The 72,089-nt window shown below is 36.8% G+C and overlaps 3 protein-coding genes across 5 annotated transcripts in view; 2 read left to right on the forward strand and 1 right to left on the reverse strand.

Annotated features, from left to right (window-relative positions):
* Window positions 1-4,737: 4,737 nt before the first annotated feature.
* On the forward strand, window positions 4,738-45,788 carry LOC110709524 (protein SHOOT GRAVITROPISM 6-like). Of its 3 annotated transcripts, XM_021887742.1 has the most exons (51): window positions 4,738-4,935; window positions 5,050-5,140; window positions 5,228-5,282; window positions 5,389-5,520; window positions 6,726-6,797; window positions 8,873-8,963; window positions 9,076-9,171; window positions 10,706-10,784; window positions 10,871-10,934; window positions 11,692-11,795; window positions 12,118-12,223; window positions 14,590-14,679; window positions 15,198-15,275; window positions 15,433-15,500; window positions 15,579-15,678; window positions 15,756-15,911; window positions 17,605-17,694; window positions 17,856-17,921; window positions 19,541-19,639; window positions 19,721-19,795; window positions 20,224-20,283; window positions 21,799-21,888; window positions 22,487-22,608; window positions 23,520-23,649; window positions 23,745-23,824; window positions 24,551-24,686; window positions 26,020-26,101; window positions 27,824-27,969; window positions 28,089-28,169; window positions 28,244-28,344; window positions 29,918-30,156; window positions 30,705-30,814; window positions 30,917-31,045; window positions 31,143-31,217; window positions 32,123-32,256; window positions 32,349-32,421; window positions 32,528-32,659; window positions 34,124-34,305; window positions 34,386-34,508; window positions 34,619-34,679; window positions 34,785-34,880; window positions 35,986-36,086; window positions 37,754-37,859; window positions 39,432-39,545; window positions 39,646-39,720; window positions 42,708-42,806; window positions 42,928-42,999; window positions 43,151-43,236; window positions 43,317-43,410; window positions 43,819-43,926; window positions 45,107-45,788. In XM_021887742.1, the coding sequence occupies exons 1-51, from the start codon at window positions 4,896-4,898 to the stop codon at window positions 45,263-45,265; spliced, it is 5,148 nt and encodes a 1,715-aa protein (XP_021743434.1). In that variant the 5' UTR covers window positions 4,738-4,895; the 3' UTR covers window positions 45,266-45,788. The 3 variants fall into 3 exon arrangements, with proteins under 3 accessions (XP_021743434.1, XP_021743435.1, XP_021743436.1); XM_021887743.1 differs by lacking the exons at window positions 4,738-4,935; window positions 5,050-5,140; window positions 5,228-5,282; ... (2 more) ...; window positions 8,873-8,963; window positions 10,871-10,934 and adding an exon at window positions 10,866-10,870; XM_021887744.1 differs by lacking the exons at window positions 4,738-4,935; window positions 5,050-5,140; window positions 5,228-5,282; ... (2 more) ...; window positions 8,873-8,963; window positions 9,076-9,171 and having other exon boundaries at window positions 10,750-10,784; window positions 10,866-10,934.
* Window positions 45,789-46,938: 1,150 nt separating this feature from the next.
* Window positions 46,939-48,678, reverse strand: LOC110709525 (UDP-glycosyltransferase 73C3-like). The gene has a single exon (XM_021887745.1). It carries the CDS (start codon window positions 48,608-48,610, stop codon window positions 47,087-47,089), a length of 1,524 nt encoding a protein of 507 aa, XP_021743437.1. The 5' UTR covers window positions 48,611-48,678; the 3' UTR covers window positions 46,939-47,086.
* A 21,530-nt stretch (window positions 48,679-70,208) lies between these two features.
* The window catches only part of LOC110709502, a 1,933-nt gene continuing 52 nt past the window's right edge, over window positions 70,209-72,089 (forward strand). Inside the window, exons 1-4 of the mRNA XM_021887723.1 lie at window positions 70,209-70,809; window positions 70,957-71,343; window positions 71,429-71,603; window positions 71,679-72,089. The exon at window positions 71,679-72,089 is cut by the window's right edge and continues 52 nt beyond it. Coding sequence (XP_021743415.1) covers window positions 70,209-70,809; window positions 70,957-71,343; window positions 71,429-71,603; window positions 71,679-72,089 — 1,574 coding nt within the window. The remainder of the gene's footprint in view (window positions 70,810-70,956; window positions 71,344-71,428; window positions 71,604-71,678) is intronic.

Below are 72,089 nucleotides of genomic sequence, written 5' to 3' on the forward strand. Positions count from 1 at the left end.
GTCCGCCTGCTTAGAGGTGGACCAGAGCTCTCGTACCCCAACCTGCTAAGATGATTTCTCTTCAAAACAGACATGTTTGAAAAGTTGGTTCACAGGTCGACTGCTAACGTTGGGGTCCGACTGGATAGATGGTCGACTGATCGCCTAACCTGGAACTAAGACAACTAGTCGTCCAGGGGCATATGCAGCCCTCACATCGTACCTGTTCGCAACTATCGGCCATACAAAACAGTCGGTATGACACACAAGCGGATATCAAAGATCCTCGATACTTAGCAAAAATTCGAAAAAATAAAGCAAAATTAGAAACCTGGATAAGCAAAGACGACCAAAAAGATGGTCGCCGAATTCATATAAACAGTCGGCCATAAAGATCGGCAAAATATTCAAGACCCCGGCCCCCCGGCCGGGTAAAGGGATACAAAAACAAACGGCACGCAGGCTAAAGAAAAGTTGAACACAAAAAGCTTTAAGGTTGTGGTAGGGTTTCGGTATTTCCCGCCGCCTGATCAACAAGGGGTGCCTGGTTTTGAGAGGCTTCCTTCTTGTTTGTTTCGGCATCAGGGGCCGCTTCTGTAGATGCACCTACCACAATCGGCTGTAGGGCCACTTCCTCCTCCTCCTCTTCTGAGCTGGACTCGGCCGCTTGGTCCTCCTCGGCCGCCTGCCTCATGATTTGATGGTTGTACTTTTTAGTACAAGCAGCGAACTTCTTCTCCCAGGCGGCATAATGAGCTTTTGGAAAGAGAGTCGTCCAGGTCATCCTCATGATTTGAGCAGAGTCCTCCATCATGGCCTTGGCCAGCTCCATTTTCTTTTTTTCGGCCCTGGCCGAGAGCTCATCAGTGAGGCTCTTCTCCTGCTGCACCAGGCGCTCTTTGACAGAAGCTAAGGATTTCTCCAAGGTCTCGAACTGAGTCATCTTCTGCTTAAGCGGCCTCAGCTCATCTTTGAGGCTCTTGATCGTCGCCTCCACTTCGTTGTTCTTCTTTTTGGCCGCCTCCAACTCAGTACGAATGTTGGCAGTGACCTGTACCTGATAATAAAGAATATCAGTTGTCAAAAATTCATTTTGGGCAATTTGAAACATTGCCTTATCAACGTCAGAGGCGGCCATAGCCTTAGCAGCCTTTACCTCTTTGTTTTTGGCGTTGATCGGCCTATGAAGGCCGTGCACTCTCAACATGGTCTGAAAAAAGGAAAAACAGGCGTCAGATTTAAGAAATGAAGGTGGCATGCAAAGTAATAAAGTTGAAAAATGTTCCAAGTCTACCTCATACAGGAGACCCATGATGCCGTCTAGGTCAAGGGTGCCGACTCCCTTGACCACGTCCCTCTCCTCTTGAGGGACGACCTTAATCATGGACTTGGCCATGTGGACCAAGTCAGGTTCTGAAGGGCCGCCTGCATAAAAAAAAAAACAAAAAATCAGAAACATGAAGAGAGTGATAAAGAAAAAAGCAAGTCTAGCAGAGCAGGATATACTTCTCAGCGGCCGTGTAAGAAAAGGTGGTGGGTTCCCCACACTTTGTGGGGTGGCTGGCTGCTTGTCAGCCGACTGTTTCTTGGTAGAACCAGGCGTACCCCCACCAGTCAGCTTCCAAACCTTCGAGTCCGGTTGATGGGAGGATGAGGGTTTGGAAGTGCCCGCCTGCAAAGGAGACGAGTGGTCAATATTTATTAAAGCAGCCTTTCAAAGACAAGTTCTAAAGATTGAAACTCACTGTGGGCGTCTCCTTGGCAGGAGAATTAGAGGCGGTCTGCTGCTGTTACATCATGGAGGCTCGCAGCATAGCAGCCGCCTTCTTGGAAGCAGAAATTTGGTCCATAGCTTCAGCTACAAAAGAAAACCTCAAAAGTTAGAAAAATTTTCGAACAAGTCAAAGTGAAGGGTACATATTTTCAAGTGGCCGGTTACCTCTGGAGGATTGACTGCTTAAGCCACAAGCGGCCAGGAAAAACTCTTCATAGAGCGATTGAAACTCTAGGATGCAGTTTAGGGGCACCTGCTCTCGTACCCCAGTAGTAGAGTTTTCCCTAATCTCTTCCCTGGCCTTGAGGGGGACAAGCGGCATGCTCCGACCGCCTGCTAGAAGAGGCGGATCCTTGTTCCACCTGTTGTAGCGTTTGTTTAGCAGACGGTCAGGGCTGGAAATGATGAGGAAGGTGTTTATCCAATCCTTCCATTTATTTTCCTTACCCCTTGCCATCAAATAGCCTTTGTGGCTTGTTATCTGGTACCAGCCGGTACCGCTTTCCTTAGGGGTCCGGCTGAGATAGTTCATGTGGGTGAACGCCTCAAAATTCGGCTCCACCCCGTGCATTTCACATCCGGTTTTGTAGCCAAGGATGTTGAACCAAGAATTAGGGGCTAACTGCCAAAGCCCCACCTCGTATCCATCGAGGATTTGCTGAACGGCCGGATGCAAGGGAAATCGCAATCCAGCTTTGATGGCCGCCTCGTAGCAGCCAAAACAGGCGTCCTCATAGCTGGACCCTGCGGGCCAGACCACGGTATCCTCGCCATCCGGCACAAAAACTTGAAAATCCGGACCCATCGTATGGTCCAAAAGAAAGGTGTCTATGCGCTCTTTCATGGCCTTGATTCGGCCCTTGGGTACATGGCAGTAATAAGGAGTGTTCAACTCCCTATGAGAGGCGGATGGTTCCGACCAGCCTTCTCCCTTTTCAGCCGCATGAGAATCTCTCGCCTCATGCAAGCAATTATGCCTCTCCTTTGAGCCTATGGACAGGCGGCTCGACGAGCTAGAGCCAGACTCGCTATCAGAAGAGTCCGACTCCTCCCCATTTCCTGAGGGGGCCGACCTCTCTTCCTCTTCGGGGGCTATCTGCTGACTAGCTAGGTCAACAGTAAAGTGAGAAGGAACTACCTTAACTCCCTCCTCAGAGCTCTCGGCTAGGGGACCGCCTTGGGTCCCCGCGGTATCAGGCGGCTGGTCCGATGTTTCACTAATCGGAACCCGGAAAGAGGAGTCGTCAGAGTTTTCTATTCTCTTGGTCTTCTTAGTTCTTGCCATACTGTCCTACATAGATACAAAGACAGTTGGATTCCGGGACTTGCGCAAAGTTTGAAGTACTGCAGGGCAGTCGGCACTCCTAGTCCTAGACTCAGCCGTCCCCGGTGACCGGCTGATTGCTAACCTAGGCCGTGCCGGATGCTTTTGAGGTCTCATTTTCAAAAAGAAAGAAAAAGTACAAAAGCAGAAAGAATAAAAGAACAGACGGTTACCTGAAACTTAAGTTCTGAAAAAGCTTGATCGAAGTAGGCGCCTGGTAAAACAGTCGTCCTGGCAAGTCAGAAGTTGCAAAGTGTCAGAGCTCAAGTTTAGGGGTCCGAGAGTTCTCTTGAAAAGTTCGCAAATGTGAACAAAAGACTTGGTCAACATCTCTTTATATAGGGCAAAAGAGAATGCAAAGAGTCGCCTTTGAATTCAAAAAATGAGCGGGAAAAATGCTCGGCCCGTCATAGGGCGACACCTGTAGCAGGCCGTCGCCTGTTACAGGCCGACACCTGTCACAGGTGACATGTGAACAGTCACTTGCCACCTGTGAGGGGCAAATGATTAGGGGATTTTTCCCTAACCAATCATCGTCTGACAAATGGACGATTCAGGCCCTGCCATGTGCCCGCCACATGGGCCATTAGGAGCCTGCCACGTGTCAGGCGTTGATCGGTCCACCATGGACCACTTGTGTCACGCCACGTGGCCTCCCCTATGCCAACCGGGCAAAATGGCCACCTAGGCCTAATCCTTGGAAGAAGCCCAGTCAGCCCTAGGTTAACCTAAACTTAGGACTGGCACGCATCCCAAGGCATATAAATATGATCATTAATCCTCATTAAAGGGGATTACGTCAATTAATTACTCTTACCTAGAAAAAACACTTTACCCTTTTTTCCGCATTAATTACTCCTTTAACAAGTTCTAATTTGACCATCGGAGGCGGAGCTCCTACCACCCGGAGTCTCCGTTGTTTTGCAGGTACAGACGTCTGGTTCCAGTCTCGGAATTGTAACTCTCCCGCAGGACATCAAAAAACCCCGAAACAGATAGTACCCGCGCATGCTGCGTTATTTGACTTTTAAGAGTAGAAATTAAGTGTATATATGTGTGTTAACAAAATGATTTTATTTTTAATTGAAATAAACATTATTGCAAAAGTAACAAAATTGGAAGAAAAAAAAAGTTAAAAAATTATCGAAAACTAAGATAATATAGCTTAGAGAAGTATTATTTAATAATATTTGCCTAATATACGTTCATTTTTTTTACAAAAAAAGTACCTAATATAAAATGCTACGTATATGTAAAAATATATTAGTTGTGTATTTGGAGAATTATTATTGTTAAGAATTTTAATTGGAAGAAAGATATTTTGGATTATTATAAAATAATTTCCTTTAATAATCTGCGTAAAATTGAAAAGTAAAATGGGTGGGAAATTTTTTAACCAGATTTCACTTTTAGTACATAGTATATAGTTATTGATTGATTTAGAACGGTAAGTGTTGTTTTTAAGGAATTTGATTTTAAGGGTAGAAGAACTGAATTTTTTTTTGAATTTCTTGTATACTTATCGACAATGTGATTTGAATGAGCACGAATCAACTCGAGTTAAGTTTTAATCGAGGATTGACCGAATCGAGTTTGAGCTCAATTAGCAAAGCTACTCTTTATGTAACTTCAATTTTTGGTTGGCAATGTTGTCCTTTGAGGATCATGCCAGGTAAGATACATACAATGACTAAAATTTAAGGAATTTCTCAAATAGCATATGCTCCAAAATCCCAGTAACTATAAACATTCACACAAACACACGCCAACTCGAAAAGCCTTGTTCGTCTTCCACCTCTTTCTCTCCCCTCCATTTCAATGGCTTCTTTAACCTCCGTCACCTCAATTCCTGCTCCTGGTAAACTTCCTCTATGTTTTCACAATTTCAATCACTTTGTTCTTCCAATTTCAATCCTCAATTTACTGATCAATTTCTCCAATTTTGTTTGAATTTCTGCATGTTTTTCTTCAGACGCTGTACAGGTTCTAGTAGCTTCGCTTGCTGATGAATCTTCCATTGTTCGAGAAGCTTCCATGGCTTCTCTCAAAGACATTGCCACACTGTACTACTTTCTCTCTCCCCTCAATTTTATTCAACTCTCTAGTTCAATGCTGCAATTTTGCTCAATAATTTCTCTCGTTGCTTGCAGGAATCCTCTTCTGGTGCTCGATTGTTGCGCCGCCGTATCGCGTGGCGGTCGTCGGGTAGAGTTTTGAGCAAATTGTTGAACAATTGCCGTGATTCCGGCCAATTTCGGTTGAATTTGAATGTATAATTGATTGTTTTGTTGAAAAAAAAATTATTGTGCAGAGATTTGGTAATATGGCTGGCTTATTCCAAGTGATGGCATTTGGTGTTAAAGCTCTTAATAAAGAAGATGCTGATCATACTTATATGTCGAAGCTTTTGAAGATTGCGACTTCGGAAATGATCTCGTCTAAGGTTAGCTGATCATTGAGTGGTATTCAATTATTTTGTAATTCTTTAGTTATTATGCAATAAATTAGTGTAATTGATTTCGTATTATTATCTATTTGTAGCTAAATGTACTACAACAGTAATTTGTGTGAGCATTTGATAGCTGATTATTTCATTTTGATCATTGGATATGCTGTAGATTTGTTGAAATTCTACGAATTGCCACCGAGAGTGTTTTTTCGGTTATGAGATTGCCTAGTACTGGATGATTTTTATTTTCGTTAATTTGGAGGTGTTTGTTTAGCTTTGATCTTATGGTAGAGGATTTCTTGCATTAAGGCGAAGAGAGAAAAAATCTACTTCATTAGCTGCTTGATCACTATGACTTTATTAAGTTTGGATTAGCTTGTGTGAAGAAGTTCTAAACTATAATTTTAAAGGCTTTATTAATATGGTCTACAAGATGTGTAAATTCGAAATTGGACAAGAATAGCTAAAGTCTCTTAGTGTCACTGAAGATAATGCAAACTTATGTGTTAGGTAAGGCCGGTGAGGGGTTTTTCACTGAGTTGGGAGGTTAGTCTATCTGATGCTGTTAGTTTCATGTGTGTACCTGTCAAATTCTTTTGATTTATAGTTTTTTCACCGGAGGGGATCCGGTTTCCTAGGCTTGTAGTAAGCTAAATCCTTTGACAGATCAAAATATATGGAGGGGAAATTCAGGCTTTCAAAACCATTTCCTTCCCGTTTCTTTCCAAACATACTATGAAGTTATGGCGTGTTTGCTGTTTAAATTTACCCGTCATTGAAGTAGAATTTTAAACTTTCAGGGTATGAAATTTTGTACTGTCAGGCTTGGAAGATTCTTCGAGTGATATTCTCAAGTCCTGTACCTTGGCTAATTTCATCCTTTGTGGGTGACCACGTAGAATTTTAAACTTTATGAAGTGATGTGGGTGCTAGTATTTTTTATCATTGAAATTTTTTGTTAGATGTCAGTTTGTTTTGAAACTTTTGGTTCAAAAAAAGTAGGCTGTGGAGACTCGTGCAATTCGTGATAATTTGAAAGAACATTCTATCAGCTTTTTATTTATTCATTTATTTATTTTTATCTGTACTATTTACCTCTTTATTCAGAAAATATGAAGGTTGAGTTTCTGTTTCAATGTGCATGTCATATGTGTGCGACTTCTAAGTGACAGATTCACTGGGAAATTAATTTGTTTCAGGAACTCAATACAGACTGGCAGAAAGCTGCTTCAGGGTTGCTTGTTTCAATAGGTTCACATTTTCCTGATCTGGTAAGTCTCTTGCTTTGGATGACTCTGTCACATGACGGATTGTTATCATGTTTATTTGGTAAATATTGAAGTTTTTGGCCTATTATGTAAACTTTCAAATTTCAATAAAGGGGGTTGGATAAGGAAGGTTGAGAATGAGTAACAGTCTCAAACATTTGCACAAGCCATTTTACACCTTTTTAACAGTCCTCTTCTCTTTATACATTAGTTATGTGAGGGGAATTCAAGTCTTTTGATATTATCATCTCTCTTTATGCTAGAGAAATTATTTGAATTGAAGCAGGCTGCTGTACCATTCTCTTTATGTATCAGTTAGAACGTCTCCTTTCAACTATACTCTTTTGTTTTATAACAGCATAACTGTGTTTTGTTGTTTATACCCGTTGTGCCAGTAGAGTTTTGAGCAGAGGGTTATTCTACTGCATAGGCATTCTGAGCAGGTTTTTTGACCTTATGCATAGGGTTGACGTGAAGCATGATGCTTGAAAAGTCTTATCTTGTTTGTTCTAAACTATTTTAATTAAGAACTGAAGAAGTTTTTGATTTGATATGGATTGGGTTAGGGTGACTAAACATTGTTTTTTTGTGATTTTTTTCTTTCTTTTTGCCATTTTTTCCCACCACTAATTCTCATATTGCCTTCCTATCAGGCTATTACATTAATTTTATATCTGTATTAATTTCAAAATACTATGAGGGTCTTTCTAAGTCTCTTCTAAAGGTCTATCTTGTAAGCCTATTCTACCAGCTGGAGAAGTCATTACAAGGAAGTTTGGAAGGTTATCAATGTTATGAGATATGAGGTATCACCAAGTCTGGTTTGATTTGACATTGTATACTACCATTATTCTTGTGATTTTGTGAGGAAGGAAGTTACAGTCTTTCTTTCTGTAATCATTTGGATACGAGAGTGGTCGGGAGATGCTTAAAGTCCTTTTTTGAAATTTTCTTGTTGATCCAATTCATTCCAATTTTTAACTCCATTCCAATTCATTCAAAATGATCCAACCAATGACCCCTTATTGGTGCAAATTGTTTCATGCTGGACACAAAATTCACATTTGATACCAAAAATCTTAATTGGTGTACCGGAATTCTTATACAAGGCATCCACTTCATATGTGGGACCAAGTTTCAATAGTTGACACTCCCAGGTAAACATGTCATTTGTGGCGCATTACTTACATAATTGATACTGAATTATTAATAACTAACCGTATTACAATTAAAAATTAATAATTGACACTAAATCTGTAAAGTTGACTCAAAACATCAAATGGAGGATAACAATTACTTAATTCATGATGTTAATTGTTAAATCTAATAATTAATGCAAATAATTGAATTAATGTGGCCACACGTTTGAATTGAATGGCATTCAACTTGAGCAGCAGTCATTGCAAATTAATCAGTATGCTTCAATTGTTTGTGTGTGTGTATGTGCGCGCGCGCGTGTCAGCGCGGATGTGTGTATGTTTAACACTTTTTATTAAAAAAGCAGAAGACTGCAAAACTATTTGTTTGACAAACTGGTAGTACAACATACTAGAAGGTTCTACTTCCTAGAATTGGAGCTACTTGCTTACCTCTTCTTGTTTTAGTAAATATTTCCATAAGAATTCTTTTTTCTGTTTTGATACAAAAGGTTTTTTGTATTCTCTTAGAAATCAAGTTTTAAAGATTGCAATTTTCTAATAGCTAGTTTCATCCAATTAATTAATTAAACGATGCTTATAAATCCCTTACTAGGAAGTTATCATCGTGTTATTGTATAGCTAATATTTTGAAAGGGTTTCCTTACTTTTGAATTTATTAGTTAAATTTTATTCACAAGTCTCCCTCTTTTATAACTTTTCTTATTTTGTGGAATATTAGTTTTATTTCTTAGCGAATATTTTATTCCTTGTTTCAGTATTTGCTTATTTTTATTTATATAGCTTATGTGCATAGAAAGTTGACGGTGTGAGAATTGTAGGCGAAGCGAGCAAGTGATGCTCCTTCGTTGTTGTTAGTATATAGACCTTACCTTTTCTTGGATGTTTCTTACTTGTATTTTGTTGAATTTTGATCGGTAGATGATGGAGGAAATATATGCTCATCTATCCGGAGCTAGCTCAGCTTTACCAGCTATGATTCAGATACTTGCTGATTTTGCAGCTGCTGATGGTTGGTCATTCTTATTTTCTTTTTGGTAATTTTGATTAGCAAATTATATAATGGTTCTGTGGATATGTTAGCCAACTCAAAGCTAATGCATTTCTTTTTAATGAAATTCAAGCTTTGCTGTTCACACCACGCTTGAAAGCTGTACTTTCACGAGTTCTTCCCATTCTTGGTAGTGTAAGAGACATTCATCGATCAGTATTTGCCAATGGTATTGTCCAAGCTCTGTTTTGATGATGAACGGTCCATCTTATTATTATTATTATTGTTATTGTTATTGTTTTACTTTCTTAATGAGGCCGCTAAATCATGGAGAACCCTAATTAGAATTTGTGTTGGATCTGTGATGCTAGGGCTTTACAGTTCCACCATCCATTGTTTCATATATGTGTCAACATTTTATGAATTTCTGATATCGCTACATCATGTAAGCTAGAAAGGTTGCAGCGTTTAAACATTGTCAGGAATTGTTTTTCTTGGTGAAAATAGTGTATGTGGGGTAGACTCAGGCTGAGAAAATGCTTGTGTTGAAAGTATTTGGGTTTTCCAGGTTACACATGAGAAGAATGGGTAGGGTGGCTTTAAAGCCAACTTGGACAAACTTAATATTTGAGCTTAAAGTTTTAATGAATTGAATTCTATATTAGGAGAGGGAATGACTATGTTTGAGCAAAGAACATAGGTCTTTTAGAGGAGATATAGAGAAACAAAATTGAATACCTATTAAATTCTAAGGTTGAATAATAGAATATTTGATAAAGAAATTTGTTCAATTTGTGAAGACCTATGTTCTTTTGATTAAGCAAATGGTCCACCATTAATATCCTTAATTGTGTATTAGAAAAAATTATATAAAAGTTGATATATTGAAAGTACTTGTTTAAATAATTCTAACAAGATCCTACATGACTATGTTTTTTCCTATATATCAATGGGAATTCAAGATCAAAGTTAATGAATTTTGACTCCAAAAACAGGAAATGCAACAAACAATTAGGGATAGGGGTTTAATTACTCGAACTGCGAGTGATCTTGTCATAATTTTCCACTTATTGACATTTAGGAGTATTGTTAAATGCTTATACATGACCCTTTTTATAATAGAACAGCCAAGCTTTTTTTTGGAAAAAAAAAAATGTAGCAATCAAGATATCAATTTTTTGTAAATATATAAATACTAACTCCGTTTTATATTATGTGCAACAAAGTCCTTGACATGGACTCCTAGGCGAAATTTGTTTGTTTGAGTGTTAAATGGAGAGAGAAAGATATAGATGCATGTGATGAAGTGAGAGATAGAGAGAAATGACAGCTTAAAAGGGAAAGAAAACATTTGTTACACATAGTGTGTAGCATCCGTTTTAAGTAAATGTTCCACATAATACGAAACGGTGATAGTAGAAATTTAACTTTGCTCATCATGCACTGGGGCTCAAGAATTGATCATTGAAATAGAATTGTGGTAAATAATAATAATAAAAAATTATGAATCTCTCGTTCTGACTAGGACAGGAGCAGTGATTTGATCTATCAGCTACTTTATTAGACTCTTGATCTTTAAACATTCTTATGGATCATCTATGATTTTTCTCTTTGCCTGAAAACCTAGCCTAACATAAAAGCTGAAAAGAAAGGAACATTGTGGTTATTTCCTTTACGTTCTATTTCCTGTATTTGTTTGCTGCGTTAGGACACTCAAACATTTGGCTCTGAGACACTGATTTAATTTTATACTGTGTATCCAGCCTTCAAGTGTTGGTGTCAGGCTATATCACAATACAGCATTGAGTTTCCCTCTTTTGAAGTGCTTGACGCAGATGTCATGTAAGATCAAATTGTTCATTTACCAGTTGTACTTTATATGATATTGGTTGATCATCTGATTGATGAGCTGTTCTTGTGTAGTGCAGGTCATTCTTGAACTCAGCCTTTGAACTTCTCTTAAGAGTTTGGGCATCTTCGAGGGACTTGAAGGTTCCTGGGCTAATTCTTTAACTTTTAATCATTCTTTTTCTCTTAACTAATATTTCCTTCATCCCACTTAAGTTGTCCGCCTTTGAATTTGTGACTAGCAACATTGTAAATTCTGAAATTTTAAGTGGACAGCTTCAGCGGCATAGAGGGAGTAATCAGTTTGATTTCTATGTTTAAATGATAAGTTAATGAATTTTGGTTTTAAGTTGATTTGACTGAGCTTCACGATTTTTTTTTTTCTTATGTTTGAGATTAGTTAGAAATGATAACCCTTTGCATGAATTATGTGTTGACGGAGTAAAAAATCCCTTTCAAGTTATTGGTTTCCAAGTTTAAAATCAAAGTAAGAATCTCTTTAAAATTTGTTGTCGGGGTTGCAAAAACTCCATCCCACAATTAAATTCTGAATTAGCTCTTCCATCAGCCTTTCTGTTGGCTTTTGACTGTTGTTGCAATCTTTTGAAACCTCCAAGCAAGAGGGAGATGGGGGTGGGGGCAGGGAGAGTACTTTCTCTTAACTGAAGAAACTGTCCACTTTCTTCTAGTACACATAGTTTCAACTTCTTGATGTCTGAAGTCTTTCAACACACACACACAGACACACACACACCAAGAAACAGACAAAATTGTCATCATGCCAACATATGATTGATTTTCTTTGATGCAGAATGAGTAAAACATCAGCTCCTTTTTTTTAAAAATATTTTTTAAACTTTTAATAATTTTTTTTTTTCTAAACTTATGACTCTTTCTTTAGGTACGAATGTCAACTGTGGAAGCTCTAGGTCAGATGGTTGGTTTGATCACTAGACCACAACTTAAAACAGCCTTACCTCGACTTATCCCAACAATATTGGACCTGTAAGTGCTATGTTTACTGTATGTATGTTGAATAATCCAACTGGTGTAAGTGATTCTGCTGGCCATGCAGTTGATCTTCATATTTGCTGGCTTCATATAGTGCTACGGTGAAGGTTTAGATATTTTTTAATTTTTTTTTAATTTTTGTTTATAATTTCTGAATTGGTTATATCATGATAATTTGCAATTTGTTTGACAAACCTGTAATACCTTTTATGTGTAGGCAAGTAGGTATACTGGAAAGCTTAGGCTATTTCACAAGGGGTTAAGAACCATTATTAATTATGATTTGGCTTTATTCTTGTGGTTTATGTGTTACCAGGTACAAGAAAGATCAGGATGTTGCTTATGTTGCTACATGTAGTCTCCATCATCTCCTCTATGCGTCTTTATTGTCGGAGACTGGCCCTCCGTTACTTGAATTCGAGGTGAGGCCTGCACATTCTGTGTTTAGTAAACTACTTCGTTTCCTATTTTATATTTTTATCGATAAATGTCTACATGATGCACACCACCGAAACAGTAATGGAAAATCTCCACAGTATACAAAGAGGAAATGCTCAAAAAAATTGGGTAAAAAAAGGTTTTGCCAACTAAGTACGTCTTGAATTATCATGTCATATAAGCAAAATTTGAAACTATAACGTCATCAATGAATCTGAGTTTTCTATTTTTTTTTTTTAATCAGTTTATTTCGGGTGTTTCATGGGTTGAAAGGTGTGCAAGAAGGGTAGCGCATGTTTCACATGTTTTGCCAGCCACTAAATTGTTTAACTACTGATGTACTTTTATAGCATGTGGAAGTTTACTGGGAATATCTTCCTTGTGCTTATTCATGTTTGCAGAAAACTAAAATGAAGCCTGACAGGTGTTTCCATGCTTTGTTGATTATAGTTTGGAAAGCTAGCTTCTAGTTATATTATCTCCACTTTGGGAATCGTTTAACACTTTAATAACACAATTTGGTTGACGGAAGGATACAAAATATGTCTTGATTGGGAATGAGGAATGTTATGAGGTTGAAATAACCTTCATAAAGTAGTTCTTAGGTGTATATTTGTGATTGCTTTGATATAATAATCATATCGTTATATTATCTTGTGAGTGAGTGACTAGCTATTTAGCTCCTTATTTAAAGATAATTCCAAAGCTATCTAGAATACTTCATATATCCAGGCTTAGCTTAAGCTCAAGATGCTTATGAACGCTTTCGGTTCGGCTTGATGCTTAAATTAAGCTCAATTGGATTTTTCCTAAAATAAATTTCATCAGTCATTAGCATTGACTGTTAAGAGTTTGAAATTTTGAACAATACCAATTAAATCAAGATAATGTTGATAAATTCAAGATCTCCATGACTTGAATTTCATTAATTAAGAATTTGATTGTACCTTATCCAACATAGTTTGATGGAAGTCATACATTTCTTTTATTTTGGAAAGAAAATAAATGCCATGAATGAAGGGTGAAACACTTTGTGGTCAAGTTAGATTGATGGCTGGAGATGTGTGGTGGTGGGCAGTGGGGTGATGAATGAGTCACTGATGTTATATGATAGGGCAGCTACATAAATAGTGTTGTTTTGGGTCACTGCTGTTGTCGATTTCCCATAGATGTTGGTTCGTCGTTGTGGAGTTATTACCCAACGTAAGCAAGAAAGAAAGAGAGAGGGGAAGGTGTTGGTCAATAGGTGGGGAATCCAAAGGTGAGGATAGGAGTCATGGCCTCATGGGAGCAGGAAGGATGATGGGTGGGCAAGTTAATGTTTTATGCTTTGGACAAAAACATTATTCCACAAGAAAGATTAGTAGTTTACTGTTTATATGTTTTAAAAAAAGTATTCTATTTTTGTGGGATCTTGTTTTGTCTATTTTTATAAATTCTAATAACAAGTAGTTTACGAAAACAACGCAAAAAGGCAAATGGGACAAACAAAATGGAACTGGGTGTAACACCCTAGGTTTACATGAGCCCACTTGTAGATATTGTCCTCTCTAGGAAAATAAGCGGGCTCATGTACACTTGGGTGTTACAAATGGTATGACCAATGTATAAAAAGGCTCAAGGCGCACCAAGGCGTTTTAGAGTTTGCTGCGCCTTGGGCAAATAAAAAAGGCATTTTTGTGGTTTTATTTTAAATTACTTTTCCCTTTTATTTTTTTTCCATAATTTTGCAACCTTTTTCAAGGAAATAGTTGGAGAAAAAATAAAGAGGTTTAGATATTATTTCCATTTAATTTTCCACTTAATATTCCAACCCCTTATCAGGGAAATAGAAAAAGGATTGGAAAAAAAAATTGGGAACTTTGGGATTTTGCAAAATAAAAAGAGGATGGAAAATTAATTAAAAAAATTAAAATGGGAAAAATAAGTTTATAAACACAAAACGAATTAAATTGGGCATTTTGAGGAATTTGTCGGAAAAAATATTTTGTCCAAATGTTGCCTGAGTTTATTTTTTTATTTTATTTTATTTTATTTTTAAAAACTTTTTGTTTACAAAATTTCGCATGGGTTTAAGTTTTTTTTACCAAATTGTCACCGGAGTTATTTTGTTTTATTTTTTTCCCAAGTTGTCGCTAGGGGTCATTTATTTTTACCAATCTAATCAATTGGCCCATGATAAACTCGTTGAAATCCAGCTTCGAATGGAAATGAGCTGGATTACAGGAATATTGAATAATTTTTGTTGCGATTATATTTTTTTTGGTATGCACCTAAAGTAGCTGGGTACCTTCATATTACCTGATTCAATTATATATTATCTGTCTGACAATTAATTTCATGTCTGCAGGAACTTATTGTTGTCCTGTCTACACTTCTTCCAGTAGTGCTCATGAACAATGACATCAAAGATCAGCCAAAATTTTCTATTGGGTTGAAGGTTCTTCCCTTTCTCTCCATGCTCCTGTATAAACTATGATATTGCTCTGAAATTCTAGATGGACGACTTTGTGAGGGTACATTTGTTTAATCTTGTGTATCATCTTATATTTTATTTTTAAATTTTTTGTTTGTGGTCTTTGGGAGGGCTGTCTTTTTCTAGGGCGTAGGGTTTTCCTTAGGTATATAGAATAACCTTCATTAATGTATTCTGATTAAGTGAAATATAATGGGTCATAAAATTTTCTTTGCAACCAATGATTTAGTTGTTAACTTGTGATAGTGCATAAAGCACTAACAACTGAATTAGATAATTGTGACTTTTGATACATGCTGCATGCTTCATCTTTAATTTTTTTTGTTGATCTTGGACTATAGCAAGTGGATCAATTATGAATGCATCGAGGCAAAATTGGCGGAATACGTTTTATTGAGCTATCATAATTTACATTGAGCTGTCATCTTATCATTATAATTAGGTCTATATAGATTGTTAAGAAGTTTCTTTTGGTGCCTCAGACATACAATGAAGTTCAACGTTGCTTTCTCACGGTTGGCATGGTGTACCCTGAAGATCTTTTCGTATTTCTTTTAAATGTGAGTAGTGACTTCCACTTTATTAGAAAGAATCAATTTATTACAAGACTATTGAAGGGAAGACATTGTCTATTGTTATTACTAATAAATGATGGTGTGAGTTAAACAACGAAGTTCATTATTCCAGTAGCTTCTGCTAATGATATATTGTTATCAGAAATGCAGGTTAAAGGAAGAAGCTTTGACTTTTGGGGCACTTTGTGTCTTGAAACACCTATTGCCCAGGTCACTTTTCTGGCTATAATCTACAGTTGTGAAAACATCTGTTTCTCCAATTGACTTCCCTACATATGTGCTATACAGATTGTCCGAGGCTTGGCATAATAGCAGGCCTATGCTTGTTGATGTAGTAAAATTGCTGCTCGATGAACAAAATCTAGGAGTAAGGAAGGCACTTTCAGAGGTTTGTTAATGACATGGCACCTATCCTCTCACAACAATAGGAGATTTCTGTTTACTAACTATTGTCTTTCATGGCAGCTAATTGTGGTAATGGCTTCACACTGTTATTTGATTGGTCCTTCAGGGGAGTCATTTGTGGAGTACCTAGTACGTCATTGTGCTCTTCCAGACCAAGAGAAACATCAGATATCCTCAAGCAGCTCTTATCATACTTTAACTTACAGAAGATTTGAGGTTTGAATCTGGCTTATTTTAAGGTCTTTGATTATATTTTCTCGGAGAGAAGTCATGTTCAAGTACTCCTGTTGTATTTATATAAATTTGTAAGATCGGATTCTAATGAGATTTAAGTCTAAATGAGAATTGAGAACCACTTTTGTGTGTTAAAAGTAAAGCAAATAGCATTTAAGTGATTAGATTATATAAAACGAGGAAAACACATTGACATTCATCTAGCAAAAACATTAACAACAATCTTTTAAATCCCTTTGTTTAAAAAAATTATTTTTAATAAATTTTCGTTAATTTGGTTTTACAAGTAAAGAAAAACCTAGTAAAAGTTGATGAAATTCGTCAAAAAGTATATGAAATCACTTTAAAAGTAAATAGACTAGGAATCTGTTTGGGAAGTTGCTATGTTAAGAAAATGCCAATAATGATAGGGCAAGAAACTTTCAAAGTTTGTCTTGTGTCGCTCTTCTTTTCAACGGTACCAGCAAATTTTGCCACAAAAATTCATTTTTTTCAATGTCTATCTTTCAGTAAATCAACCATCTTGACGTCTTGTAATAAAAGAATGGGATCTTACTTGTCATCTCACACATTTGTTTATTCATTTGTTTCTATATTTATCAGCCAGTAAAAATTCTTTCATTTCAAATTCATTCATTTGTTTCAATCTCTATCTGCCAAACTGCTATTTGGTTGTAGACGATATCTCTGCACCTGAGGTGTTGGTATATTCCGTTTAAGATGTTGATCTTGGTACGTGGTATCCCCATTGTTTGAAAAATTAGGTGGACTAACTTATGACTAAAAAGAGGGCTTGAACAATTGCTAGTCATCTGTCATCCTCTCAGGTTGTTATGCTAAATTATACCTAGACTCCTAGGATTCAGGGTAAACAAGTGCTTACCTGGATGCAACACATGGTCGTTGCTAGAGAAAATACTTTAATTTTAAGCTGCAGGTGAACAACCTGCCTTAAATATGCTATCTTCTTTCCCCTGTATACCACCATTTTGCCAAATGAACTAGCTTCAATAATTTAGTTAATCAAACTGTCTTTTTTATGTTTATCAGACTATGGGTGTTGTATCTGAGTAGGGATCGGAGGAACCGAGATTCTACTCCAAAAATTTAGCAGATACAAGGATAAGGTCAAAAGAATGTCCTGACTAGTTTTCTTGGATACGGGTATCATATAAAGTGTTGGGAAAAAAAATTACAAAAACAAAAGGATTTTTTTTTTTTTTTTTTTTTTTTTTTTTTTTTTTTTTTTTGTCCAAAGAAACTAAGCTATTATTTTCGAAATTGCAGTGTTATGTTTCCTTTATTTCCCTCCCAAGTCAATGCTTTTCATTGGTAACCAGCAAGATTTAATATCTTAAAGAAAAATAATGAAAATTAATCCCTTAAAAAAAAATAATTAAAAAATACAATAATTTAATATTGTTGTCTATCCACCCACTAAGGCTTAAACAAATCTTTTCTATTTGAGTTTAAAATCAGTTCAGACAAACATTGATTTGCTCATCTGCCGAGGAGAGAGAATCCAATGGCATAGGACTAGCTGCTAGGTGAAAGACTTCTTTGCTTGACACAAGCTAAACTGAGACTTCTTCCTTTGATGTACTTTAATCTTAGCTTGTACTATTGCCTTTGAAAAAGTTTACTTTTATTCTAAAATTATATGGGTGTCTGTCAGGCAAAGAATGGGATGATCAGCATGACAGAGTTGAGATCAGTCTGTGAAAAAGGCTTACTTCTGTTGACAATCACAATCCCTGAGATGGAGGTACTTTAATTATTGAATTCTCTTTTTCTCTCTCTCTCTTTTTTTTATCTTTTTTTTTTTTTTTAATTTTTTTAATTTTTTTAATTTTTTTTTTTTAGCTTTTGTGCTTGCTTGATTATTAATTTTATTAACTACTGCTACTTTATAAAATGCCTCTGTAGCACATATTGTGGCCTTTTCTGTTAAAGTTGATCATTCCTCGGGCATATACTGGTGCAGTTTCTACGGTATTTTTTTTTTTCTTTTTCATAGCTCCTTTATAACCTTTTCCATCTCTGATCTTTGCTTTCTGCAGTTTTGTTCTTTCCCACTATTTCTCTTTTATTGTTTATTAACTATTAGGTGTTGTAAGCTGATCTATATTCCTCAATTTACTCCGAAACATATTGCGGTCAAAGTCTCAAACATACTATACTTATCCAAACTTAATACTATGTGTTTCTGTTGACTATGATTTCATTCTCACATAATTAACAATCAATGTTCTGTTTTATCATTTTGATTGTCACAACTGACCAGGGTTAAACTATTATAATCTTCTTCCATATATTAATTCTTGAACAAAGAATTTAAAAAATTGAAACTGGTTACTGAGTTATTTTCTTCTAGTTCAGTATAATTAATTTAATAATCTTATATTTTGTCTATATTAGTTTTGATATCTTATTATGAATCCATCTTTTTTTTTTTTTTTTTTTATGCATCGCTTCTATATTTGGTAACTTTATACCATATTTTTACTATTTTTTCTTTTCCCCCAAACCACTCTCAAAATATTTTATCGTTTTTCTTTCTTTCATGGTCCCTACGTAAATAATTGAAAAAAACTACTCTTTCTCACCTGCTATCTCTTTCATGGTCCTCATTGTACTTATACTAAAATAAATTAATCACACTTGCCCCACTTGCACAATCTAATACTTGAGCGAATAAACTCTCCTAAACCTCCGTGTAAATGCAAGTGATTCATTAAAAAAAAAACGGAGGGAGTAATAAGGACACCAAGGGGTATCAATTCTATGTAAAAGAGAGGTCTTGAATAAAATTAACATGCCTGTCACACTATTATAAGATTAAGTATAGTTGACTAATGTGCGCTTTAGGTGCGCCTCAGATTTGCTTCTTTGAACGCGCCTCGTCTAGATTAAAAGAAGCGCTCTACCCCAATTGCCTATAGCCTGGGCAGTTGGGCAACCTTACCAGCTAATCTTGAGAGCTTTCTCGGCCGCGTTTTTTTCATACACTGCCGCAGGATACCTACAAGTCTTCCATATCAAAAGAATCTACAGCCTAATAAAGGAAGATAAAGAACAAATGGATTGTTGACTTGTACTAGTCTTCAATGGCTCTGTTTATTGAGTCTTGCTTCATCTTATCTACAAAATCAATGACAACTGATGCACATGACAAATGGCGTAACTTCAACTATACAAGATCCTCAGACAGTGTATTTTAAAAAGCTTAAATTAGTATGGATTTTCATTCAAGAATCCGCTGATTTCTTGCCTTCTAACTTTCTAATTATCCATCAACTAGTCAAAATATCATTGTGTACAAGTCAACAATCCACATGCCCTTCAACTTCCTTTACCAAGCTAGCAGGACATCTCACTCTAGGCTGGCACCATTGGATCTGGACACAGAAAGTTGATGTACTATTTTTGAATTAATTGGTCAAGATTCTAATAATTTAAAAAGCTTCTAGAATTATCTAAGTCAGAAATAGGGACTATCTGTCACCCATTTTTTAAAATCTGCCTCCTTATGTTTTTCAATTCTGGTTGTCTGCATGGTATTTTGCTACATATATAATTCAATGATTAAATAAAATTTTATTGCTTGTCAGGTTTGTAGATGCATTTCAGAATTATGCAGGCATAGATCTGGAAGTGGCAGCATGATGCTGAGCGAGTGTAAAGCTCGCACTGACATTCCAAGTTCTGAGGTAGCTTTTGTATTGATGTAAATGTTTTCCTAACTTATGCACCTGTACTTATCTATGGTCATGTTCGGTTTGTAATATCAGGAGCTCTTTGGCCGCTTGATTGTACTTTTGCATGATCCCCTGGCAAGGGAGCAGCAAGCTACTCATATTCTCTCTGTAAGATTTCTAATGCTGGGTTTCATTTTTGAATTAGGTTTGATTTGAATATGAAACTATGCATTTATGAATGTATGGAACTATGCATTTATGAAAGTATGTAGTGTGCACACATACATATATGCATACAGTTGTATAGGGATTATGGTTACATTTTTCATGCAGACACACAAATACACACAAAGTTTTTCTTGTGGTCTATAGTTTCCTTGTCAGGTTTCAGTTGGAATATGGCTATATAAGATCTGTAGGAAGCATAGGGTTGCACTTTTTTCTATTTGGTTATTTTTCTATTATTATTATTTTTTTTAAAATTTTTTGTTTTGAGGTCCAATTTACACTTCTATCTTGATGCTTACCAAACCACCTTCTAAAAGAAGATATGAATCTATAACTAACATTTTCCTTTTCACATATCCTATGGTCAGGTGCTAAATTTCTTGGGTCCTCTCTATCCGAAGAACATCAGTATGTTTTGGCAAGATGAGGTATGATTAATTGATAAAGAGGAAGTGGTTATAGGATGCTATGGAGCATTCCCTCTTGTCTATTGTTTATATATATTTACCTAATTTTTAAATGTGTCTGTCCCACATTAATTCGAACACCTCTCATTACATAGAGTTTTAGGTGATAAGTTGTGGTATCAATTGTTATTTTAATGAAAAAGTAGGTTTAACAGTTGTTGGTTGGGGTATTTGTATGGTTATTTTAATGAAAAAGTTGGTGTGATATGGAATAAGTGGACCCAAAAGAAAGGTAAGATATAATAGATAATTGGTAGAACCTTTCCAAAAACAAAGGAAGTGTTCAATTAATTCTTGGGTGGATGAGAATGGAAAGTGTTCAAATTATTCTTGGGATAGAGAAAGGACACAAGAAGTAGATTTTATGTTATCATGTACTATCTCCGCTCCTATTTATTTTTGTCATTTACTATTCTTTTGAGGATTTAGGCGGTTGGAAATAGAGTGTTGATATGGAGAGTGGGTGTAAGATAAAAAGTAGATATACTAAGAGAGAGAGAGAGAGAGAGAGAGAGAGAGAGAGAGAGAGAGAGAGAGAGATAGAGAGAGGGTAAAAATTGGGTGGATGTAAGAAAAAGTGGGAAAACTAAATTAGATTGAATAGAAAAGTGTAAATAGTGTGGTAAGGGCGTAAGGTAGGAAATGGGGTTTGCCAAAAATGGAATAAAGTGAGAGTGAAAAAAGCTTTAAGGAATGGACTAATAGGGAAAGTGTTAAACACTATCAGGTTCAGAGGTAGTACTTATTAGTTTCCGTATATATTTCACTTTTGCTTATCAAAGCCTTCAAAGGCAAATTTTGATTAATAATCTCTTGAAAAATATAATGTTAAATATAATTGAAACAACGCGAGGTATATTGGTTGATCAACATAAAGTGAAAGCATAGTAGGGCATACACTGTCTAAAGATTGACACATGCCTTAACATGCATTTAAATGATTTTAATGCAAAATAATACATTCTTAAACATGTGTTTCACACTTGCTTTATGAAAACATCAGTAGTTTTAGACCCTAGATAAGTCAATTAGCGTCTACTCTTGAGTCAAATTCATGTTGAATCTATTTGCTTTTATGCTTATGTTATCGTTCTGTAATTACTCCCTCCGTTTTTAAATACTTGCTCCATTTCTCCATGCGCGGAGTTTTAGGAGAAATTGGAGAAAGTAATAAAATATGGAGGTAGTGGGGTAAGGTGGAAGAATAAAAAATTGTAAAAAGCAAAAGTAGTTGAGAGAAGTGGAGGAGAGAGAATATGAAATTAATAAAATGGAATTTATGTTGGGTCCACTAGTTGAGAAATATGAATTAAATATTATAAAAGCTTTTCAAATAAGGAAATGGAGCAAGTATTTAAAAACGGCGGGAAATGGAAAGTGGAGTAAGTATTTAAAAACGGAGGGAGTATCAGCTTTTGCTGCAAGTTACTTGTATTTCCAATCTTTGACTTTGTTTGTCCTTTTTGTAAGCTGTAGATTCCAAAAATGAAGGCATATGTCAGTGATACAGAAGACCTGAAGCTGGATCCTTCTTGCCAGGAAACCTGGGATGACATGATTGTTAATGTGAGTGAACATTAGCAGCCTCATATATGCTATTTTTATTTTCATTGTATCTGCATGATTGAGAAAAAATTGATGCTGATGAAACCACAATTCATTACTCATGGAATCAAGACATTAATTTACTTTGACCGAGCTGTGTTGTATGTATCCAACTAAAATTCTGTTAGATCTTGCTATTAAGAACTCATGCGTGCATCATGATGGGGTCTCCTCTGATATTTTTTTCTTTTGATCTTGAATTAGTGCTTGTTTTTAACAGCTGTTAGCATCAGTATGACGATGATGATGAGTTACTTCTGATATACTGATTCCTTTGATCTTGAAATGTCACTTTGCTTGTGCTTCTATTCATTCTTGGAGCATTTCAAAAATTCCTATTTAGACCATAGCGAGGACTTTGTCTGGTCATGTGGCTTATCATATTTGTGGCAATTGTGGGCTTACAAGTAGTCTTTTATTGCTTCTGTTGACCCCTCACAACTAAGTATTTCCTGTCCCTCTCTGCTCAAACTGTACATCTATCCACATTCCACAAGATAGAAATAGTTTTTTTTTTGGTATCTGCACTTTGATATTTACCTCCTCTTTTACTTGGTAGTTTCTTGCAGAATCTCTGGATGTGGGTCAGGATGCTGATTGGGTACTTGCTCTCGGAGATGTGTTTGCCAAACAGTATGAGCTGTATACACCTGAAGATGAGCATTCTGCACTTCTTCACAGGTAACGTATGCATAATAAAATGAATCATCTCCATCAGCTCAAGTTCATTGATGTTATGGCAGTTTTCCCAGACACCAGTTTACCTTTTTAGTAAATGTTTTTGAAATAAGATAACTCAATAAATTGATATTTGAATATAAGTACAACTAACTACCTATTACCTTTGATACTCAATTATTTTGGTTATGCTGCAAATCTGCAATATAAAAACTTATGACGGTCCCAGCTGCAAAAAATTCATTGAGAAGCAATTATGTACATTGACTTTTTAGAGGGTTTTGCGAATATATATAGAGGGTAGTGCCTCTCTTTCTCTCTCACACACAACCATAGCAGAAAACACAAAATCCTAATACAGTAATAGATTTTGTTATTGATCTGTGTTTGTGGTCACGGTTGGTTCTATTGAATAAGTTGCTTGGACGCGATAGTGACATCTTGACAGATACTACGCTGCACATCAGTATTTTGATGACATGTATAAATTGTTGTAAAACAATTCACTTCGTAGTTTTTTTTTTTTTTTTTTTTTCTCTATTATTTATTCATTTTATGAATGATAACTTTTAACAGTTTGACTTTTTCAAAACTAGAAATATATACTTTAGTGGATAACCATATGTCGTTAGTAGTTGAAATTTAATTCAAACAAATACATTTCTAATATAACAAACTTAATCTCCACAAAAATCAGGGTCTACCACTAGCAAAAAATGAGAGGTGTGGCTTAGGAAGTTCGAATAATCCAATGTACACACACATATACACATGTTTTTTTTTTTTTATTTTTTTTTATTTTTTTTTTATTTTTAAAATGAATGCCTATGTATTTCAAACTAATGAATGCTTAGGAAGTTCTCTCTCTCTCTCTCTTTCTTTTTATTTTTTTTTTTTTTTTTTTCTTTTTCCAGATGCCTTGGTATGCTGCTTCAGAAAGTTGACGACAAAAGTTATGTTCGTGATAAGATTGACTTGATGTATAGACAGGCTAATATAGCAGTTCCTACGAATAGGCTTGGCTTAGCAAAGGGCATGGGATTGGTATGCCATATAGTTTCCTTTTCGATGGTTTGCTTATTTTACCGGTAAATCTGCTGTTTTATATTTATAGCTTCTCAATCGAGAATGTTCTTCAGGTTGCAGCTTCTCACTTGGATATGGTCTTGGAAAAGCTGAAGGAAATTCTTGACAATGTTGGGCAGAGTGTATTTCAAAGGTTTTGCGTCTTTTCGTTTATAGCTATTCTGCCATTCCACATGTTTATGGACAATTGATCTTTATATGAGGGAGCCACACTAGATTGATGGATTCTTTCAGTCAGTTACAGACTTATAGATATTGAGAAGAGATGCTGCAAGAGACAGGTGTGGGTGAGGTGCTGTAGCATCTCTACTACGTCACCCTTGTAGTTGGACAACCCCTATAAGTACTCCACTTTCTTTATGAATGGGAAAACATGTTGCTTTAAGGAATATTTAATATGCTATCTGCAGAAATATTTTGAAGGGGCATGTGTGTATAATATAGTTTGAACCGAGGGGAGTGGTAGGACACACAAATTTTATGTGTTATGGGTTCGCTAGAAGTCCTCACGAAGCCTGAAAATGCCTTGATGCTTTATATGTTGGCCTGTTGGAGCTAGGATAGTGCGGAACAAATATGTTGGATGTCATTGTGAGCATCTGTTTCTGAATCTTTATCTTGGAGCTTCAATATTCAACTCCGAGGTTTTTTGCAGTGCACTAGTATTCGCCCTGAAGTTTTAGGAGGCTAGAATTATTTTCTTACAGGAAGGGAAACATGTTGTGATGAAGTTTTGCTTTTTATGAAACCCCCTTTGGTTTCTATCTCTTCCTAGTAGTTTAATGTTGGGTTTATTGTTGCTTCCTTGTCTGATTTCTTGCAGAAAATTGGTATACTAACATAGCTTTTGATAATTCAGGTTTCTTTCTTTCTTCACTGATAGAGCTAAAATTGAAGATTCAGATGATATACATGCGGGTTTGGCTTTAATGTATGGATATGCAGCAAGATATGCTCCGTCATCTGTTATCGAAGCACGCATAGATGCTCTTGTAGTAAGTTTTTCAAACTAGACTCTGTGTGCAGTTTAAAGTGTATGTCTTGTTTAATATTCATCTATGAAAGCCACTGAACATATGGTTGAAAGACATGAAGATTAAATCCTAACAAGGCTATGAAATGTCAGGTTGTGTAACCTCATTCTTTTTGACTTTTATGAACCTGTTTTCCATTGGGTGAATGCATTATCCTGCATGGACGGGACCTCATTGTATAGCCTTTCAAATGATGCACTACTCTCCTATTCCAACAAAGAAAATAGATGTTGGCTGTAGCAAAAACCTTTTCAAATACCAACACCTTTATATTTTTTTCTCCATATATTCTTTTATCCTTTGAAGTTATTGGCCCGGGCAATGCCCCGATACATCATAAATTTACAAGTTTAATCAAAATTAATTAAAAAGTGTTAATATTGAACAAATTTAATATGTGAATGAAAATATAATAATCTATATTATCTTTCATTAATATATACTTGCATAAGATATGTCAAATTTAAATATGGAGCTGAGGTTATACATATGAAGAGTTTTTCAAGTAAATTAAACATTATTATAGAGAATTAAAGTCACGCCAATGAAGAGTTTTTCAAAGTGACTACATTATTACAATTCAATGTGGGAAGAGAATGGTAATGAATATACGGATAAAAGAATACACTATTGACACATAGGGTGACACATGGCGCACAGCCTCACATGTGGCACCAAATCACAATCAAGGGTGAAACCTGACGTTACCATGTTGTTCCTATGAGTTTTAATAATATTATAGATAAGCTTTACAATAGCATCTTTCTTCTCCAAATTTAAGTTGAGGTGTCCTCTTTAGCTCTTGCTTTTGATTGAAAAAACTTGAGTCTGCATGGGTTAACTTGTGATTGAAATTGAGAGATTCTAGTGAATATCCTTGAGAAAGCTTGTGAATTTCAGAGTATGTAATTGGGCTTCCTTTTAAATTGATGCAAGTGTATAGTGTTGAACTGCTCTGTATCCCTTTTATTGAGTGATGGAAGTTTCTTAATTTTATATCTTAAATTTTAAATGATGTTTTAAAGATTTTCTGTGGTATTATGTAGCATTCCTATTTACCGTGCTAATCAATTATAAATACTCGTTGAATCCAAATTTATTTATATGTGAACGAATGTCAGTATGACTACAGTATTAGTGTAGTAATAATTGTGATTAGGTGTACCTGAGCCCTCCTTGTCTATAAATGATTCTAGACATAATGTATAAAAATAAATAAAAAGAGCTTGTTTCATTAGCTTCAAGATCCGCTTATTCATTCATAAACCATTTTCAATTCGCTGTGAATTTTCAGGGAACAAATATGCTGTCACGCCTGCTTCATGTCTATCACCCTGTTGCTAAGCAGGCTGTCATTACTGCTATTGATTTGTTAGGTATGTGATGCTATGGTCTCTATTTTGTATATTGAGAATAGTGTATACTGTTTAGTATAATTGATTATTAAGTAACCTGTTTGTATTAAATCTGCAAGATAGTGAGGAACCACTCTCAGTTTTGTTTTGTTTTTGTTTTTCCTCTTGTTCTGAATAGTACCTTTGGCCTTAAGAATTATTTTGCTCTCACATGAATATATGATTAGTTCCTTTTATTCTTGTTCATTTTGACGTGAATGTCTCCTTTTAAGCTTTTTATCAATTAATAAATGAAATTTGAATAACTGCCTATTAGTTATCGACTTTTAAAAACAATTACTTGGTAATTTTTCTTCTAAAATACCTATTAACATGTGTTTATTTGACTAGTAGTTGGAAAAAGCCAAAAAACGCCTGTCAGCACTTACTTTTTTGTTAATTGGTAGTGCTACCATAACTTTGAAGTTTCAATTAGGTAGTTGATATAAAGCAAACAATTTTTTTGCATGGATTTCGATTGAGAGTGCTTTCAAACTTTAATGGAGTGTGCAGTGGTTATATGAAGATGGAAGAATTAAAAATAGGACAGGAGTTTGATAAGGGAAGGGTAGAAACGGGCCCAGTGATGGTAGGTTCTATCTAGATAGTTTTATGAGTAATGTTTCTTTTATTAATACATGAAAATTGATAGATTCTATCAATAAAGATCTAATTTGGAAGTTGTTTTCAAATTATTATTAGACAACTAATAGGTAGCTGTTCATAAATTGTCCTTGTGTAAAACATAACTAGATAACTATATTATTTTCAAATAAATCATTTAATTCCTCTTCCATGGCTTTGTTACAATACAGTGCTGGATTATTGAAATAACCTTGTGATGTTTAAATCAGGGTAAATAGGGAAACCACTTAAAAGTTAACTAGGAGAAAGGCAGTTTCAAAGAATCAGTATAATTTTATGATGGCTATCAAAATAAGAGACTGACTTAACTGTTGTATTTTTTGCCATTTTATCGATACTGTATATTTGCACTTGTTGCTATGTGATCCACTCAGTCTCTTAAATAGACGGGCAATCAACTCAACTTCTGGTTCACTCTTTTGCTGGATTGGTACTTCACACAGATTACGATTCCCTATTTCAGTTTTTTTTACTCCTTTTAGTCCTTTTCCATTTCATTTCTTCTGCAAGTTCAGGTGATTATCCTACAAGTTTAAAGTTCCAAGAAGCTACATAATCTTCTTTACCATATTCTATTGTTATACCTCGTTTGACACCTAAAAGCCCTTTTTGTCACATTTTTGTAAGCTGTTGTTTTCCCCTTATCTGAGGCTGTTTATTTATATTGGAAATGAAGCTACTTATAGAGCAGTTTATGCAACTAATACAAGCTCCCATAAAAAAAGTCACCTGTCAAAAATGGATATCTAAGCAAAAAAACTGTAAGACTATTATTATGACAAAATTTTTATAAAAAATAAACACAGACTAGATACCGTGACTCCACCAAGAGACCAATTATTTTAACTATATGAATCTCAAAAACAAGCTACAGCAAATTACGTTCCCCAAGCCGTTCCATGTATCAGATCAAACCTTGTTCTCAGTAACACTGTATTGGACAAGTCTCCTGAAATATGTATGATGCATTGGTGCTTGTAGGTATTGCGGTTTCTCTATGCTATGAATTCAATAATTTTATTTGTTTGCATGGGCAATTTCATTTTGTATTCTCTGCAGGTAAAGCTGTCATTCAGGCCGGAGAAAGTGGTGCACCATTCCCGCTTAAAAGAAGGGATCAGTTGCTCGACTATATATTGACTTTGATGGGCCATGACAATGAAGATGAATTTATTGGTACCAGTGTTGAGATTCTGCGAACTCAGGTCAGAGCATCTACTTCTAGTTTCACACTTGCTGAATAGTTTTTCTGGAATCCCTTTTCTTATAAGTTTTCTGCTGTCCTTTTTATTATGAAGTTGTATTTTGTTTAATCTCAATATAGGCTCTTGCTTTAAGTGCTTGTACTACGCTGGTTTCAGTGGAGCCAAAGTTAACCATGGAAACTAGAAACCATGTTTTAAAGGTACTGATTCCATGCATTTTGAGTCATGAATTTCACTCACTCTCCTGATAAAACAAAATTTTAAACTTTTTCAGGCCGTCCTTGGATATTTTGCTTTACCAAGTGAGCCGTCAAATGTTGTCAATCCCCTCATAGACAACCTCATCACTCTTTTGTGTGCTATCTTACTCACAAGGTATAATTATATGTCATTTTAGTCAACTATTGCTCATAACCTGTGTGCAGAATGTGTTATCTTTAATCTTGGTTTTTTGGTATTCCTGAATTATTTTGAGCATCAACATCATGTAATTAATCGTATGAAAATTGCCGGGTCCAAGCCTTGCAAAATGATTCGTTAAAATATTCAATGCAACATGCAGATGGGCTTGAACACACTTACGCTCTGAAATATTGGTAAAATGGTTATTTTTTAGTAATCATTTTAATTTTCGGAAGCAAAGAAGCTGACAGCTGACTTATAAGGTAGCCTGTCTCAGTTTTTTCAAGATCTCAATCTCTAACTCATATATCTAACTGCAGTCTTATATTGCTTTCTCATTTCCACTGAAGTCCTGCCTGTATTGGTGTAAATCAACCTTTAGTGCTCTGTATCTTGTTCTGTTGTCTCCATTGCTTAAATCTCTCATTTTTTGATTCTCCATAAAGTGCTGAATATGATTTGGTTGAACACTGCTTTCTTTCTTCTTTGACTTTCCTGTCACCCAACACCACCCAATCATTTCCCACCAAGCTGTTTCTATGTATGGATATTGGCTGCTAGTCTTCAATTTGCAGGCTTGTTGTCAAACCAATTAAGAGGTGACAGATGTCATTCAAACTCAAAAAGATGGAGGGGATTGTTCAAAACAGTATCTGAATTTAAAATCCAAGAGTGTCAATTTCTTTTGAATACAATCCCAAATTTCAAAAATATAGATTACAAATGTGCTTGGGATGTTTTAGTTCTTGTTTCTTCCTTAACTGAATTTTGAAAAGTTTCCTTTACTGCATTCTCATTTTATTGTCTGCTATTATTTCTGTAATGTAGCATGATAGACATGGTAATGTAGGAACTTTTTTGACAATTGATATAAAATTATTTTCTTTCAGAAAAAAATATTGCTTCATTTTTATCTATTCTGTTAATATTTTTTATGTTATTATTTTGAAAAGTCTGAAGAATAAATTCGAAAGTCATGATGAAATAGGAAAGAAGTTACATGAAACCGCGTCAGATTGGTTTTTAAAAAAAATTTAATTCAGCTAACTTGAAGGGAAAAAAAAGAAGAGGAATTACGATAGAAAGTAATAGAGAAGTGTTTCAAGTTTGTAACTGGCTGTAGACTGTAATCTATGAGAATTGAAAGCTATGAAGGGGTTTAAGGCACTGAAACAATACAGGATGTTGTTTGTGGCACGGAAGATCGAAGAGAATAAGGGATGTGGGTCAGAAATTGGGAGGTGGAAGAAGCTGGCAAGCTATGATTGGGAAGGAAACCCAATCCCTATTCCAGTGGCTGGTAGTAGAGCTTAACTACAATTCATGTTTTATATTTGTATTGTTTAATGATTTTTCTTCCCCTCATTAATAAAGCCATCTCTTTTAAATGTACTGATCACTCTGTTTTAATGTTGGTTTTTTTTTTATAAATTTATAATATTGAAAATTTGGTTTGTGTTCTTATTTTTCTTATGTGTTGTATCTTCATTTGAAGACTTATATTTACTGTTATCTTCTTTTGCTGCCATAATTTACCGTTGATCAGTGGGGAAGATGGAAGAAGTAGGGCTGAGCAGCTTTTGCATATTCTGAGACAAATTGATCCGTATGTTTCCTCTGCTGCTGATCATCAAAGGACGAGAGGCTGCCAAGCTGTACATGAGATGCTTGTTAAGTTTCGTATGCTGTGTACTAGTGGGTTCTGTCCATTAGGTTGTCATGGGACATGTACACACAGCAAGCATATTGATCGTAACACACTTGGGAACTTTCCAAACTTTCCAAGTAATTTTCTCAACTGTGCAAATCTTGAACCTGACACATTAAAGGAATTCCATTTACTAAATTTTGTTAGGTTTTTTCGCTCCCCGTCTTTGAGATCTTACCATTATAAGAAAGCATTATTTGCAATTTTGCATAGCCACCCCTAGACTATAAATATGTAATTATCCACCCTCAACTCCTCAATTCCTATTTATTCTTTTTATTGCCACCCTTTAACATTTTCTGCTATGTTTTGGTCCAAATTCCTATTTAAATTCCTAGTCAGAACTCTAAAACCAAGTATATAATTAATTAAGTTACTAATCTAGTAATCTTTTAACTAAGATGTGTAACAATAAAATTAGTGGTATAGTTGGATATTTAATTGCAGATCTAACAAATAAAATTAATAATAAATTGTGGCTATGAGAAGATGAAGTATGACAGTAGCAACTCTATCAAGTGATTAATTATTTGCCATAAAATCCTCTATGTTACTGCACTTTATAGAGTAATTGGTTTAATTGTAAATATTGACAATAATGCCTATGCTTTGGATTTATTATCAGCTGCTTTTGTACTTCCTAGTCGTGAGGCCTTATGTCTTGGAGATAGGGTCATGTTGTACCTTCCACGATGTGCTGATACTAATCCTGAAGTCAGAAAGTTTTCATCGCAGGTTGTTAGCATTTTGGTGAATCATTCTTTGTGTCACATCTATATTTGTTTTGACGGTGAAAATCTTATTAACTTGATTGTTGGGCTTTCGTATCCTGAACAGATTATTGATCTCTTCTTCAGCATATCCCTTTTACTTCCAAGGCCTACAAATTCCAACTTAAATGGAAATATGGAAATATTTTATGGTGCCTTGTCATCTTTGGAGGATGTTATAGCAATGTTGAAAAGTGTGAGTTTTTTTTCTTTTCAATTTGCTTCTATTTATCGTTATATTGACACTTCTATGAATCATGATCCTTTATATCTTACTTCAATTCATTCTACAGGATGCTTCTATTGATCCCTCTGAAGTTTTCAACAGGGTCGTTTCGTCTATTTGCATATTGTTGACAAAGGATGAGGTAAGTACTTGACTTAATTTAGGAGTTTCTTTTCTCCTCCTTTGTTTTAGAATATTAATCTTCCATGAGCAAGAAGCTAATGAAAAAATGTATGCAAATTATATAGAGCTTTAGTCAAAGAAATAATACAATAGTAACTCAACAGATCTCTTGGGCACGGTTTTAGGAGAGAAGTTGTAGTGGGGTACTGTTGAGCAATGTTGAATAAAAGGGAATGGTTGTAGGAATAGTTTATTTATTTAAAGAGAATTAAGATTAATATATTGGGGTTAGAGAAGTTTTGTTGATCAAGATTGAATAAAAAATGAAATTAGTGGATGATAAACCCCACCCAAATAAGAAATGGATGTTTTACGTATGCACAAGATTTTTGGTACAATTGGGCTTTGAGATGGAGAATGTATCATTCTTGCATAATTAAGAAACACTCATATGGCCGACTACCCTGACAATTATTTTTAATAGATATAATGGATAAAGAGTCAAGGATCAAGCAACTTCCTATTTTTTTAGTTAACCACTTATGCTTTCAACTGTTCATCTTAGATTCTCTTTGAAATCATTAACCGTTGTATTTCTGGGACCAAGGAGATATATTCTATCCTCGTAAAGAGAAAATTGTTCTACTCTAGGCTATTCAAGAAGGTAGCGTGTACCCTTTCATGTGGTACAATTAATTGTTGAGTGTTGCGTGTTGATCCTTATACTGCCTCTGAATGATTTCTAGATAACTGATCTGGAGCAATTTGCTAATTACTGTAGTATATTATCTGATTGTTGTATTTGTATTAAGATGGGTTGCACAGCTTGCACTGGTATAGGCTAATTTTAAATAAGTTGCCTCTGTTAAATGGAACTTGCAATTAATCTCAACATGTGGTTCTGAAATCTGAATACACTCTCAGCTTGTTGCTGCATTGCATGGTTGCACAACTGCTATATGTGACAAAATCAAGCAATCAGCTGAAGGTTCTATCCAGGCCGTGATTGAATTTGTAATGAAGAGGAAGAGTGAGCTCAATGAATCTGATGTTTCAAGGTTTCATCTTTATTTGAAATTATTAAAATCTATTCATTGTTTCCTTTGAATGGAGATTGAATTCTCTTATTCGTTCAATGTGTGTCCTACAGGACAACACAATCCCTTCTCTCTGCGTTAGGTCATGTGACTGAAAAATATTTGCGGCAGGAAACTCTTGGCGCTGTATCCTTTTTTACTTGTTACAAAAAAATTGCTTAATCACATAGCTGTGTAAATTATGTGAAAGTTATTCGGTATTTTTGGGATTTTTTTCCTTAATTATGGAAAGATATCTTCTCTTGCAGAAAACACAAGTTCAAAAGTTGTTTTTAATGAAGTCTTGGCTACAGCTGGAAGAGATATTGTCACAAAAGACATATCTAGATTACGTGGTGGCTGGCCAATGCAAGATGCATTTTGTGTGAGTACTAATGGGTGCTCATTGATTATGTGATGATGTACTTGTTCTGCTCAATTATTATGTGATTATGTAGTTGTTCTGCTCATCATCTTGATTAAGAATTTCAGATCTTGCTTCTAAGAGTTCTATCCTTCGACTAAATAAGAACTCATCTTATCTTGAAAAGAAGAGGAAATCGAGTGTGTTGTTTTTAATTGGAGTGACACTTTATGGGATGTTACATATTGTGTGTGTAGTTTTTTTTTTTGTTAGAAGTTGAATTATATACACGTGCTTATACTGGATTTTGCTAAACAATGAATGGGGAGATGAATTACGTCTCTAACATTTATGCATAGATATCTATAATTTCTGTATTTGTGCTTATTATATATTTGTAAATCCATATTATTTAGGAAAATTTGACATTTGCTACCACTAAAATACACCTCTTTGACATTTGCTCATAAAAATTATGAGGCAAACACTTCTTGTCGTTAGGTAATGATCTATGGAACCTATAATTTCATTATGTTCATTAAGTTTTTATTGTACATAAAAACTCTCTACAAAGGGGACGCTTATTGGTTCTTCAAAACTCTTCTACCCTGTTTGTTTGTTTCCAATTTTTTTTAAGTTCTCTCTTTAACAAACTTTGTTCCTTTTGCTATGTAAAAGGGTTGGACCCTAATGTTTAAGGCGAGACAGAGATATATAAAAAGTGTAGAATGGCTAAAGGCAAGGGACATAGGCATGTTTGCTGTCAGTTTGTGAATCCTACAGGCATGTTAGTTGTGTAAGTGTGGATTGGACAATGTGGAGGTATCACATATATGGGATTGTGGAGCGTGTTTGATAAAATAGGTAGATGGCGGTGATAGATCTACTTTGGAGATTCCAGTGTCGAGGGGACCAGATTCCTAGATTTAATCTATATTTTGAACTTTCATTAAAATTTAAGTAAATATGGATCTACCTCTATTAAAAGACACATCTTATTATTTCTAAGAGATACCTGACATTTCTTGCACATCTGCCTCCATAGTTAGGTAAAAGGAGAGGGCTTACGCATAGAAGAGTAGGTAGGTTGTGGCTACCAGTCACCTGAACTTATGCTGTATGCGTTTTTTTACTCTTTCAGGTTATGTTGAAGTTTGAAGCTGCAAGGAAGGATATTATTTTTCTGCAAAGTTCATGCTAATATATTACTTAACAATATTTTTTTTTTAATTGTTTTTTAATGTATATTTTGAATAAGAAGAGTAGTAGGGAGCACAATAACAGAAAACATGTTGATTCATAACAAAAATAGATCGTATATTAGCCCAATTCTGCCTTCACTGAGTAACTCTTAAATTCCCCTGTTGCCTTAAACTCACAATCAAGCGAATGAGTTGTTTTAGCAAATTCATTTGTCACGTGAATATTTGATTCTGTCAGTCCATGCTTTTCCGTCTCTTTAACTTTACAAATACTCTATTGCAGGCTTTTTCTCAGCATAGTGTGCTTTCATATTTGTTCTTGGAACATGTCATAGCAGTCCTAAATCACACTCCTATCAATAGACTTTTACCTGAAAAAGGAGATGGCTCAAGTCATGGTGTTAGTCATTATTGTGAGAATGAGATATTACAAGCATCTATATTTGCTCTAACAGCCTTCTTCAGGTAAAGTATGGCATAACAAACCAATAAAGCCACAAACAGTAATATATGATGACAATAACAGCAATGGAATATCCTTGCAGGGGTGGTGGGAAAGTTGGAAAGAAGGCTGTTCAACAGAGTTATGCTTCTGTCCTTGCAGCACTTACTCTGCAGCTTGGGAGCTGTCATGGTCTTGCTATTTTAGGTCAACCTGAACCTCTACGGTAAAGTCCTGCATGACATTTTCTAGTGCTGATGTTGGCTAGGTAGGAAAGTTGTGAACTTGCATCTGTCTCTTCACCGTCAATTTCAGTTCCTCTTTGTGATTTTGCAGAGCTCTGTTGATTGCATTTCAAGCATTCTGTGAATGCGTGGGAGATCTTGAAATGGGAAAGGTTTGTCAATGTTTAAATTCTTTTTGGTTGACCATCTTGATCTTCCTGTAAGAATTTTACAATATTAGCTTTTGGCAGAAGAATAATATTATTACTATGTATCAGATCTTAGCAAGAGATGGAGAGCATAGTCAAAATGAGAAGTGGGTGAGTCTTATTGGAGACATAGCAAGTTGTGTATCTATAAAGAGACCAAAGGAGGTAATATGATAAACTGGGAAGCAATTACATTTTTTGTTCTCCATCTTTTCTTCAAAATGTCAGTCGAGTCTATGTAGCAGCTGTTATATGAGAATTTATAAGCATTTCTGGTGAGAAACTGAGAGACTTTTGTTTACACTCCTCCATCTGCTATTGGGTGGGTTATGGCAATGTGGCTCTTGATATATGCCTGTGTATTGAGAGCCTGCTTCTTTATATACATATATATATATATATATATGTATATATACATATATATATATGTATATATACATACATACATATATATATGTATATATACATACATACATACATATATATATATATATATATATACATATACATATATATATATATATATATATATATATATATATATATATATATACACATATACATATATATATATATATATATATATACATATATATATATATATATATATATTTATATATATACATATATATATATATATATATATATATATATATATACATATATATATATATATATATATATATATATATATATATATATATATATTGCGTGGGGAGAGGGGAAAATAATGAAACTTGTTTTCTTTTAAGAGAATTATGATGTTATGGGTAATTGTATAATCAATATTATCATTTCATTGTGATGAAAGAAGAATAAAGAATTCATAATTTTAATAATGTCGAAATCACTAATGTACCACACTTTGGTACTCCGTAAATGAAAAGGGTGAGTCACGGTGTAAGTATTGATTTGTACATGGAATGAAATTGCAAAGGGTGATAACTGATAAGTGTAATTAGGTGAGTAATTGTTTTTTTTTTTTTTTTTTTTTTTTTTTTTTTTTTTTTTTTTTTTTTTTCCTTTTTCCAGAGGATCATTAAATTTTAAATTTGTTTTTATAAAATACTTTTATTTTAATTAACAGGACTTGCAAACACATTTTGGGAAAATTCTACTTAAGTTTAGGAGAGTTGCTGAGGAATTTCAAAAACTTGCGAGTGCAAAGGGCTATTTTATGATCCTTTCGGTGCTGACATGCCACTAACTAGTTACCCTTTTGGGATGATTTCATAACTGTAAACTTCTATTTTCTGCTTGACTGCCACAGGTTCCAGCCATTTGTTCAATCCTAAGCATATCCTTAAATGAACACCAAAATTTTCAAAGGGAGGCTGCAGCTGCCTCATTGTCTGAATTTGTTCGCTTTAGGTATGACTGGATTAACATCCTTTGCTTATCATTTATGATAAATAGTTTTATTAGAAAGGCATAAGTGTTTTTCTGTCATTCAGATTAATGTCGTGCCAATGTTTTTCATGTTCTCTATTTCTATATTTTTAAAGCTCCTGTACCTACTGTCGTGGTTTAGAGATAAGCGAGCTAGTGAGTTGTGATTGTCTCTGAGCCAATATCCCAGAGTGTATAGGTTTCGTGGATTCCACTGGAGTATATAAGATTGATGGATTCTACATGGGTGTATATGGCTGTAGGCAAAATTTCAAACCCATGTCCATCACCAATTTTTTAATTGTTATTGGAAGACATCAATCTTGAGAAAGTCAAAACATAGAACTTCGGTTGCTCTGCTAGAAATATTCAATAACTACATTACTAGAATAAGTTACTGGTGCTTGAACCTATATATGCATGGGGTTATGGTTTGAAAGGAAATCATTCACAAAAGAAGGGATTTCAGCATTTGCATGCATATTGTCATACAACAAGTAGATGTTTGATTTTGGATGTATGTATGAAGCCAAATACTATAGGTTACTACCCCTTTTTGAGAGGAAGTGTGGCTGTATATGGTCTTGTAAGCTTGTATAAGATACTCAGATCTGACTTGACACTATACATCATCTCTTCTGAGTTTGAGGACCAGGTCATAGAGGCCACTTTAGATGCATTTTTTGTTGTTCTATTTAATAATATGCTTCTGACATCAGTCACATGACTCTGAACTGTCTGTGGAGAAATTGAAAGACCATTGAACTATACGTTATAAATTCTATTGATTGCATTTGAACAAGTTTATGTTGGTGGAATCTTTAAAATACAATGGCTGACTAATTTTGTGGACTACGTAGTAGTATATACTCGATCTACATGGTATACTGTTTCTTCTTCTTCTTTTTTTTTTTTTTTCCTGAATTGTGAGTTGGTGACAGATCAAGTAGTTGTTTTAATTATTGATATTGCTAGACCCTCTGAACTGACTGACCTGGCAAATCTATACCCTAAATCAGGAAATTTGGTCATGGCCAAACTTCAATGCATGCGACCTAATCTGAAAATTACTTGCTTTTCTTTATAAAAGGCATTTTAATCTCAAATATTTGTGTTTTTATGATTGTCACTGTGGCAATAAATCATACTCCCTTTGCTATTTTAAGTGCTTATTTACTGCCAATACATAAATTTGATGAATTTAGAGGGAATTTGGGAGAGAGTTTTTCTTTTGAATTAACAGTTGAGTGCCTTAACTAGGAGGGGGAAATAGAAGAAAGAGATCAGAAGGTGGGAGACCTTTAAGGATCACCAAGCTGCTGTGAAAAATTGTGTTTTTTTTTTTGTTAAAGATTTTGTTAACCATGTAGAAGTTTTGAGTGACATTTATATGAAAATAGAGGGAATATCGAACCTTCTTAACCAAGAAATTCATACTGACGCCAAATTAGTTTCCCCAGAGCAAAGTAAAAGATGATGTAGCTTCTAAGATCCACAAATTACATTCAAACCATTGAGCACATAATTTCCATAAAAGCATTGCACCACAGTAACTTTTTTTTCCTTCACCCCCTCCCTGTCCCCATGGCCAACCTTGTATGAGTTTTTCATTCCCCACTAATGCAAATACTTTTCCTCTAATGTTGTAGTGATGGATATGATTGCTTGTTAGAGCAGATGGTTGAAACCTTATGTCGCCATGTATCTGATGACTCTGCAACTATAAGACGGCTTTGTCTTAGAGGACTCGTTCAGGTATCATAATAAATTTTGATTCTCTTTGCTTATTGATATATACATGTGTTGTGTAGGAGAAGAATTACTATCAGACGTCTGCCTTAGAGGACTTGGCAAAACTGACATTGGCCAATTTTCACGCAAATATGATAATCAAACCTTATGATGAACAACTATCTGGGGAAAAAAACCTTGAGATGAAACTTGATCCTCACCGTACACAACCAAAATGGATCTAAAATTCATTTTAAGGTTTTTACCTACTATGTATAGCTTCAGTTTTGATATTGCATTATTATCATCTGTCCGAGGATGAAAACAAAAATATCTATGACTATTATGAGTCTCGTGACAATTAAGCCAAAAAATACTGATCTATTTTGAAAAATCACAATGCCACAAACCTATCCAACATTAACCTGACTGTTAATCTCTCGAATCTGATTCAACTTGTATCCTATCCAACTTGCAAAATCTTAAACCCAAATTAAAATGAATGAGAATTAAAGCAACATCAAAAAGTGGTAGATCCAGGAATTTGTCCTTATGGGTTCGGAATCCCCAAACGCATACAGTGAAATCAAGTATCAAAATTCAAAATAAAATTTTAAACTGGTAATTTGGGTGTGCACAATATGTGTCAATTTGAGGTGTTGGAGGTTCATTTTGAGGCAGTTCATCAATTAGAATCGAATTTGGGGAGAACTTGCGGATGATATTTATGATTTTGACACACGATTTTTCTAAATGTACTCTAAACCTTTCATCTTCAAACTGTAAAAAAAGCCAAAATATATACATAGATTAACATCTAATATTTCACATCATTTACCTAAAGCCCATTAAGTAGTTTAAAATTTAACAATTTCACAATTTCAATTAACAATATTGGTATATTACAATTTCACTCAACAATTTTAACAACCTCAAATCTTCAACCAATAATTTTACAACTTTAATTAACAATTTTACCACTTCAAAAAAAAAAAAAACCTTCTTGGATGAGAGAGAAATAATTAGGGTTTAATTTTTTTTTGAATGACTTGTATGATTGGCGATTTGGGGAATAGAGTTAATAAAAAATAAAATAATAAAGAAAGATAGAAAAAGAGTGCGTGCTACTACTGCTTCTGCTGAGTTTTGAACCCTTGAACCTTTGTCTAAAATAATCAGGCCTCCACCACTAGACCGCTGAGCATATAGTGATAATATGTGCATTGTTTAATATTTAACCCTTGTTTCTTTTTCCTTAAACACATACTTATCCGATTTTTTCGGATCCAGTAGGGGTTTAGCTGAACCCATACTAGGTCTGCCACTGACATCAAACATACTCGAAATTATACCTAATGTTGACTTATTCTTGATTTGTGTGTGTTACTGGCAAATAAGGTTACTCATTCTCTTTCAAGATTCTATTGTTGTATGTCTGGCTGTATATCAGGCAGCATTCTTTATTAATTTAATAAAATGCTTGAAGCATCGATGCACTTGTTCCCAGCTTTTGATAATTGTATTTGTAGTAGATATTTGTACTTTAATCTATCAGGCTTTCATCTCACATCCAAGGGTCATATTGTCTGATTGCAGATGCCTTCTATTCATATTAGCAAATATGCGACCCAAGTGCTTGGCGTGATACTAGCTTTGCTAGAAGATTCTGATGAATTGGTGCAACTTACTGCTGTGTCATGTTTGATCATGGTGATTCCATTAAATCTATTCAATATATTTTACTTGAGTTTGCATGTAACCTGTCTTTTATTCCTCCTTTTTTGATTTTTTCTACTCTAAATTATTAAAGGTACTTGACTCATCACCCCATGAAGCTGTGGAGCCAGTTCTTCTCAATCTTGCTGTACGAGTTCGCAACCTTCAAGTGAGTCCCCGTGTCTTAATATTTCGAAAATGCTGTATCGGACACTCAAATTTGTACCCATATCAGATACTCATACCCGTGTCCATGTAACATAGGTCTTATTCAATTTGGTGTCTATTTATGAATTGGCCGGTAAAAATGGTGGTGCATCTTATATACTCCTTTCTTGATATCCCCTTTTCTATCTATTTACAACATAATAAGGGTCTTAACCAATTTGAATCCTTGAAGTGCTTACTGGTGATTTGAGCTAAAATCCTCAGATTTGCCCCTTTTTTTCCTTTAATAATTAAGACCCAAGTTTTTGCCCACTCAATAAGAGTAAAGCAATTTTGCATATTTTTACTTAATTTTTACAATCATTTAACGCCATCCTACCTCCGCTCTTTTGAGCTGTAAGTTCTTTAAGATTTCCGAAATTGAAACTTCTCTCTTTTTTCTTGTTATATTGATGAACTTTTTTTCCTACCTATCCTCTTACCCCACACTATTTACACCTTTTCACTTACCCTCTCATACCTTTTCCACCTTTTGTTTACACCCAACAACCTCTTTACATATTGTCTCTCTTACTTTATCCTCCCTTTCTTACACCCACTCACCCCCATTGACACTCTCTCACCAATTGTATTAATTTATGTGCAAGCTAGGTTGGTAGTCATGCGATGCACGGAAATTCTTAAAAAATAAGTGTCATAAATGAATTTTTAAGGCATGTATAGTACTCATAATGAAGAATTTGGAAATTTATATGCATACTATACTAATAATGAATGCTATAAAATGGAAAAACTCCAAAAAATAATATTTTTGATAGGTAAACGAAGGGCCTTACCAATTCCTCACGGGTTAACCCGACTTGAGTTAACGGGCTACACACTTTGGAAGTGAGGGTTGGGGTAAGTGGATCCCTCCTCCAAATACCCTTAATAGAGATTAAACCCTCAAAGTAGGAAGGTGCTCTCCTTTCCACTTGACCTAGCTTAGCTTGGTTGGGAAAAACTCAATTAGATTTAGATAAATTTTAAAAAAAATTGTCATATATGAATCTAACTGTTCCCAATGCAATTTATTAATTAAAAATATTTGCTATGTATTGCACAAATATATAAAAGTTATATATTTGAAAACTTAAACTCGAAACAAATCTAATAAGATCCCACATGATTATGTTTTCATGTAAATATTTATTCTTAAAATATTACTCCCTCTATTTCTGATTGTTCTTATTTCTACCAATTCTTGTCTCACAAAAGGATACTACATAGGAAGAACAATATGACACGAAGGGAGTAGATTTCATTTGCATTAGAGTCTCCTGAGATTCCAATTAGGGTAATTAAAGAAAAGACGGAGGGGGTAGTACGTACATATAAGAAGTATTAATAAGAAAGATTAAATGAAAATGTTTGGAAAGTGTTGCAATATTGCATTTAACTTGCGTGGAAATGTTTAGAATCGTAAGTGTTCTTTGGAAGATTAAAATAGAGGTTAAATTTATCTAGATTGGAAAAGAAGAATTTAGAAGAAGCTGCTATTTGAATAAAGATGATTTAGTGACTTTTGTTTTAAAAACTTCCTCCGTTTTTTAATTGCACCATTTGTGATTTCACGCTTGTCGATGCATTACTTTGACGATTAATTTTTTTAATTATTATTAAATAAGAATAATAAAAAGTTGATATTTGAAAAGTTGATATTAATACAAATCTAACTTGATCCCACATGACTATATTTTTACTTTAAGATAAATCACAAAATGTAGTAAAAGGATATTGTGTGAATAATGTAATAGTCCAAATGGTGCAATTAAAAAAAAAAAAAAATAAAAAAATGAGGAAGTATTAGTTATAAATGGTAATGATAAAGGACTTTTTGGAATGGTGGTAGCATTCTTATAACTTATTCACAAAATCCTTTTGTTGTAAAATAAGCTAAAAAAAAATAAAATACTAAGATAGTTCTCAAAAGTTAAATAAGTTTTTAATAGGAAGTCAATTCAGTCTCATAATGAAAAATAAACACATCAATTAACTAGAATTTTTCAATAAATAAGTTAAAACATTCCTTTCTTGTAATTAATATGAAACAGAGGTAGTATATATTTGCCAAACACATACTTGTAGCCGTCAATGACTATTTTTTTCATTTGTCCGTCAAGAGCCTTACGTTAAATATAACGGAATTAAAAAAAAAAATTTGATTTCCCTGCCAAAAACATGCTCTTTAGAGGTTTTGAGATCAATTTGGGCCTATAGGATTCGATTTGAGGTTAAAATTGACAAAGAATTATCAGAATTGCCTTCTTTTGTATGTGTCACGCAAATTGAGGTATTTTTTAATTAGCAAAAGAGGTGCATTTGATAATTGTTGTCAATTTTGACCTCTTATCGGATCCTTTAGGGCCAAAATTACCCTCAAAAACCTCTAAAGAGTATGTTTTTGTCATGGAAATCAAAGAATTTTTTAATTCTGTTGGATTTAACGGATGGTCCTTGACGGACGGTGGTAAAATAAAATTTTTAAAAGAATTAGTAGTAAAAAACAGTTTCGTTTTTATGGTAAAGAAAATTTTTAAAAAACAGTTAGTAGTAAATTTTTTTTTTCCTTTTATAGTAAAGAAAATTTTCACTTTTGTCAATTCTTACCCTACCATGTTGTCCTCATAAAAAAGTTTCTTTCAACCTAAAGAGGAAAATAAAAGGGACCACTTTCTACTTACCACTTCATATGAACAGTAAGTAGGAAGATAAATAAAATAAAAAAGAATGGAGGAAGTATGCTAAATTGGTTCTTACCCCCATTTTATACCACATATACCAAGTTTGTTAAGACCTCTATTTTTTTATGTTGATTTTATTATTTGGCCATATGCCTTTTGGTTTGTAGTAGTTTGAACTAAGCACTTGTAATTCAGAAATTTAGTTATCTTTACATAGCCTCTCATGAGTACCAATCACATGGACATTGTCAATACCTTTAAACAGATATGCATGAATACAAAGATCAGAGCTAAGTCTATTGCAGCTTTTGGGGATCTGAGCAACTTTGCAGCTGGGACACAGCGTGATGCTTTCTTAGAGCAGGTTTTTCTTTTGTTTTTTCCTTGGTCCCAATTATTTTTAATTGCATTATGCTCGCTGAATTAAGGTACTAAGCTAGCATTGCTGTACTTTTATGACTTATGATGTTGGTCGTTGGTCACAGGTACATGCTGTTTTACCACGTCTGGTTTTGCATCTTCATGATGATGATGTCAGCAATCGTGAGGCTTGCAGGGTACATCATAATTGCCCTTAATCTATTCTCCTGCTCCTCCATTATCCTAATATCCCCTTCTCAGTTGCCCTTGCATGTGTGTGCTATCTACACTCTAAGCTAATTTTTTTTTTTTGAAAGAATCAAAACATTTGTTTTTTTTTTTTGGCAGAAATCTCTCAAGCAAATTGTGTCTTTTATGGATGTTCAAGGAACTTCTACTCTTCTGACTACCCATTATTTTCATTCTGATCATCGGTATGCTTTTGTTACCAAGAGCTGTAGTTGGATAATGAGTCTTTTTGCTTTGTTTTCACTCAAATCATATCTTTTTACAGAAGTGACTATGAAGATTTTGTCAGGGACTTGACCAAGCATTTTTCTCAGAATATGGCTTCTAGGATTGGAACTTACTTGGCTTCAGCTATTCAGGTAGGATCATGCTCAGAAATTACTTCATACATATGTTGAACCAAAATCATTTGTATGAGGGATAGATTTTGCTGTATTAGATTGCTGCTAATATTCTTTTGTTTTAATATTATGTTCCTTTTGCTATTTGTTTCTTGATCTTAAAACACATAGGAAAAGGGAAACTGTTAAACAAAGGAAAATTGTGAGTGGTCATGTGTGTGCATGAGTGGGTATGTACGTATGCGTGATCGTGTGCGTTACTGTTTGAGAGAGAGAGAGAGAGAATTGGGCTCTGTGCGGCAACATGCATTATCTTGTAATTTCTCCTAGACTTGCGAAGTAGACTAATTAATTATCATTTTTTTGCTGATCCATAGTAGAGCTTCTAGGAATATGAGTTCTGATGATATTCCCTTTATAATGCAGGCTTTTGATGCTCCTTGGCCTATAATTCAGGCTAATGCTATGTACTTCTGCAGTAGTATGCTCTCACAGACAGATGATCAACGCATTTTGGCTCTGTATTACTCGCAGGTTATTTCTGTAGCAAAGGCTAGGGAGTACATCCAGTATAATACTCTACAAATTCTTAAGTATCTTGATAGTGTTTTGGGATATCTTTTACATATATATATTTCTCTATTTTAAGAGTATTATGTCATCCCTTGCTGAGGACTGAATGCTACCTAGCCTATTACTCCCTCTTTTCTCAAGTAATTGTCCTATGAAATTCTGTTAACCTAAGTCATTGAACCCATGTGATGTGGGCCCTACCTCTAACTATCCCAGTGTCGCTCTCTTTATTCTTATTTTATGTGATGTGAGGCCCTACATTTAATCTTTCTCTATTAATATTTTCTTTTATTCTAAATTTTCTAATACCTACCATCTAGTCTTGATAATGTGCCCCTACCTTAGAGGACAATAATTTGAAGACGGGGGTGTATTAGATTGCTCTCCTAAGCAGCATGTTCATCATGGTCCCAAAATCTTAGCATACTAGAACATGAAATTACACAAATAAATTATGAAAATGGACTATTTTACATAATTTTGAATTTAAAACATATTATGATAAAAATGTAGCATGACAATTAATACTTTATCCGTCTTTTTTACTTGTCCTTACACACTTTTGAGCGTCTTTTGTGATATATATGTAAAGAATAACATAGTCGTCATGTGAGATCTTGTTCAAATCATCTCAATAAATCCTATCCTAATATCTATTAGTGATAATATTTACTTATTAGAAATGTAAGATATTGGTAGGGTTAGATTAATGTAGTAGCAAGCGTGATAAATGAAACAGGTTAAGTAAAAAAGAATAGAGAGTAAAAATAGTATCATGATGATATGAAAAATGCAATTTTTCTTTCACTAATATCTTCAAACCTATGTTATTTTGTTCATAGCCATGTTATTTTCAAATGTATGTTATTTTAGTTTATTTTCATGTTATTTTCAAATCTATGTCATATAATTTTGTTCAGCATATGTTATTCTTTTCTGAAATCCGTGAGCTCAAAGAACATGATGCTTTTGGGTAAACCTAAAAGGGCTAAAATCCTAAAACACTGTGCAACCCTAATGACCACTGCATGGTGTGTCCAGAAGACATCATCCAGACAACTAGTTTGCTATTATTATTAGAAATTTAATTTATGACCCCTTGCATGATTTAGACAGTATCCTAAGATATAGTACTGTGCAGGTATTTGACATGCTGGTGAGCAAAATGAGTCACTCAACTGATGCTATTGTCCGAGCAGCATGTTCCTCATCATTGGGAATCTTGCTTAAATCTAGCTATTCACTATCTTGGAGATCAGCTCGACTTGACCAGGCAGAGTTAAATCGAAAAGGCCCTTGAAAATGTTGTTATAGTATCTACATATCGAAGAAATATTGGGATAGGCTTGCAAGGTTTTGGACCTTCTTATAAATCAAGCACCTTTACAAAGTCGCTCACAAGGGATGTTTGTACCGCTTTTGTTGGTGAAGCTCATCTTGCTGCACTTCAACTTTGGAGGAAAAGTAACTCGTGTCTGTAGTCATGCTCAGTTAAATTGTTGCCTGTTCTCATATAGTGAGCAAAATGTACAGAATTTGGTCGCATAGTAACTACAGAGGAAGGTGGACACACGTAATTTTGTAAATGACCATGTGTACATTTTTTGGTTATAGGCAGAGATTATGGCTTGGGGTGTAATCTCTGCTTTCTTTATGTTCATATGAATCTATTGAGAGTTGAGTTATCACAAACAGTGCCCTTCACACTTGTACAGTAATAGCAATTAAAACGTTAAAATTTGCTGTCTGTTGTATTAGTGCAATTCATTGCTGTACAGTGTACACATATTCTCCATTACAATATGATCCTACTTTTTCGCTCCTTTCTGTTGTTAATATATTTAGTTGACAACATTCTTCCTTTTTGACAATTCAAGTGCTGATGGGCAGCTTTTGTGACTTTACTGACATTTCGAAGTTTAATGACAATTACGCAGTCTGTTGTATTAACAGGTGCGCAGTGCTCCTGAAGGACATGGTGAAGCCTTTATGCACATACAAAAGCTGATGGATGCCTTATCTAAACGTAGTGGACAACATACTAATATTGTTCTCGGCCTACATTGTCTTGCCGCATTGCTGGACATTGTGGGTCGTTGTGGCCCGAAATGATCAATGGTAAGAGTGTAAGACCCTTTGCAATATACTTCACCAATTGTGCTGAAACCTTTTACTTGCCGTCTATAAGCTTTACTTGATTAATTTTTTAAATTTTATTATAAGGCACGCATGACATTTGCTTCATTTGTTGATTAGTTATTTGTCATGTTTGATGGACAGTCTTTAAAATACAGTAATATCTAATTTTTAATGATATAGTAACAATTTTGAATCCAATTTCCAAGGGCTTTTGACTAGACCAGCATCTCTACAATGCTAGAGTATTGTGTTGCAAATTGCATGCATTTTACCTGCCCGAATCTGCTTAATAATTATGAAACAGGGGTTTTGTTAACGATACATAGCCATCATGATAAAAATTTAAGGTTAAAACAATCAAATCTTGATTTAAAATACATAACCAGTCTTAACATTCCTCAACTCCTTTCTAACTTAACTTTGATCTTTATCTTCGCTTTAAGATTCACAGTTTGTAAATGGCTTTAAAGTACTATTACAGATATTATTGGTCCTTTATAAATTGATTAAAGGAGTAAACAAGAGGGATATAATCTAAAGTGTCAATGATTTTAGTTGATAATATACCAACATTATGTGTAAAGATGTGCATCTAGTTGATAATATCGATTACCTTATGTGATAAGATCTGCATCTATTAGGCTCACCTTGCATTCTTAATATATTGTTGCTAAAAACGTGTTTGGTTTTTGAGTACTACTCTTGGAAGTTAACATAATTTGCAGTCCCAAATTTGTCACCTTATAGTGTTTTCTCCCCTCTATATTGGCTACTTACTGTTTGAGCTATTAGTTACATCTTAACAAATTGACTGCTTAATTTCAGACATATAGGTTGATGCATGTAAATATGTAATTATGTCTGATGTTTAACTGAATACAGCAATCCAACAAGAAGAAAACAGGTTATACCAAGACTTAAGGTTAGTACTATGAACCAACCGCAATATAAAAACAAAACTACCAGCAGAGGTGATTTTCTGTTAAATCACCCTTTTATCAACTTCCTCTCTATCTTTCTCTATCTCTTGGATGACATCTTGGATCATTAACGTCAAACTTCTTTCAGAAGATCCGCCCTTTTCCACTGCTTTCTTAGCACTTTCTGCAAGCCTCGCAGCTCTCTCTCGCATCTCTTTACCTTCCTTTCCATCATCCATCACTAAATCTATAGCGTGCTTGACGTGCTCTTTATCTAGAGAGATTCCCCTTACCTCTTCACCTGGGTTCATCGTCGGGTTTTCTACCCTGGCACTTGCACCAACCCTCAAAACTTCCACCACAAATTTCTCATTCAGAAATTGCTCGGAAAACAGAGGACAAGTAACCATCGGCAAACCAGTAGATATGCCTTCAAGAGTAGAATTCCAACCACAATGCGTCAAGAATCCGCCTACTGAAGGATGAGATAGTATAAGCACTTGTGGTGCCCAACCCAGTATAACTAATCCTCTCCCTTCAACCCTTTTCCGGAAACCATCTTCTTCTATCAATCTTTCCACCTCTTTTAGGTTATACCCTTCTCTCATAGCCAAGATGAAAGGCTTATTTGATGCTTCTAACCCGAAAGCAAGCTGCATCACTTGTGATGCAACAACGTTACAGAGGCTTCCAAGACAAGCATATATCACTGACCTAGGCTTATGTAAATCTAACCATTTCATGCATTTTTCAACGGTAAGTGCAGCTTTGTTACCTCTTTCTCCTTTATCCAACTCATCCTGATTGCAGAGTGAAACAGGCCCAACACACCATATAGTATTCTTCCCCTTTGCCTCCTTACACCTCTTCAAGTACTCTGATTCTAGCTCCTCAAAAGAATTCACTACCACCCCAAACGCTGTCCTCTCCGCCTCGCGCATTTCCACCCTTAAAGGATCCCCCGCTTGGTGTACTGCATTCGGCACCTGAGTTCTGGTGAGCTCAATTCTATCTGGCAAACCAGGCACTTGAATGGGTTCAGTGTCTGACTTTACATTTTCAATCGCGTTGTAGGCAATTAAATTGTGCAAGCTTAGGAGAGAGCAGCAAGACATCCCATTAAATACTATCCTTGGGATGTTGAATTTTCTAGCAACTTCAGTCGTCCAAGTGAACCCGTAATCAGAAATTAGGCAACTTGGTTTGGGTTGCAACTCCTTAAGCAACTTTTCCATAGGTTCTTGTAACTTAGCAGCAGCTTTAATAAAATTTATTGCATAGCCTAGCGAAGGAAGCATATCCACATTTTCACATCCTTCTGGTAATCCAGCCTCTTGCCAAGGGAACTCGAGCTGAGATAGTCGAATATTCAACCCGCTTTCAATAGCACGGTTTATGGTTGATTTGAAGCGGGTGGCATTCACTGGAGTAGTGACTATAGTGACTGCAACACCGTGCTTTGCTATCAACTTAGCCATGTCTATCATTGGGATCATGTGGCCTGGTGCCATTAATGGAAACATCACAAAATGTAGCTGATTATGGTGATGGTGGATGTTTTTCAAAGCCATGCCTAGCTTTTGCATGAAAGATGGTTAGTTTGTGAATTGTGAGGCTGATTTGAATTTTACTTGTTACGTGCAAGATTTTTATACTACTGTGAGTCCATTGAATATGAATTTAGACACATGACATATAAACCTAACTACTGTTATTTTTTTTATATTTATTTAATCTTTAAAGGGTAAGCTTTAGAGCTTTGACATATGCATACACATAAGCAAACGTAGACATTTTTTTTTACCTAAATTCCAAATAAATAAATAAATAGTAATACTAAACAAAAACAAAAAACTGTTTACCTTCAAATCTTCAATACAGAGTTGAAAACCTGTTCTTTTATTTATTCATTTCTTTCTTTTTGTCGGTGCTTACATTTATGTCTTACTCATGCATGAAGTATGCACTTCCTTCCTTTGACTCTTTTATATATATTTATTACAGTTTGACTTATTGCATTATTTTTGAAATGTTATTTTATTAATTTTTAAACTACCAAGCTTTATAATAATGTTTACAGATAATTAATAATTCTCCTACTGGTATTAAATATTCCGATTTATGTATAAGCAAACGTAATAATCGAATTATTGCAATTATTAAACAATGGAGGAATTATTTTCAAAATAGCATTCGACATAATCAGATTAATATTTATATCATTTTCAAAATAGCATTCGACATAATAAGATTAATATTTATATCAAATTCATATGGCTCTGGAATTTAGTTGGTCCTGGATGGCTGGGCGGCTGACATGTTGATGTTGCCATATTGTGAATCGGATATAGCGAAATTTGGGACGGAAGTAAACACATTCAATGTACATAGCAATTAGCATTGGTGGGCCAGAAAGCTTTGCAATTTGCAGCCATCATATATTTGTAGTAAAGTTTAACAATTGAATCTCCAGGATATTTGATTTTTGTTTGACGTCTTCGAATTCTGTTTTTGATATTTTTAATTAAGCTACTCACCTACAACCATACATGTTTGAATTTGGAGGAACGTTTGTGTAAAACCGTCATCACTACAACCATGTGATCATATCTTAGTTTCCGTCCCCTTGACCCAATTCACCTATAAAAGTAAGATGGTGTTAAAAGTTCTGTTGAAAATCAAATTACTACTACTACTAATACTGTTTTCAATATCATTATCATTATCATTATCAGTATTATTTCATTTAAGGTAAGAAGGCACTATTGAGTTGAAACCTTAACAAGGTCAACCCGATTCGATTCAACGTGCAAGGCTCTTTAGAAGTAGTAGGGGAAGGGTAATGAAATTCTCACTCCTAAAGAGTTCCCTTGTTGTATTTGATCCCATATCCACATATTTATACTAGATCCATTCTAAAGTAATGTTCTGGACAACGGTTGTAAGAAAATTTAATTTAATTTTTGTTTATATTTAATATTGTTGGTTGTTTTTACTATATCATAGTGCTACATCCATTTACAATGTTTTTTCTTACAATTCTTAATTTTGTTTGGTTTATACAATTAATGTTTTTAGCACATCTACATTTTTTACCATTTTCTAACATCAACTTACATACTTGGAATCTCTCTTACTTTGTCTATCTTTTTCTTATAATTACCTTTCTTTTCAAACTCTCTCATCTATACTTAGTATCTAAAAACACAAACCATAAATCATTCTTATGGCACATATCATCCCGAATCACTCATATATCACATGTCACATCTCTTAATCTTTCCTTTTTTTTTATTCCCTTTTTAATATAAAAATTAAAATAAATATATTATATAATGTTAAAATCCTTATTCATTCCTTTAAAAAAAAAAAAAGTCATTATGCATTCCGTAACTTGCAAGTTTAAGTAATAAAATGAAGAGTTTCATTTCCACCATAATAAAATAAAGTTAAACTTGTTTTGGTCCAATTTACTCCAATTGGGCTGGTCCACAAATAATTCAATTACAAAGCCCTAAGCAATGTTCAACTCTCCAAATACATGTCAAGTCATGAGCCTAGTCAACATGGCAAACCCTTTGACCTCAAGGCCCATTTATCTATTGAACAAGGTATAAAAGCCTTCACTCTCCTCTCTCTACATTCATTCACTTCAAGCCTCAAGCAATTAATACTCTTGCATAAGTTTCTCTCTTTAAAAACACTGTACTGACTTCGGCATCGGAGGTGCTTTCCTCGGCATAACCCTCGATGCCAGTTTACGTGTGTTTGCTATGTAGGAAACCCTTGTCCCAGTTATCACTTGGGCCGAGTCCAGTCTTCAGCCCACAAGAAAGGTCCAAACGAAGGACCTATTGTTTTCACCCGAAACACTTTGGCGCCGTCTGTGGGGAAGACATTCGAAAAACAACCAAAAATCAACCATCTTAGTAACATGACTAAGAGCGGGAAAAGCGCGAAGAAGGCTAACCCTTCTTCCTCGAAGAAGGCTTCTTCTTCATCATCTTCTTCGGAGGCGGCCTCATCTGAGAAAGCCGCATCCGAGAGGTCACCATCTCATCAAACTGCATAGCCGTTAGGCTCTCGACGGCCTAGCCAGTCAAATGCTAAGAGTCCCACTTTTAGCTTACACTCACGATCTCAACCTAGAGAACGCACACCTTAGACGGGTCCCACTTTAGAGGAGGTGGCGAAAGCCTTCGCGGTCTTTATGGACCTCATGAAGACCCAAGCAGGCAATTTTCCACCACCTCCCAGCCACTCAGTCCATGCCAACACCCCTCAATAGCCGAGAAACTTTAGAAGGAGGACCGACCAAGAGGATGGCGGGCGAGCTCCATTTTCCAGGGAGCTCAGAGAGAAATGGGAAGAGGATACTTGGAGAACTGAAGGGGGAAAGAAAGAGAAACCCCAGTTCTTCGAGGAATCCGAAACCTGAAGCTTCAAAAGTAGTAACACCACCTCTGCGTGGCAGGAACCTGCTCGCCGAAACGTTCACGAACGTATCGGCTCAAGAGAGATGAGCATGCACAGTCGCCTCACTTACCCCGAAGGGACTGCGTCGTACCCCGCACCGTCCCAGTCGAGGACAAAAACCACTTCTACCTCTCTGAGAAGTGAGGTCCCGTCGACTGGGTACAAGGGGAAAGTCGTGATGGTACTCACCGATTAACTCTTCTAAAGCTGGATTTTGGAAGAGCATGTGCTGACAGTGAAAATACCGTCACACATAACATATGATGGAACTTTGGACCCGAAGGACCACATCGCCTCCTACGAGGGGCACATATATCTGAACCCAAGTCCGAAGCGACCTGGTGCAAGTATTTCCCGACCACTCTCAAGGGTGTTGCACAAGCATGGATCACCAAGGGAGCAAAGGAAGGCTCTATAACCGGTTGGAAAGACCTTTCCAACAAGTTTAAGAGCAAGTTTTCTACGGAAAATCTCCAAGAGAAGACAACTACAGAGCTGATGAGCCTGCAGCAAGGGGAGGACGAAAGCCTCCGAGTCTATCTGACTCGCTTCAGCAATGAGTTGTCCAGAATTACAAGTCTAGACCAAGGGCTAGCCGTTTTCGCATTGCGAAATGGGCTACAAGCTGGAAAGTTCCTTGACTTCATGGTCAGGCACACCTCGTAGACCTTGGAGGAAGCTCTGGAAGCTTCGGATAAGTACATCCGAGCCGAAGAGTGGAACAAAACCAAGTCCCAAGCACACACTGGGACTGGTAAGACAAAAGGACAACCGTCTGAAGGCTAGAGCCAAAGGAAAGGGAAGGCGAAAGCCTTAGAACCACCCTCGACTACTGAGCCGAAAAATGAAAAAACCCCATTCGTAGGGAAATACGAATCTTACACTCCTCTCGCTCTTCCGCGTGCTAAAATTTATAGCATAACAAAGGACGAACAGAAGTGGAAGAAGCTGAGGCCACTGCCATCGTGGCATCGGCAAAAAAATAAGAACCGATGGTGTGAGTTCCACGAGTCTCCAGGACACCACACCGAGGACTATCCAACTGAGAGATCAGATCGAGGATATGGTCCGAAAGGGTTATATGAAAAAATACCTCGCGGATCGACGCGAGGAGAAAAAGGCCGAGCAAGACTCTCGGCAGCAATTGGATTTCCCTAGGAAAAAGGACAAGTCGCATGGTTTCTGGTCGTGGATGTTCCATTTGTGTACAATGTGATCATGGGGAGACCCATAATTCACGAGATTCAAGGAGTGGACTCCACCTATCATCAAATGATGATATATGTTTCAGATGAGGGCCACTCCGAAAGAATTCAAGGCAACCAGAAAGAAGCCTGCAGATGCAATTACCTCAAGCCATCCAAAATTCGCCGCGACGACCAAGATGAGGAGGAAAGAGAAAAAGAAAAGGACCGAAGCACAAAGAAGCAGAAAGGCTTAAGTACTGCGGCTCAGGTTACCCCTGCCCAAGAAAAGAAAAAGGGGGGAGGAAAGGTTGGTTCCTCATCCGAACCGAAAGATTTGGAAGCCCAGCCGAGGTCTGGGATGCCTGCTGATATCAACAGCAGGCCTGATTACGAAGAGTCTAGTTCCAAGGCAATGGATCTTGACTAGCAAACTGAGTCAATCGAGTTGACTAAAGGAGACCCTGAAAAGTGTGTCAGCATCGGGCTCGGACTTCACCCCAATATCCGTGTTGAACTTATCCAACTCTTTCGGGACAACAGAGATGTGTTCGCTTTCTCAGCAGCAGACATGCCTGAGATCAATCCGAACCTCATCACCCACAAGTTGAACGTCGACCCCACTTGTCGACCTGTTAAGCAAAAGAAACAGAATTACTCCGCTAATAAGAACCGAGACATCGCAGTCGAAGTCAAAAAACTTTTGGATGCACGCTTCATCGATCCCTGCTAGTATGCGGAATGGCTGGCCTATGTGGTGATGGTTCATAAGGCAAATGACACCTGGAGAATATGCGTTGACTTCACGGACTTAAATAGGGCTTGTCTGAAGGACTTCTATCCCTTGCCGAGGATCGATCAGCTAGTCGACTCGACAAGTGGCCACGCCCTGCTTAGTTTCATGGACGCATTCTCGGGGTATCATCAGATCTTCATGCACCCCGATGACCAAGCAAAAACGACATTCGTTACAAATGCCGGGGTGTACAACTATAAAATGATGCCCTTCGGATTGAAAAATGCCGGGGCAACATAACAAAGGCTGGTTGACCAAGTCTTCGCCGAGCAGAAAGGTCGCAACATGGTAGTCTATGTTGACGATTCTATCGTCAAAAGAAAAGAAAACAAAGATCATGTCGCGGACTTGGCCGAAACCTTCGCCACCTTAAGAAAGCATCAAATGAAGCTGAATCCGAAGAAGTGTGTCTTCGGCGTGAAGTCAGGCAAGTTCCTAGGCTTCATGGTCAGCAAAAGGGGGATTGATGCCAATCCCGCTAAAGTTCAAGCGACGCTCGATCTTCCCGAGCCAAAAACAAAGAGGGATGTTCAGCGCCTCACTGGGAGAATGGCCGCCTTGTCCAGGTTCATCTTCAGAGCTTTGGACAAGGGGCTGCCCTTCTTCAAAGCGTTGAAACTCCCAAAAACAAAGGAGCTCGTTTGGGAAGATGAGCAGAAAGAAGCCTTCAAGACGCTCCGCGAGCATCTGGCTCAACTCCCAACGCTGGCACGTCCAGTCGAAGGAGAAACCTTGTACTTTTACGTGGTAGTTAGCCTAGCCACTATAAGTGCGGTCCTGCTGAAGGAGGAAGGCAAGGTCCAAAAGACGATCTATTTCGTCAGCCACACTATAACGGATGCTGAGACTCACTACCCCATAATCGAAAAAGTTGCATGTGCAGTAGTGGTAGCCACTCGGAAGATGAGGCCCTATTTCGATTGTCATCAGATAGTGGTCTTAACTAATCAACTAATAGAAAAGGTCCTCGGCAAAGTTGAAAAGTCAGACAGGCTGGAAAAGTGGGCCTTTGAGCTCACTAAGTTCAGCATAAGCTATCAGCCGAGGACAACCATCAAGGCACAAGCTCTAGCAGATTTTCTGGCCAAGTGCTCCTACCAGGAAACGCTAGATGAAGTAAAGAAAATCTGGACCGTTTTTACGGATGGATCCTCCACCGTAAATGGTTCGGGGGCGGGGGTAGTACTTACCTCGCCTGAAGGCAAGTCCTTCGAATATGCACTAAAATTTTAATTCCGAGCTTCAAACAACAAAGAAGAATATGAAGCAGCGATCGCTGACCTAGAGTTGTGCATATCCCTGGAAGCCGAACATGTCTGTTTGAAGACAGACTCTCAGCTCGTCGCAAATCAGATCCGAGGCGAATATGAGGCTAAAGAGCCCTCAATGATTGCTTACCTCGCAAAGATTAAGACATTAATTGTGAAACTGAGAACTTTTGAAGTCGAGCTGATCCCAAGGGGTTAGAACGCACAAGCTGATGCACTTTCCAAACTTGCAAGTTCAACTCTAACCGAGCTGAATTGATTTGTCTATGTGGAAGTGCGACGAGAAAGAAGTGTGGACGAAGCACCTGAAGTTTGTTGCGTCGCACATGAACCGAGCTGAATGAACCCCATCCTAGCTTATAAGCTTCCGGGAGAAATATCATCACTCGCTTCGGAATTCCGAAGGTATTTGTCTTCGATCAAGGGAGGCAATTTAACAATTTGCCGCCAAGGCAGTACAGTGATCAATTCGGCATCAAGTTGGCTTATTTAGTAGTATGCCATCCTCAGAGTAATGGTCAAGCCAAAGCTGCAAATAAGCAAATTCTCGGCACAGAAAGTCTGCGGGTGCACCACTTCTTAGCCGAAGAAAATGAACAACTCAAGAAAGAATCCCTCGATTTCTTGGATGAGGTCCGAGATTCGGCTCGTAATAGAATGGCCGCATATAAGCAAAGAATCAGCAAGTTCTACAATCGAAGGGTTAATGCAAGACCACTCAAAATTGGGGATCTGATTCTTCGGAATACTACAGCTGTATAAAAAAGCCGCATTCATGGGAAACTCTCAGCCACTTGGGAGGGACCCTATGAAATCTATGATGAACTTCAGCCTAGGACCTATCGACTTCGTTAGTTGGATGGAACCGAGCTGAAGAACCACTTGAATACTGATGTACTGAAAAAATATCATGTGTAAGCCCTTCAGGGAAGAACAATCTATGTAAGTGCATCTTTTGATTTAATGAAAGGTCTACGAGCCACCATTCTTACCAATTTTGCAAGTTCCTATTTTCTGTCTTTTATATTTTTTGAAAAAGGTTTCCCTTCGACACTGTCCAAAGTATAGCCCAACAGAGGCACTGTACTTTGGATTGCCGTCAAACCTGCCCAACAGGGAATAATGATTTCACCGCCAAAATATAGCCATATAAGGGCACGGTACTTTGGAAAAATCAGTTCTTTGGGGCAAAGAGGCCGTGGACAAATTTGAAGCATAGCCAAACACTGGCAAGGTGCTTCAGAGGAGTTATATCTGTTGCATTGCCAAAACAATGGCCCTGTGCCTCGGATAGTCATTCCCTCAGATAAAATTTCAAGAATCTAGTGAATACTGCTCTTGGAGTCTAAGAATTCTGAGCAATGAACTCATAGATTCTTCAAAAAAAAAAAAAAAAAGAACAGAAACTTAAAAAAAAAAAAAAAATCGCTAAGACCTTAGGAATTTTGCTAAGGCAAGGCTTCATCTGCACTCGAAATTCCAAGCAAGCACCTTAGAAATCCGAAGATTACAACTTCAGATTTCTGGGTGGCAAGAAGCGCCCAACCCGGTCTTATTTTTTTCAGCAAGATAAAGCGAAGTAATTCCAAGCCGAAGCTTAACACTTAGAAAATTTTTGCAAAATTCGTGAAAAAGCATGCAACAAAGCTGAGTAAAAGGAGCGAGGCAATTGGAAAGAAAAGAGACAATGCATTTAAAAAAAAATAGTTATGCTCGGATCCCCGAGCTACACCAAGTTAAGTTTAAAACGGACAAAGAAACATTCTAAATCGGCAGCCGCCCACAAGTGGAAAATTACAGCTGTCGGACTAAGTACAACTACTCAAAAACAAAAGCAAGTATAGAGTTTGTACATCGATGCAAGCTGAAGCAAAAAGATTCATAGGCAAAAACAGATGCGACAAAGTTTAAAATTTAGAACAAGTTGATCCGCAAGATTATGTAGACGATTTCCCGAGTTCCTATGCTTCAGCATCGACAAGATCAGGCTGAGGAGCCGCACTTGGACTCTTAGAGGCCTCAGCTCCAGCTGAAGAGGAGGCAAGCTGAGCAAGAGCTTTCTCAAAATCTCTCTTATGAGCTGCTTCTCTCTCTTTCCTTGTAGGTTCCTCTTCTTCTCGAGCCTCAGCTTCGGCTTGACGGGTCAGGAAGGCAACCTCAGCTGGATTAGCCTCGTTCATATGAACGTCATGCCGGTCCAAGGACTAAGCTTTTGCCAAGTCCCAATTGATGCTGGGATCAGCATGGAAAGCTAATCGCCGAGCTACCTTGAAGCCATTCTCAAAGCCCTCGTCATACTGCTATTGGGTGTAGATCCTGACTTCCAACAGTTTCTGCGCAGATTTAAGGTCAGCCTGAGTCTTGGTAGCTTCCTCCCATTGAGTCTTTAGCGAATCCCGAGCATTCTTAAGCTCGTCCTGAGCCTTAGAGTATTCTGCTTGTTTAGCATTCAGCTCATTTCGAAGCCGCTGAATCTCATCCTGAAGCTCAGATTGTCTTTTACTAGACTCCTCTTTGGACGCAACAACTTTTTGCTTGAAATCCTCGGCCATCATCCGCCGAGTTTCCTCATGCCTTTGCTGCATACCCTGAATCTGGGACTCGAGACCAAGGATGTCCTCAACACCATACTTCTTCAGCAGCTTGGATCCTGTCACCAGGACAGGGAATATATGATCCTCCAGATTCCTGAAGACAGTCTCGGAGGCATTATATTCTTGGCTGCGGAAGCCTCTTCTTTAGCAGCTGTGGCACGGAGCCCAGCAAGATTAGCTCGGCATTCGACCTCGTCCAGCCTAAACTTTAGCTCCTCATTTATCTCCACGACAAGAGTGTGGTTCTAGATGACTTGAAAGAGTTATAAGCCAATCAGGCGATGGGAAAGAGTTAAAAAAACCTTAAGCGAAATTACTTAAGTACAAAGGGCTATACTTGCATCTGCAGCTTTCTGATTCTCAACAAGAGGATCAGGCACCTTCACCCTAGGCTCGGCTATCCCAACAGTAGCCTTGATTGACCATGTTTTTGCTTTCTCCAGCTCGGACAGGCCAGACATGTCATCGAAGAAGGAGACAACTGCATCTCGATGCGACCAAAGGGCGTTCCTAGCGCTGTTAGGGATAAGGAGTAATGGGACTGGCTCGAACCTCATATTAGCAGATTGGCACATCAAATCCCCACCGAAGTTGAAGGCACATCAAATCCCTTCGCAGTCTCTGCTTTTGTCTTAGCCTCAGCACCTTTTGGGGTTTCAGCATCGAAGCCCTCGGGCTTCTCACCCAGGATGTGCACCTCTTCATCCTCAGTCTGGACTATCAAGTCATCCAGAGCATCAGCTTCTCACTTAATCTCTTCAGCAAAAGGCTCGGCCAAATGCCGAGTAGATAGAGATGGAGTCGAACCCTTGGACTTAACCTCCAAAGTCTCAGCTAGCGGCTCAAAAGGAGGAACCTATTCCTCAACCTTCTCTTCAATGGGCTCGGGTAGAGTCTTCAGCTTTCTCTGCCTCTAGCCAAGGCTTCTTGGCAGGAACTAGGGCAGCTTGAAACTGCCCTGTCCCTATAACAACTCCTCTGTTCCTCGGACCTAACATCTCCTCGTCCGAAGATATTTCTTTAGCAACCTCAGCTGGCTCTCCTGTGTTCTCTTCTTCTTCGTCGGACTACAGAAGAAGGAATAGGGGGCAAAGTGCCATATAAGCAAAAAAAAAAAAAAAAAAAAAAAAAACAGAAGAAGAAAACAACAAAACAAGACAACATCAAATTAAAATAAGTCCAAAGACTCACCGGAATCTTTGATAGAAGTTTATCTTTTTCTTCTTCTTCCTCTCCTTCTTCTACTCTTGGCTCAGTAGCAGGAGTAGAAGGCCCAACACCACTACTGGAAGCCTCGGCGACCCTAGGTGTTCTAACCGAAGAGGAAGTGCGAGCTGCAGCGGCTTGCTCTTCAGCAGAATGAATGAAGTATGGGTCTCAACCTTCTTGTACCAAGACTTCTGCTGTTGATACTCAGCTGCACTAACTATCTTGAACCTCTTTTCGTGCAAGCTGAGAGGTCGTTGCTTTGTGTTAGTGACATTCGGGGTGTTGGTAATCGGATTCCTCCCCTGTTTGATTCCGAGCACTTGGTAATTGATGCTAGATTTCTCTTCGTACATCACTGAAAAGACAAAACAACAATTAGTTTCGGCGAAGAAAATAAAGAATTGAAGAACAAAAGGAATAAAAATAAAGTCCTCGGACCCAGCCGAGCTCCTTACATCCTTGGTATCTTCGGCTGAGGCCGACAACAGCGAACATCTTTTCTCTTGGAAGATGTAATGGTAGCAGCGTAGCCAAGTAATGGGCACATCCTTCATTCGGCCTGTGGCCCCGCGCACTAGGGTCCGACCAAAAAGTGCCATCTACTTATGATCTGCTTCTGAAAATTCATCAGGGCCGATGCTAGGCATGCTGGGGTTGGGCTTTCTCAAATACCTCGGTGCACCAAAGGAGTTAGGATGGTCTTCATCTTGGGGTGCCTTTACCCAGATCCATTGACTCCTCCAATCCTTATCCGAGGTGTCATTTGGCCAAACACGGAAACCCTTCTCATCCTCAATCTGCCACCATCCGGGGCCAGAAATATGTTGGCTTGTGTGTTCGGGACTAGTTTGTGCATTCAACGAAAGCAATGAACACTCGGTGTGAATCCGTAAAACAAGCACACCCAGAGGTAAGTCATCACCTTTCGGATGCTCACGGGAGTAAGTTGGCACAACGAGATGTTGTACCCGTTCATCACCGAGGTTAAGTGGGAACCGAATCCCATACTGCAGTTGCTGAGTATAAACTCTAATATAACCAGGCGGAGTTGATGAATTCTGTCTTCAGCAGTGGGCATCTGGCACCAATACCCATCTTCCTCCATAATGTCGTAGCTAATCTCAAGTTGCTCGGCGAAGTAGGTTTCGACGCTGTTTTTAATCCACCATTTGTAAGGTGGAGACACATGAGGCCACCGTTTTCATTTTCGTCCAGCCACTCCTTTTCCTCTAGAGTTAAAGTCCTAGACGCCGAAGTCGCTCTTCGGCTAGTGGTGCTAGCTTGTCCCGAAGCATGGGGCGGCAAAGTAGTTAAAGGGACGGCACTAATTGCAAGTGCCGTTAGAAGCGGTGGCAGCACCAGTCCTAGCCCTAGGGTTTTGGTCGCTTAGGGGAGGCATCATTGCTAGAGGGCGGTTCCGGCGTGTAATCAACTGCGGAACCTCCTCCTCCTCTTCAATGCTCGGCTCAGCCTCCACCTTTCGCTTTCCACGGTCGCTGACCATTTTTCACAGTGGTGGTGCGATAAAACGAAAAGAAGGGGAGGCACTAAAAAACTCCAGAAAACCGAAGAAAATTTTGAAGAAATTACCTTGATCAGACGCGGAATTTGCCGATTTATAAGTTCGAAGCAACAAATTTCAGTTTTGAACTTCGGATGGCTGAATACGAGTGAGAAAAGAAAAAGGGTTTAACAGCGGTGATTAGCGAGAAGGAATTCGAAATTAGCAAAAGAAAATGAGGAAAGAATGTGGGACGAATGGCTTAAATACCTTCTAGAAATGGGAATCTTGGGAGTCGCGCCACTAACACCCTCACTAACTCCACTTCAATGCTCCACCTCTCCACCTTCTTCTCTGATTAACCGCCCACTAAACCATCCAAATTCCCAATTAACTCCAAATTGTCGTTATTGCCTCCATAACCACAATAAATTAAGTGATAATTAATCATTTGCTTCCCTCCATTTTGCAATTCAAAACCCAACTCGTCAAACTTCCAAGTCGGGTCTGGGGGGCAAGTTGTTTGAGTCCAATTTACTCCAATTGGGCCGGTCCACAAATGATTCAATTACAAATCCAAAAGTAAGGTTCAACTTTCCAAATACATGTCAAGTCAGTCATGAGCCCAGTCAACATGGCAAGCCCATTTGACCTCAAGACCCATTTATCTATTGAGCAAGGTATAAAATCCTTCACTCTCCTCTCTCTACATTCATTCACTTCAAGTCTCAAGCAATTAATAATCTTGCATAGCTTTCTCTCTCTAAAAACACTGTACTGACTTTGGCATCCCTCGGCACAACCCTCGATGCCAATTTATGTGTGTTTGCTATGCAGGAAACCCTCGTCCCAGTCATCACTTGGGCCGAGTCTAGTTTTCAGCCCACAAGAAAGGTCCAGATGAAGGACCTATTGTTTTCATTCGAAACAAAACTAATTAGTACACATTACATAAACATATGAAGTATAATAAAAATAGTCCTTTTCATCTCTTAAACTGAAAATATAACTTAAACAAATATGTCATTTCATATCCCACAATATTCATGTATCTATACCTAACTAAATTCCTTCATCTTCTTCCATAGTTCTAACCTCTTTTTTTTTCTTTACGTTTCACCTCAATAGTCATTAAACAAATATTTCGTATTTTAATTTATATCAAAAGTTTCAACTGTTGAAAAGCAATCTATATAAAATACTACCTTCGTTTCTAAAAGTTTGACTCACTTACTATTCATGTGGTCAAAATAAAATAACTTTGACCACATTTTATGAGCTCATATTAGATTCCCCTTATTATAAATAATCCAAATATCAACTTTTTGAAAATTTCACTTATACACAACCGGAGTTATTCATGGTCAAAGATGTTCATTGGAGAGCGCGCAATTGCAAAGTGACTCAAACTTTCAGGAATGGAGGGAGTATAACTTAACTAATAACCCATGCATCGGACAGGCCAAAAGAATAGTTTTTTTTTTTAATTCTTGTGCAAGTAGTAAATGTTAAGAATATTATGAAACTGAAGTAGTATATAGTCTATTTCAAAATCAGTTCTTTGGTTGAGTCTCATGCTTCAAATTTAGGAGGCCTTTCAAAGGGAGGTTAGAGAGGTATAAGTAAATGCATTACGAGGGGCATGGTGGTCATTACACGTACATGCATATTGTGAATTTAGAGTAGTACCATTGGGTGATCAATAATATCATTAGATGATCAAATAGTACCATTGAACATTCAGTGGTACTTTGAATGTATCTAGTGGTACTATATATTCATTCAGTGGTACTAACTGTGTGTATAAATAATATCACTACATAGTCAATGGTTTTATACAAGCTTTCAGTGGTACATTTAAAAGTGGTTCCACATACCCATCTCTCTCCTCCTTTCTCTCACCCCATGTGCTTTTCAATATTTTAATATTTGTTATGCATTTGCAAATGCATAACTAACCTACATTAGTACTTCCTCCATTAAGACTTCATATCAAAACTATGTTCCACATAAAACATAATCGCGTGGGTTTAATTGTATCGGGAACTTCAACCTACAACCAACAAAAAAGCCTTGAATTTTGCATGAAATAAGAGGACAGCCGAAGTAATTTTTAGTGGCACACAAATATAAGATAACTGATGCACTGCATTCAATCAATACAATTACAAATTTGAGGAATACAATTACAAATTTGAGGTCCACATGACAAACCATCACATAACTACATATAACATTATGTAATGTTGATGCATACCAACCAATATCACATGGCTTTCGGTTGTTTTTTTTCTCATGCCTATCTCAATATACCATTGCATTTGCATTGTATTTGTACTTATTTGTTATGACTTTTAATTTTTTATTTATCTTCAGATTTATGTTGCCACATATTAACTTGAATAATGAATATTATCTGTGTGTCTTTTTTGGAGCGAAACATTATCTATGTTAATCAATGGATTCATGCATATTCTTCATTTCTAAATTCTAATAATGTGCTTCTGGAGTTTATGTTCACGCATCAATATGCTTGTTCTTACCCTAAGAAACAGCAACCAATAACTGTTAAGTTTCATAGAGCTTACCCTGGGTTTTTCGTATGCTCCACTACCTTTTTTTAATAATTGAAAAAATACATTGAAAAATAATAATGATTTAAAATTTTCAAACAAAAATAAGTTTGATTAAGCAAAATTAAGTAAGTACGTTAAAATCAAGTTGAACTAAAAGTAAACTAGTTAAGCAAAATTAGGATTTCATTCAAGAAATATACTCTCTCTGTTACATATATACTTCCCCCATTTCTATTTAGATTAATGTAGACATCTAAAAATGTCTTCCAAAACAAAACCCGATAATGAACAACCTTTGACCGCCATTATTCGTTGGGTCAAATATTAAATCTTGGGAGTGCTTAAAATCCATATTCAATCCAATATAGTTTACAAATCAGTCTACCTTTCAGTCTAAGTATTTAGTCAAACCTTGTCCAATCCTCATTTTAGCCCAAACCATTTTTAATCCATTCATTTATTTATTAATTAAGCCCAATTAATAAATTATAAAACCTTAAATTTGAAAATGATTATGGAATGATAGAAACGACGCCTAATTGTCACGTGCTTTATGTAAAACAAGATAAAAACGAATTTTAAAGAAGTTTTCAGAAAAACCAACTGCCGTGTCACGACAGGAATTACGTGCCGCGGTACATATTGCCGCGCCACGGTGTCTGTTTTGTCCTGTTTTATCTTATTTTCACGCGTTTTTACTTCACAAATGATAGAATTGACTACCGCGCTACGGTACAAGTACCGTGCCATGGCAATCTGTACCGTGCCACGGTGCCCAATGCCGTGGCGCGATGCACTTTTCTTCTCCGACATTCTAGGTTTCCGGACCTCATTTCTCATTTCTTCTCTATAAATACGAGGCTGATTTACAATTTCGAGGCACCAAATCAGATTCTCTCTTTCTCTCTTATGCTCTAGCCTTATACACCTGCCTTCCTAATTTTACCATTCATTCCCTAAGCACTCCCCGGAGTCCGTACTTAAGCCAAAGCGTGAAAGGGAAGAACTGTTTGAGAGTTTGGGCCTTAATCAACTCTACTTTCATTTAATTTAATTTCCATTATTATTCTTTGAAGTTACTAACGTGTTTATTGTTTAATAGTTGCAAGAAAACGCAATCAAAGTAATTAAGGAATCATGTTCCTTTTGTAACTATTATATTTCTAACGATTTTTATTATGTTTATAATGTATTAATCGTTGTTATTATGGTTAAATTGCTTCCAATATTGATGTTGATTCTATTTTTTTATGTTTATCACCATATTGCATGTTTAAAGGGAATATGTAATTGAATATAATGACTAATAAGATAATTTGGACGATCGGTTTAGGTTCCTTTATTAATCTTGTTGTTTAATTAAGTGATTACTAATAACTAGAATTATGTGTGCATTAATATTCAACTAATTTAGCCTAATTTAGTTTAGAGCAAATTGAATCTTTGTTTATATGCCTTTGAGATCGTTGGAAATACTTTTCATAATAAGAATCAAGTAGAGGCCAACAATACGGGCGAATGTGACTCCATGACTCACTTCGTACCATCATCCCCGATCCTCCTTTCGTAGTTCCGAACCATATGGAGTTAGTAATCTCATGGATTATGAATCGGGTGTAACCTTCACGAATCAATCGTTGTTGCCTTTCGTTGTCCCTTATTCGTGGTTGCCTTAATTAATTCGTGAACGGTTTACAAGCTCCTTAAAAACTTGTTGGCGGCTCCCTACTTTCTTTGTCCCTAATCGTATATGTCAATTCCCACTTTCAATGATTGCCGAGCATATTCACAACATGCTTAGATAGGCGCGCTTCGAATAACGCCTACAATTTGGCGACTCCACTTGGGAGGATTCTTTGTTACTAATCGATTTGAGTGATCAGTTTTAATCGAGATGAATGGATGAGACTTGAAAGATTCTTGAATCGTATTCCTATGATTAAATTGGCATTTTTGCATATGCATTGACATTTTAACGTCGTATTTAGATTCGCCTCGTAAGAAAAATCGAATAGCCTGATCTCGATTGAAAAAACAAAGGCACTATTATGTTTTTTAGTACCACGCAATAGCAGAATTGCCGTGCACTACAAGAAAATAGGTCGTTTCCGATGGAAAAATTCCGTCGGAAACACCCTGTTTTCCGTTGGAACCGGTTGTCGGAAAAGTTTTTGTAGGAAATACTACCTTTTCCGACGAAAACTCTGTCAGAAACATTCTTCTGACGGAATATAGTCGTAGGAAGAGATTTTCCAGCCCGGGAAAAGTCCGTCGGAGAAAAAAAATAAATAAAAAATAAAGACTCGAAAAACATACCTTAATAACCAAAATTGGATTTGAATTCTTGAATTTTGGTTAAATAGGCCAAATTCAACAATGAAAAGTCTAGATCTAGACTTTTCATGGTCGAATTTGACAAGAAAAACCATTAATTTCTAAATATATCGAGAAAACATCACCGTTACACCATTAGATGTCAAGCCACTCATCGGAAAACATCGAGAAAGAGAAGAGAAATGAGGAAAGAGAAGAAAGAAGGAGAAGTTGGACGGATCTTGAGAAGAAAAGAGAAGAAAGAAGGAGAAGATGGACGGATCTTGAGAAGAAATGAGAAGAGAAGAGGCGGAGAGAAAGAGAAACAGAAGGGGTGGAAAGAAATAGAAAGAGAAGGAGGAGGAGAGAAAAACAGAAGGTGCGGAGAGAAAGAGAAGAGGAGTGAGAAAGAGAAAGGAGAAGTAGAGAGAGAGATAAATGAAATGAAGGGGGAGGGATGTCTGTTTAGGGTTTAACAGGTAAGGTTTCGTTTTATTTATTTATTTATATTCCGACGGAATATTCCGTCGAAAATTTCCACGGATTGTTAAAATTCGTCGAAAATATCCGGCGGAATAAATATCCGTCGCAAATTCCGATTTTTCCGACGGAAATACGTGTCCGTCAAAACCTGTTCGTCGAAAATCGACCTATTTCTTGTAGTGGTGGCACGGCACACAGCACCGTGGCACGACAATCTGTACCGTAGCACGACACTTATTGCCCGTGGCACGTACTACTACAAACACTCTAGTGGTTGTGCTTTCTTTTCGTAATAATTCCTTTGTTTTTTCTAAAAATCATATGTGTTCTACATACGTTTTAGCCTCGGGGGATTTAAGCTCTATCGACCCGAAAACGCTCATGGCAATAAGGGTTCATCCGAGTTTTTAAATCCACCCAAACCATGGAATCGAGTTCGATTTCATCATGAACTCGCGGAGCCGCTCGTTGGCATACACCTCAACAGAGGTTGCCTTTTTAAACGCGTCTAAACTCTTAACCATGGTACCCTTTTGACGCCCAAATAAACTTGACCGTAGTGGAACATATAACTTGACTTTAGGTTGCGAACTTCATTACATCATTGTGACTAGAGGTGGCCAGTGGGCCGGGTTGGACCCAGCCCACCCTAACCCGCACGGCTGGTGGGTCACGTGGGTTCAACCCGGTTTCAACCTGGCACAGCTCGGATTTAACCCAGGTTGTGTCGTGGGTCCAAAATTTTCAACACAACCCATTTCAACCCAGCTCGGTTTAACCCGTTTGATTCGACCCAACTCGCACAACCCGTTTTGACCCATTTAATTCGACACACCTAGCCCGTGAACCCACCTAACCCGACCCACCTCGCACAACCCAGCCTGCACGGCCCACCAACCCGCATGGCCCACCCAACCCGCACGACCCAAATCGCCCAACCCGCACGACCCGCACGGCCCGCACAATTTGCACAGCCCGCACGGCCCAACATCCATTTTTAAAAAAAACGGCTAGTTTTTTTGTATGTAACGACTAGGTTTTTGTATGTAACGGCTAGTTTTTTTATTGTATGATCATCCCTTCGATTTTCCCTATAAATACCAATTCCATTTCACTCAAATTTCCACACAACTCAATCTTTCTTTATCTCTTACTCAAAAATTCTTAATTGTTCTCAAATTCTCAAGTGTTATATAGAGTTAGATTTTTGTTAAAAAAAATCTCCTTAATTTATTAGTATTCTTAAGATTCTAAAAAAAAAAAAAAAGTTCTTCTCCATATTATAATTAGTAATCACAAAAAAAAAAAAAAAAAAAATGGGCTCAAGAGGAGGAATGGGAAGGAGTCAAAGTGGTGGTCGAAGTGGTGGCCAAAGGAGTGGTGGTGCAAATTTTTCGTATGAAATTAATACGGAAAATTTAAACCAATTTGTCAATCAATACGGAGATTATGGTTTAGGAGATGGGCGAAATATTCAAACGTCTCCACCACAACATTTCTCCCACCAATCATCGAGTTCAACTATGCCACCTCCATCGCAACCAACATCACAACCAACATCTCAACCTTCATCTCAAGGTAATTTCTAATTAAATTTTTATTGTTATGAATATTTAAAAAAAAACTATTATTAATGATTATAAAGTTAGTTTAGTTTCCAATTTTCTATGATTTATAATTAGTTAATTACCATGAAAAATGTGTTTAAGTAATTATAATTAAAATATTTAAAATTTAAAAGCTTATTTTCATGAATAGAGTTTAAAAATTAATTTCAATAATTTGATTTATGAAAGGTGGTGGCGGTGAAAGTAGAGGTCGAGCACATTATTCTTGGGTGTGGAAACATATTGAACGAGTGGAGGTCACACCCCCGGGATGGTAACCCGGTCAACCAAAGAGGTTCATGTGTACATGTCTAGTTTGCAAGGCGCTAGGTGGAAATGTCAAGTCATATAATTGGAAAACGGGAGATGGAACCGGAACCTTTAGTCGGCATTTGCAAAATAAACATCACTTGTTCGAAAATGGCCCCCGTCTTTCGGGGGGTGGCGTCCAAACACAATTGGGTGGATACATGAACCAACCCGGCGGAGGTACACCTTTCATTTATAATAAAGATAGAATGATTGAAGCAATGAGTACTTTAGTTATTGCTAATGAATACCTTTTAGTTATGGTGAAAATGCAAACGTTGAGCATTTTAATAAAGTTGCATTACAACCTGCATTTACTCGTGTCCCCCGAAATACCCTAAGACGTTATACACAAACTTCTTATTATAAGTATAGGAGTGGTTTGATTGAATTATTTCGTACTTTTGATGGTCGTGTTAGTTTTACAAGTGATGCATGGACTTCTAGTTTTGGCGAACCTTATCTTTGCATTACTGCTCATTGGGTAAATGATGATTGGTTTATTCAAAAACGTATACTATGTTTTCAAGCTATGGAAGAAAGGCATACCGGTTTTAACATCAAAGTTCGTATTTTGGATTGTTTAAAAGAATTTCACTTGAATAATAAAGTTTGGGAAATTCTCAATGGTAGCCCCAAACTTTTGGTAATTCTCAATGGTAGCCAGTTATTTAAAAAATTCTCAATGGTAGCCCCGAACTTTTTAAAAAGTTGCTCCCGTAGCCTTTATTAGTAAAAAACGTTAAGTTTCCGTTAAATTTGAACTATGGTTAAATATTTTGACGTTGGTCAGCATTTAAGACATTAACCCACCCACCCAACTGCATTTAACATTGTGCATTCATCTTCTTCTCAGTACTCTGTTTCACGCTTTGAAGGAAGATCAAAGAACACAATTGTGGGAGGGGATTTGAAGGTCGAAGAGAAGTTTGCGTGTAAAGGCTTGATTTTGTGTGCTGCTGCATCACGGTAGGTGTTAATTATTCAGTTATAGTTTAGGGTTTAATCTGTGAAATGCTCGACGTTATGTAATTGAATGACTGACGAAAAATAGGGTTTTTTTTGTTAAATTATGCATGTTAGTCGTTATATGTTGTTAATTATGGCGTCAAAATGTTGAATTTTGGTTTATTTTGGTGTTAAATTGTTGATTATTGATTGTTGGCAAATTATGGATTAAATGTTGAAATGTGGGCAATTGTGGGAATTACGGTTCGATTGTTGAATTTTGGCATGGTTACTGGTATTTTCTGTGTAATTGTGGGAATTAGGGTTCAGTTGTTGGACAATTATATGTACTGTGAATTATATGTGGGAATTTTGACGTTTTGTTTTGTTCGTTATATGTATTGTGAATTTACAGTTGATCTTCATCAACATCTTATATTGATATTTTCATATGTAATTACTGCAGAAAGGACTGCCCAATCACCCTAAAGTTTCAATACAAGGGTATTGATGTTGACATTGTAGTAGATGACATTGATAAGGTTATGCTTATAGACCTTATCATATATTATTGGGAATTTTGTGAGTTAAATTCCATCCTCACAGATACCATAGGTTTGAATATTTGTGGAAGATGAGAGAATATGAGTTAAGGACAGACAATGATTTGGTGGTAATGTTTGATAGGCTGCAGGGTAGAACTGTGATACATATTTGGGTAGATGATGGTGAGGGTGAAACTGATATTGCACAAGCTGCATCTTTGTTAAGAGCTGGTAGAGCTGAGAAAGAGAAAGTTGAAAAATGGAGGGAAGAAGCTAGGAAGGAATTAGAACAATCTGACCCACAACCTGACAACCCACCTCGTTCAAAACAAACAACTGAAATAGCAGTGACTTATGTGCTTGATGGGGATAATCAACAGGTTAAGCAACAACTAAGCAAGTTAGTTCCTAAGAGAAGTAAGTAGACAGAGGGGGTACATGGGGGAGGAGGGAGAGGAAAGGGGTGTGCAGAAGCTTCAAGTAGAGGGGGCAGAGGGGGGAAGGGCAGTAGGGGGAGGGGTAGAGGGGGAAGAGGTAGAGGTAGAGGTAAAAAAACAGGGTTTTCATTTGAGGAATGGTTTAGTTCTTCCAACCCTTTGCCTGACAATGCAGAACCAGTAACACAGCTTCCTGTAACTGATTCTAAGCCACTTATTGTGCTTAGGAGGAGTCCTAGAAAAAGATCAAAATCAAATGATCAATTAAATGTTGACCCCCCATTAACACAAGCTGAACTACTACCTGTTGTCATGAAATCAAACTCTTTCATTCCCACACCAAATAACCCAACTCCTGACATAGCAGAAGGTGATTCAAGCAGGTCTTCTTTTGCCCTAAAAAAAATAACAAGGAGAATTCCTATGACAACAGCTAGAAGAAAGGGGATTGTTATTGATTCATCTGTGAGTCAGGGGGGTAGCAACAGTTTAAGTGAAGGAACTAGGGTAGTAACAGATGTTGATGTTGACTTGAATGAGGATGATGACTTTGATATGTTCAATGACATAGAGGATGATGAGGAGAATGAGTATGTCCCTATGGGAGAGGAGGACTTAGATGAATATGATGATGATGACAGTGTTGAAAATGAGGGTGACTTAGAGGATGATAAGGGTGCTGAAGCTATTGCCATCCATGACAACTTTGATCCCTTTAGAAGTGAGCTATTTAATGATGAGATAGGGGATGATGACAACTACTTTATAGGCTTTACAGAAATGGAGAGATATACAAAAATGAGGAGTTTGGAGCAATAGTGTTGAAACCATGGCAGTTGTTTGTTGATAAGAAACACTTGAGGGATGTGGTGAGGGATTACTGTATTCAGTGTGGGTTTTCTGTGGTTGTGGTTAGAGAAAACAACCATAGGTACACTATGAGATGTGCTGCTATGGGGTGTGAGTGGAGATTGCATGCTTCTAAGCTAGCTGATGGGGTGTCTTGGGCTATTAAGAGTATTACCAACTCTGAGCACACATGCAGTGGGTTAGATGTAAAAAACTCAATGGTGAGTTGTGCATGGGCTGTGAGGGTGCTTCTTGAAGATGTGAGAGCAAACAATGACATTACTGCAAAGTCATTGAACACTCTTCTTTTTCAAAGGTTTGGTGTGCAAATGGCAACAAGCACACTGTATAGAGTGAGGCAACATGCTTTGTCTCAGATTCATGGGTCACATGATGAGTCATATGCCCATCTGCCAAAGTATTGTGAAGTCATAAAGCTGACAAACCCTAGATCAGCTGCTTTTGCTGCATGGAAAGAATTAGCAGACCAACCTGAGAGGCCTTTAGTGTTCAAAAGTATCTTCATCAGTTTTAGTGGTGTACTTAATGGGTTAAGGGGTTGTAGGGGCTTGATAGGGGTTGATGGGGCACATCTCAAAGGAAATTATGGTGGTGTCTTGCTCTCTATTGCACTGGATGGGAACAATGAGATATTCCCATTTGCTTGGGGAATAGTCACTGCTGAAGATGGTGACAACTGGTCCTTCTTTGTTTGGCATTTAAAGAATGTATTAGCTTCACTTTGAAGGGGAGACAATTGGTGCATCATTTCTGACAGGCAAAAGGTTTACATTACTCAACTTAATTTAGCCTATTTACCTTATTTAATTGATGCAGATACCACACTAACATCATGTAAGTGTCAAATGCAAGGTATTGATATTGCATTGACTGATGTATGGCCAGAAGTTGACAGAAGGTATTGCTGCAAGCACCTTGCAGTCAATTGGAAGAAGTCATTTCCAGGGCCTTTGTTGTTCTCTTTGTTTTGGAGAGCATGTAATGCTAACTCAGAGTTCACTTTCAAGAAGGCTATGGATCAATTAGGCAAAGTTAATCCAGCTGGCAGGGTTTGGCTTTCTAAATTAGGAGATCAAAAGAGGTGGAGTAAACACAAGTTCAACACTGAACTGAAGTGTGATGTCAATGTCACCAATTTTGTTGAAAGCTTCAATTCCACACTAGGAATGGACAAGAGCAGACCAGTTCTGACATTACTTGAAAGTAAGTCACAATGACATTTATCTGCTATAATGCTTGGCAAAAGGGTTCCAATTATCTGTTACTAATTTCCCTTTGTTTATTATAGGTGTTAGAAGGAACACTATGGTTAGAATGGCAAAAAGGAGGCAGGTTTGTGAGACATGGAAGAGGCAAGACATATGCCCACACATTATAAAGAGGATACATCAGCTTGTTCATGAGAGTAGGACTTGCATTGCATACATGAGTGCTGAAGGAGAGTATGAGGTTCAAGATGGCAAGTCTGTGCTCCCTGTAAACCTCAACAACCACACTTGCTTATGCAATGTGTGGTAGCTGACTGGAATTCCATGCAGACATGGTATAAGAGCCATCATTAAAGCAAGGTTGGACCCCCACTCCTTTGTCAGTGACTGGTATTCAGTCACCAAGTACAAGGAAGCTTACAGCTGTGGGATTAAATCCATACCAGATGTTGAACAATGGCCACCCATAGACATGCCTCACATTAATCCACCACCCATGAAAAGGGGCATAGGGAGGCCTTCTAGAGAGAGGAAGAGAGCAGATGATGAAGAAAAGAAGGGGAAAAGGGCTAAGACAGTTAGGTGCAACAACTGTAAAGCTTTTGGCCACAATGCAGCTACTTGCAAAGGAGGTATGACAGCTAAGAAAAAGGCAAGCTATGGTAAAAAGGGTAAGAAGAAGCAACAACCACTACCATCCTCTCAACCCAGCATTAGGGACAAGATCAAGATCAAGATCTA

Source organism: Chenopodium quinoa, unplaced genomic scaffold, assembly GCF_001683475.1.
Source record: "Chenopodium quinoa cultivar QQ74 unplaced genomic scaffold, ASM168347v1, whole genome shotgun sequence".
Classification (NCBI taxonomy): domain Eukaryota; kingdom Viridiplantae; phylum Streptophyta; class Magnoliopsida; order Caryophyllales; family Amaranthaceae; genus Chenopodium; species Chenopodium quinoa.

Coding starts and splice junctions, on each gene's coding strand:
- LOC110709525 (XM_021887745.1), bottom strand. CDS start 48,610: ATGCAAAAGCTAGGCATGGCTTTGAAAAACATCCACCATCACCATAAT.
- LOC110709524 (XM_021887742.1), top strand. CDS start 4,896: ATGGCTTCTTTAACCTCCGTCACCTCAATTCCTGCTCCTG. Junction 30,157..30,704: donor GAACTTTCCAAACTTTCCAA/GTAATTTTCTCA, acceptor ATTTATTATCAG/CTGCTTTTGTACTTCCTAGT. Junction 34,306..34,385: donor GCTCTAACAGCCTTCTTCAG/GTAAAGTATGGC, acceptor ATATCCTTGCAG/GGGTGGTGGGAAAGTTGGAA.